This window comes from Bufo bufo, chromosome 4, assembly GCF_905171765.1.
Source record: "Bufo bufo chromosome 4, aBufBuf1.1, whole genome shotgun sequence".
NCBI lineage: Eukaryota > Metazoa > Chordata > Amphibia > Anura > Bufonidae > Bufo > Bufo bufo.
In genome coordinates, this window is record NC_053392.1 from 498,627,838 (window position 1) to 498,699,926 (window position 72,089).

A 72,089-nucleotide genomic window follows, 5' to 3' on the forward strand; every position below is an offset into this window, starting at 1 on the left:
CTGGTAAACTCGCACAAAGCTATACGATTATTTTTAGTAGTCAAATTTTTTGAAGATAGGTTAAAATTTATAACATTTGAAAGCAAAGAGGTCACATTTATTGGAGTACTCCAGTTATATAGATACAGTGGGATGCGAAAGTTTGGGCAACCTTGTTAATCGTCATGATTTGCCTGTATAAATCGTTGGTTGTTACGATAAAAAATGCCAGTTAAATATATCATATAGGAGACACACACAGTGATATTTGAGAAGTGAAATTAAGTTTATTGGATTTACAGAAAGTGTGCTATAATTGTTTAAACAAAATTAGGCAGGTGCAAAAATTTGGGCACCACAAAAAAGAAATGAAATCAATATTTTGTAGATCCTCCTTTTGCAGAAATTACAGCCTCTAAATGCTTCCTGTAGGTTCCAATGCGAGTCTGGATTCTGGTTGAAGGTATTTTGGACCATTCCTCTTTACAAAACATCTTTAATTCATTTAGGTTTGATGGCTTCCGAGCATGGACAACTCTCTTTAAGTCACACTACAAATTTTCAATTATATTCAGGTCTGGGGACTGAGATGGCCATTCCAGAACGTTGTACCTGTTCCTCTGCATAAAGGCCTTAGTGGATTTTGAGCAGTGTTTAGGGTCGTTGTCTTGTTGAAAGATCCAGCCCGGCGCAGCTTCAGCTTTGTCACTGATTCCTGGACAATGGTCTCCAGAATCTGCTGCTACTGAGTGGAATCCATGCGTCCCTCAACTTTGACAAGATTCCCAGTCCCTGCACTGGCCACACAGCCCCACAGCATGATGGAACCACCACCATATTTTACTGTAGGTAGCAGGTGTTTTTATTGGAATGCTGTGTTCTTTTTCCTCCATGCATAACGCCCCTTGTTATGGCCAAATAACTCAATTTTAGTTTCATCAGTCCACAGCACCTTATTACAAAATGAAGCTGGCTTGTCCAAATGTGCTTTAGCCCACCTCAAGCGGCACTTTTTGTGCTGTGGGCAGAGAAAAGGCTTCCTCTGCATCACTCTTGCATACAGCATCTCCTTGTGTAAAGTGCGCCAAAGTGTCGCTTCTGTTTATCCGAGATTTTTCTTGGTCTGCCACTTCGAGCCTTAACTTGAACTGAGCCTGTGGTCTTCCATTTCCTCAATATGTTCCTAACTGTGGAAACAGACAGCTGAAATCTCTGAGACAGCTTTCTGTATCCTTCCCCTAAACCATGATGGTGAACAATCTTTGTCTTCAGGCAGGGCCGGCGCCACCTGTAAGGCGACATAGGCAGCCGCAATTTGAGTGACGAGGGAGGGAGGGGGGAGAAGAGAGTGACGAGGGAGGGGGGAGAAGAGAGTGACGAGGGAGGGAGGGAGGGGGGAGAAGAGAGTGACGAGGGAGGGAGGGGAGAGAAGAGAGTGACGAGGGAGGGAGGGGGAGAAGAGAGTGGGGAGGGAGGGGGGAGAAGAGAGTGACGAGTGAGGGAGGGGGGAGAAGAGAGTGGGGAGGGAGGGGGGAGAAGAGAGTGACGAGGGAGGGAGGGGGGAGAAGAGAGTGGGGAGGGAGGGGGGAGAAGAGAGTGACGAGTGAGGGAGGGGGGAGAAGAGAGTGGGGAGGGAGGGGGGAGAAGAGAGTGACGAGGGAGGGATGGGGGAGAAGAGAGTGACGAGGGAGGGAGGGAGTGGGGAGAAGAGAGTGACGAGGGAGGGAGTGGGGAGAAGAGAGTGACGAGGGAGGGAGGGGGAGAAGAGAGTGATGAGGGAGGGAGGGGGGAGAAGAGAGTGACGAGGGAGGGAGGGGGGAGAAGAGAGTGACGAGGGAGTCCCCAGAGCCAGACCAAGAGCCAGACTGCAGCCAACGACCAGATCATCTTATTGTCCTGGTGGTAAGTAGACAATGCAATATGTTTATTATTTAATTGTTTAGTTATTAATACTACTGTACATTGGAAACTAATTTACCTCACATTAAAAGGACACTATAGTCCCAGAACTACTACAGTTTAATGTAGTGGTACTGGTGTCTATAGCCTGTTCCTGCAGAGAAAAGACATTGTGCAGTACTGGTGTTAAAGGAGCACTATAGTTGTTAGGAGTGGGGCACCCTCGTGTCCCCCTCCCACTGGGCTGAAGGGGTTAAAACCCCTTCAGCCACTTACCTTTCTCCGGCGCCGGCACTGGAAACTCTTCTCCCCTATCCTCCTCTCTGCTGCGAATGCGCATGCGCACGCATTCAAAACTATGTTCCGCGTCTACCCACTGTAATTTTCACAGTGAGAATCGCGGAAGCACCTCTAGCGGCTGTTAGGGAGACAGCTACAAGAAGCTTGATTAACCCTAAGGGAAACATAGCAGTTCTTTTAATTTAAATGCTGAGAAAGGGGTGGAACATATGTGATGTCATGATATGGGCAGATCATCTGATAAAGGGGGGGGGGCGACAATTTTTATCTTGCCTAGGGCGGCAAAAATCCTTGCACCGGCCCTGTCTTCAGGTCATTTGAGAGTTGTTTTGAGACCCCCGTTTTGCTACTCTTCAGAGAAAATTAAAAGAGGAGGGAAACTTACAATTGACCCCCTTAAATACTCTTTCTCATAATTGGATTCACCTGTGTATGTAGGTCAGGGGTCACTGAGCTTATCAAGCCAATTTGAGTTCGAATAATTAGTTCTAAAGGTTTTGGAATCAATAAAATGACAACAGTGCCCAAATTTAGGCACCTGCCTAATTTTGTTAAACCCCTTAAGGACTCAGCCCTATTTCACCTTCAGGACCAGGCCATTTTTTGCAAATCTGACCAGTGTCACTTTAAGTGCTGATAACTTTAAAACGCTTTTACTTACCCTGGCCATTCTGAGACTGTTTTTTCGTCACATATTGTACTTCATGAAACTGGGTCAAATTTTTTAATTTTTTTGCATAAAAAATACCAAATTTACCAAAAATATGGAAAAATTTGCAAATTTCCAAGTTTCAATTTCTCTACTTCTATAATACATAGTAATACCTCCAAAAATAGTTATTACTTTACATTACCCATATGTCTACTTCATGTTTGGATCATTTTGGGAATGATATTTTATTTTTTTGGGGATGTTACAAGGCTTAGAAGTTTAGAAGCAAATCTTGAAATTTTTCAGAAATTTTTAAAAACCCAATTTTTAGGGACCGGTTCATGTCTGAAGTCACTTTGCAAGGCTTACATAATAGAAACCACCCAAAAATGACCCCATTATAGAAACTACACCCCTCAAGGTATTCAAAACTGATTTTACAAACTTTGTTAACCCTTTAGGTGTTCCACAAGAATTAATGGAAAAAAGAGATACAATTTAAAAATTTCATTTTTTTGGCAGATTTTGTAGTTTTACAGAAACACCCCATATGTGATCGTAAACAGCTGTATGGGCACACGGCCGGGTGCAGAAGGAAAGGAATGCCATACGGTTTTTGGAAGGCAGGTTTTGCTGGACTGTTTTTTTTTACACCATGTCCTATTTGAAGCCCCCCTGATGCACCCCTAGAGTAGAAACTCCCAAAAAATGGCCCCATTTTAGAAACTACGGGATAGGGTGGCAGTATTGTTGGTACTAGTTTAGGGTACATATGATTTTTGGTTGCTCTGTATTACACTTTTTGTGAGGCAAGATAACAAGAAATAGCTGTTTTGGCACCGTTTTTATTTTTTGTTATTTACAACATTCATCTGACAGGTTAGATCATGTGATATTTTTATAGACCAGTTTGTCACGGATGCGGCGATACCTAATATGTATAATTTTTTAAAATTAGGTTTTACACAATGATTTCTTTTTTTAAGCAAAAAACATCATGTTTTAGTGTTTCCATAGTCTGAGAGCCATAATTTTTTCAGTTTTTGGGCGATTACCTTGGGTAGGGTATGATTTTTGCGGGATGAGATGACGGTTTTATTGGCACTATTTTGTGGTGCGTGTGACTTTTTGATCGCTTGCTATTACACTTTTTGTGATGTAAGGTGACAAAAGATTGTTTATTTAGCACAGTTTTTATTTAAAAATTTTTATGGTGTTCATCTGAGGGGTTAGGTCATGTGATATTTTTATAGAGCCGGTCGATACGGACGCGGCGATACCTAATATGTATACTTTTTTTTAATGTAGGTTTTACACAATATCATTTTTAACAAAAATTTTTTTATTTAGCACAGTTTTTTTTTTTTTTATGGTGTTCATCTGAGGGGTTAGGTCATGTTTATACTCCCCCCCCCTATTTTTTACCAATTTTTTTTTACTTTATTTGGTGAAAATGATGTTTTTGTTTATTTTTACTTGAAACTTTTTATTTTTTGGGGGAAAAAATTTATTTTTTCAACTTTTTTTTCACTTTATTTTTTGTCCCACTTTGGGACTTGAACTTTTGGGGGTCTAATCCTTTACAATGCATTCCAATACTTCTGTATTGGAATGCATTGGCTGTATGAGTAATACTGTGTGTTGCGGGACTCCCCCGCACATTTAGTCTAGGTGCCTGCTCAATCATTTGAGCCGGCACCAGGTTCCGATCACGGCCTGCCGGGCGGCGGTGATTGGAACTATACATGATGTCATGGGTCCCTAAGGGGTTAAACAATTATAGCACACTTTCTGTAAATCCAATAAACTTCATTTCATTTCTCAAATATCACTGTGTGTGTCTCCTATATGATATATTTAACTGACATTTTTTATCGTAACAACTAACGATTTATACAGGAAAATCATGACGATTAACAAGGTTGCCCAAACTTTTGGATACCACTGTATATGCGTGTGCTCTGCATTACATTTATCTATATGTATATATGCTGATATGAAATAAGGTTATGTTTCAACATTTTAATATTTTTATGATATTTTTATTGGGATAATAAATTTTGTGTATGCAAAAATACTGTGAGCCAGCCTGATTTATTATTGAATTATTTCTCCTTGATCAGCTGGTAACTGATAGGCTGGGCTCCAGTAGTTTGCTGGTGGAGCTTCTCTAGAATATATTTATCAGGATTGCAGACCAATTTGATGCAGTGAATGGTCTGAGCACTGACAGGCTAACCCCCCACTACTTTAACCTCTGCAGCAATGCTGGCAGTACTCATACATCTATTTTGAAAAGACAACCTCTGGATATAACGCTGAGCACGTGCACTCAACTTCTTTGGTCGACCATGGCGAGGCCTGTTCTGAGTGGAATCTGTCTTGTTAGGGTACTTTCACATTTGCGGCAGAGGATTCCGTCAACACGCATGCAAACTGATGGCATTTGTCAGATGGATCAGGATCCTGATCTGTATGACAAATGCATTGAAATGCCGAATCCGTCTCTCTGGTGTCATCCGTTGTTTTGCCGGAACACTCGGCATTAATGCATGTCAATGTAAAAAAATGCCGGGTCCGGCATTCCGGCAAGTGTTCTGGAATTTTGGACGCCGATAAAACCGCAGCATGCTGCTATATTATTTCCGCCCGGAAAAGTCGAAAGGACTGAGCTGAAGATATCCTGATGCATCCTGAACGGATTGCTCTCCATTCAGAATGCATTAGGATAAAACTGATCAGTTCTTTTCCGGTATTGAGCCCCAGGACGGAACTCAATGCCGGAAAATAATAACGCTAATGATCCATCACCATGGTAAAAGATCATGTGATGACCGGAGTGATGTCACCACAGGTCCTTTTCCTGCAATCAGCAAAGAAGGAGACAGAAGAGATGCCGTGCTGCGCGAGCAAGTGGACTAAGGTGAGTTTAATTATTATTTTATTTTTTTTAACCCCTCCAGCCCTGTTTTACTATGCATTCTGTATTCAGAATGCTATTATTTTCCCTTATAACCATGTTATAAGGGAAAATAATAATGATCGGGTCTGCATCCCGATCGTCTCCTAGCAACCGTGCGTGAAAATCGCACCGCATCCGCACTTGCTTGCGGATGCTTGCTATTTTCACGCAACCCAATTAATTTCTATGGGGCCTGCTTTACGTGAAAAACACACAAAAAGGAGCATTTTGCGATTTTCACGCAACGCACAAGTGATGCATGAACATCACCGCTCGTGTGCACAGCCCCATAGAAATGAATGGGTCATGATTCAGTGCGGGTGTAATGCGTTCAACTCACGCATCGCATCCGCGCGGAATACTCGCCCGTGTGAAAGGGGCCTAATGGTTGTGTTTTTAATTATTTTCTGAGCACAACAAATTTACACTGTTATACAAGCTGTACACTGACTACTTTACATTGTAATAAAGTGTTACCTTAAGCGTTTCCCCATGATAAGATAATAAAATATTTACAAAAATGTTAGGGGTGTAGTCACTTTTTTGAGATACTATATGTATGATTATTTTTTTTTACATTTTAACTTTAGTTTACTCTTTTATATTATATGTACTGCTGTTTATATAAGGTATACAGTACAGTATATATAAAAGGTTATACCGTATATTTCACTTTATAAGTCCTCCTCCTCCTCCTCCTCAGCACCTTAATCAGTGTGAGGAGACTTATAGGCCATACATGCTCCTCTGGCATTCTGGGAGGGAAGGGATGCAAATGAGCTCTTAACAAGCTCTGCCTCTAATGCCACCAGATGTAAGGCAGCTATCCAATAAGTCAATGTTCAGCTCTTAAAATAAGCTTTGAGACATTAAGTGTAGTCATTTAATGCTCAAGCAGTGGCTCCCTCTTTGTTAAACTACCCAAATCGTCTGTAATAGTTCTCACTAGTTCACTCAAAGCAGCGGTCTGGCCGGCAGCATAACCTCACTGACTCATTCATGCTCCTCCCACTTCATGAATGGATTAATCCTCAACCAGTGGTTCTGGTTCGTTAAACTAGCGTAATCTTCTGTAGTAGTACTCACTATCAAAGAGGCGGGCCAGCCGACAGTGTAACCTCTCTCACTCATTCACGCTCCTCCTGCTCCATTCATGAAGTGGGAGGAGCATGAATGAGTCAGTGAGGTTACGCAGCCGGCCTGACCGCTGCTTTGAGTGAGCTAGTGAGTACTACTACAGACGATTTGGGTAGTTTAACAAAGAGGGAGCCACTGCTTGAGCATTAAATAAATAAACTTTACATATAAAGACTGCTGTGAGGGGGGCGGTGTAATGAGGTCACTATACACAGGGACATGAGGGGACACATTGATAATTACTGTGACACATAGGGCCATGAGGGGGAGCAGCATAATATTCTATATGTGTGTCATCCACACATCCCCCATAGCAGTATATCATCCACATACAGTATCTCCCATAACAGTGCGTCATCCACAGATATTCCCATATCAGTGTGTGATCCACAGATCCCCCATAACAGTGTGTGATTCACAGATCCCCCATAATAGTGTGTCATCCACAGATCCCCCATAACAGTGTGTCATCCACAGATCCCCCATAACAGTGTGTCATCCACAGATCCCCCATAACAGTGTGTCATCCACAGATCCCCATAACAGTGCGTCATCCACAGATCCCCCATGACAGTGCGTCATCCACAGATCCCCCATGACAGTGCGTAATCCACAGATCCCCCATGATAGTGCGTCATCCACAGATCACCATTAGTTCAAAACTCACCGAAAGCACACCTTTTGGTTCAAAATATTTTTTTTCTTATTTTCCTCCTCAAAAACCTAGGTGTGTCTTATCATCAGGTGCATCTTATAAAGAGAAAAATATGGTATATACTGCAGTGCATTATGTGAATTAGCCTCTGGCAGAGCCTGAGAGACTCAACCCTGTGGCATATCGGGGATAATGGCAATCCATCAACACCCTGCAATTATATTGCAGGTCGCCAAAGGAAAAACTTTGGGAGCCATTTCCCTCTTTCCAAGCACCTACAGTCACTGTCAGCTCCTGTGCTGTATATTTATGGCAACATGCTTTTAGCACATACGGTACACGTATAGTACAGGACCCAAAGAATATACATTTGTCAACTGTGTAAAAATGTAGAAACTATGCATTTTAGTACACCAGTAAATTGCTGATGTGTATATCTAAGATTTCTTGACTGATATTTACATATATTACGAGCACAGTCATGCACAGAGCTTATTTTCAAGGAAGCATTCAGCTTAAGTAAAGAAAGAAAAACAGACGTTAGAGATGGCCCGAACTATCCGACGGCGAACAGTTCCCGGCGAACATAGCTTGTTCGCGTTCGCCTCTGCCGGGCGAACACATGCGATGTTCGGTCCGCCCCCTATACATCATCATTGAGCAAACTTTGACCCTGTACCTCACAGTCAGCAGACACATTCCAGCCAATCAGCAGCATACCCTCCCTCCCAGACCCTCCCACCTCCTGCACAGCATCCATTTTAGATTCATTCTGAAGCTGCAGTCTTAGTGAGAGGAGGGAGACTGTAACTGCTGCTGATTTAATTGGGAAATCGATAGCTAGGCTAGTGAATTCAGTGTCCACTCCAGTCCTGAAAGACTCATCTGATCTCTGCTGTAAGGACAGCGTCCTGACAGCACCCCAAAAAGCCCTTTTTAGGGCTGCAACATTAGTCTGCTTTTTTTTTTTCCTTTATATACATATTGCAGTTGCCTGCCCTGCCTGTGTGTGAGGAGCTGCAGGCCCACAGACTGTAGTGTGCCCACTGCCAGTGCTCACCCCTGTCATTCCGTGTGGCACAGGACTTTGCTTAAAAAAAGGCACTTAATTTTTACACTTTAATCTAAGGTTAGTTGCCTGCCAGTGTGTGTCAGGCTGACTTCCACTGACTGTAGTGTGCCCACTGCCAGTGCCCACCCCTGTCATCCCGTGTGGCACAGGACTTTGCTTAAAAAAAAGGCACTTCATTTTTACACTTTAATCTAAGGTTAGTTGCCTGCCAGTGTGTGTCAGGCCGACTTCAACTGACTGTAGTGTGCCCACTGCCAGTGCCCACCCCTGTCATCCCGAGTGGCACAGGACTTTGCTTAAAAAATAGGCACTTAATTTTTACACTTTAATCTAAGGTTAGTTGCCTGCCAGTGTGTGTCAGGCTGACTTCCACTGACTGTAGTGTGCCCACTGCCAGTGCCCACCACTCATACCGGCTGGCACAGGACTTTGCTTAAAAAAGGCATTTAATTTTTACACTTTAATGTAATTTCAGCTGCTTGCCTGCTGCTAGTGTGTGTCAGGCCGACTTCAACTGACTGTAGTGTGCCCACTGCCAGTGCCCACCCCTGTCATACCGAGTGGCACAGGACTTTGCTTAAAAAATAGGCACTTAATTTTTACACTTTAATCTAAGGTTAGTTGCCTGCCAGTGTGTGTCAGGCTGACTTCCACTGACTGTAGTGTGCCCACTGCCAGTGCCCACCACTCATACCGGCTGGCACAGGACTTTGCATAAAAAAGGCATTTAATTTTTACACTTTAGTGTAATTTCAGCTGCTTGCCTGCTGCTAGTGTGTGTCAGGTCGACTTCAACTGACTGTAGTGTGCCCACTGCCAGTGCCAACCACTGATACCGGGTGGCACAGTAGCTTGCCGATAAATAAGGCATTTAATTTTTAGACAGTAGTCTAAATTCAGTTGCTTGCCTGCTGCCAGTGTGTGTCAGGCCCGCTTCTACTGACTGTAGTGTGCCCACTGTCAGTGCCAACCACTGATACCGGGTGGCACAGTAGCTTGCCGATAAATAAGGCATTTAATTTTTAGACAGTAGTCTAAATTCAGTTGCTTGCCTGCTGCCAGTGTGTGTCAGGCCCGCTTCCACTGACTGTAGTGTGCCCACTGCCAGTGCCAACCACTGATACCGGGTGGCACAGTAGCTTGTCGATAAATAAGGCATTTAATTTTTACACTTTAGTGTAATTTCAGTTGCTTGCCTGCTGCCAGTGTGTGTCAGGCCCGCTTCCACTGACTGTAGTGTGCCCACTGCCAGTGCCAACCACTGATACCGGGTGGCACAGTAGCTTGCCGATAAATAAGGCATTTAATTTTTAGACAGTAGTCTAAATTCAGTTGCTTGCCTGCTGCCAGTGTGTGTCAGGTCCACTTCCACAGACTGTAGTGTGCCCACTGCCAGTGCCAACCACTCATACCGGGTGGCACAGTACCTAGCACGCGTAGTACCACTTATCTAAAAAAAAAATGACAGGCAGAGGCAGGCCACCCCGCAGGGGCCGTCGTGGTCGTGGTGCTGTGATTTCCACTGTCCCTGGAATAATGCCCAGTTTTCAGAGGCCACGTACCCTGAACCCGAAAAATTCAGAGGACGTAGTTGACTGGCTTAGACAGGACACCCAATCTTCAACAGCTTCCGCTAAGAACCTTGACGCACCATCCTCCTCCAACTCAGCTTCGGTCACCTGCTCTCAAGTTACCACGCACCCGCCCGTCGCCACTACCACCACAGCCACCACAGCCGCTTCACTTGATCCGTCAGAGGAGTTATTTACACATCAGTTGGATGCAATTAGTGATGCGCAACCATTATTGCCAGATGATGTAGATTACGGGGATATGTCTCAGTCAGGCAGGATTACACACATGGACGTACAGTGTGATGATGATGATGTTGTACCCGCTGCTGCTTCCTTTGCTGAGGTGTCAGATACAAGTGAAGCGGTTGATGATGACGATGTGTCCACGGATGCCACGTGGGTGCCTGCTCGAAGAGAAGAAGAGGGGGAAAGTTCTGAAGGGGAGACAGAGAGAATGAGGAGACGAGTTGGAAGCAGGGGGAGGTCGTCGCAAGGAGTTAGTGGCACAGTCAGACAGCATGTATCGGCACCTGGGGTCAGCCAGACAGCACGCCAGTCAACGCATGCTGTTGCCACCACTAGAATGCCGTCATTGCAAAGCTCAGCAGTGTGGCATTTTTTTTGTGTGTCTGCCTCTGATAAAAGCAATGCCATTTGCAACCTGTGCCAAAAGAAACTGAGTCGTGGGAAGTCCAACACCCACCTTGGTACAACTGCTTTGCGAAGGCACATGATCTCACATCACAAACGCCTATGGGATCAACACATGAGTACAAGCAGCACACAAACTCAAAGCCACCATGCTCCTCCTGGTCCTGCATCTTCAGCCACGTCAACCACTGCTGTCCTCCCTGCCCCCTCTCAACCACCCGCCACTCCATCTCTCACCTTCAGCAGTTCCTGCTCATCTGCCCACAGTCAGGTGTCTGTCAAGGACATGTTTGAGCATAAGAAGCCAATGTCACAAAGTCACCCCCTTGCCCGGCGACTGACAGCTGGCTTGACGGAACTCTTAGCCCGCCAGCTTTTACCATACCAGCTGGTAGAGTCTGAGGCCTTCAAAAAATTTGTCGCTATTGGGACACCACAGTGGAAGGTACCCGGACGAAATTTTTTTTCAAAAAAGGCAATCCCAAACCTCTACCATGTCATTGAAAAGGAAGTCATGGCATCTCTGGCATACAGTGTTGGGGCAAGGGTCCATCTGACCACTGATACCTGGTCTGCAAAGCACGGTCAGGGCAGGTATATCACGTATACTGCGCATTGGGTCAACCTGCTGACGGCTGACAAGCATGGAATGCGTGGCTCTGCAGCGGAGTTGGTGACACCACCACGACTTGCAGGCAGACCTACTGCCACCTCCTCTACTCCTACTCCATCCTCTTTAATTTCCTCCTCGGCTGAGTCCTCTTCTGCTGCGGCGTCTGGCTGCACATCAACTGATTCCCCCCAGCTCCCCAGGGGCTATTCCACATCCCGGATACGACAGTGTAACGCTATCTTGGGGTTGACTTGCCTGAAAGCAGAGAGCCACACAGGACCAGCACTCCTGTCCGCCCTGAACGCACAGGTGGATCAGTGGCTGACCCCGCACCAACTGGAGATCGGCAAAGTGGTGTGTGACAATGGAAGCAATCTGTTGGCGGCATTAAATTTGGGCAAGTTGTCACATGTGCCGTGCATGGCACATGTGTTGAATCTCATCGTACAACGTTTTGTGTCTAAGTACCCAGGCTTACAGGACGTCCTCAAGCAGGCCAGGAAGGTGTGTGGCCATTTCAGGCGTTCCTACACGGCCATGGCGCACTTTTCCGATATTCAGCGGCGAAACAACATGCCAGTGAGGCGCTTGATATGCGACAGCCCGACACGTTGGAATTCAACACTCCTAATGTTCGACCGCCTGCTCCAACAAGAAAAAGCCGTCAACGAGTATTTGTATGACCGGGGTGCTAGGACAGCCTCTGCGGAGCTGGGAATCTTTTTGCCACGTTACTGGACACTCATGCGCAATGCCTGTAGGCTTATGCGTCCTTTTGAGGAGGTGACAAACCTAGTCAGTCGCACCGAAGGCACCATCAGCGACCTCATCCCATTTGTTTTCTTCCTGGAGCGTGCCCTGCGAAGAGTTCTGGATCAGGCTGTAGATGAGCGTGAAGAGGAAGAGGAAGAGTTGTGGTCACCATCACCACCAGAAACAGCCTTGTCATCATCGCTTGCCGGACCTGCAGCAACGCTGGAAGAGGAGTATGAGGAAGAGGAGTCAGAGGAGGAATGTGGCGGCTTTGAGGAGGAGGAAGACCAACCACAGCAGGCACCCCAGGGTGCTCGTTGTTGTCACCTATCTGGGACCCATGGTGTTGTACGTGGCTGGGGGGAAGAACAGACCGTCAATGACATCAGTGAGGACGAGGAACGGGAAATGAGAAGCTCTGCATCCAACCTTGTTCAAATGGGGTCTTTCATGCTGTCATGTCTGTTGAGGGACCCACGTATAAAAAGGATAAAGGAGAACGATCTGTACTGGGTGACCACGCTACTAGACCCCCGGTATAAGCAGAAAGTGGCAGAAATGTTACAAAATTACCGAAAGTCGGAAAGGATGCAGCAGTTCAAAACCAAACTAAAAAATATGCTTTACACAGCTTATAAGGGAGATGTCACAGCACAACAGGAATCTAACAGGGGAAGAGGTGAGTGTAATCCTCCTCCTACCACGGCGGCAAGGACTGGACGATTTACAGATGTGTTGTTGATGGAGGACATGCGGAGCTTTTTCAGTCCTACTCATCGCCACAGCCCTTCGGGATCCAGCCTTAGAGAACGACTCGACCGACAGGTAGCAGACTACCTCGCCTTAACAGCAGATATCGACACTCTGAGGAGCAATGAACCCCTTCACTACTGGGTGTGCAGGCTTGACCTGTGGCCTGAGCTATCCCAGTTTGCGATAGAACTTCTGGCCTGCCCTGCTTCAAGTGTCCTGTCAGAAAGGAGCTTCAGTGCAGCAGGAGGCATTGTCACTGACAAGAGAAGTCGCCTCGGTCAAAAAAGTGTTGATTACCTCACCTTCATAAAGATGAATGAGGCATGGATCCCGAAGGGACTGACAGTGGGGGATACGTTTGACTAACAAAAGGCCTGATTACATGCCTTGGCCTCAAAATGGTCCCCACGCTACTGTATTTAATGTCTGCATACCGGATGACTTTCGTGAATTCTCCACCACCAACTAGGGTTCAAGCCGTAATGTTTTAGTCACTTTTCTGCCTGGAAAACATAAATTTTTCCGGCCGCTGCTACAATAGCGTCTGCAACAGTGCCATTATTTTTCAGGCATGTGTACATGCCTAATTTTTCTGTCCTATGGTGCAGCACTGTGGCTGCAAAAACAAACCAAAAAAAAAAGGCACATACAAGTGTCAATTCCCCTTCGTGATCGTTACCTTGTTGTGGTGAAGGGGCTTGCGTATCACAATGAAGCAATCATCATCACCTCTATAAAAGTGTGTTGGCAATGTTGCCACACCCCAGATGATAAGGCCGTTGCTTCATTATGGTCAGACCAAAAGCGATCGGGTGGCCACGCTACTAGACCCCCGGTATAAGCAGAAAGTGGCAGAAATGTTACCAAATTACCAAAAGTCGGAAAGGATGCAGCAGTTCAAAACCAAACTAAAAAATATGCTTTACACAGCTTATAAGGGGGATGTCAATGGGGGATTCGACAATGGTTAATCAATTCGACCGGATAGGGTCCGTAACAGGGATTAAACTGATAGCAATAGTACTAGTTAAGACACCACTCATATAGGGTGTCACAGCACATTGCTCTGTGCACGCGCAGTGCCCCAATTTGGGAGTAAGAGGACCGACCAAGCTGCTTTTTCCATCTCCCGGTTCCTGAAATCAATTCAGTTTAGTGTATGAGAGTTTGGTCTGTCACTGTGAAGGCAGTCGAAGGTACCCGGCCTAAATTTTTTTTCATAAAAGGCAATTCCTGATATGGGACGTAACAGGGATTAAACTGATGAGAATAATACTACAGAAAATACCACTCATATCGGTGGAGGGAGCCAGCGTTTTTTTAACCATCTCCCCGTTCAAAAAATCTATTTAATAAATGGCCCCCAGATTGGGGATGTTAGAGGGATTAAACTGATGAGAATAGTACTACAGAAAATACCACTCATATCGGGTGTGACAGTAAATTGCACGGCGCAGATGCAGTCACCGTGGTTTAAAACAGAGTGGAGGGAGCCAGCGTTTTTTTAACCATCTCCCCGTTCAAAAAATCTATTCAATAAATGGCACCCAGATTGGGGACGTTAGAGGGATTAAACTGATGAGAATAGTACTACAGAAAATACCACTCATATCGGGTGTGACAGTAAATTGCACGGCGCAGACGCAGTCACCGTGGTTTAAAACAGAGTGGAGGGAGCCAGGTTTTTTTTAACCATCTCCCCGTTCGAAAAATCTATTCAATAAATGGCACCCAGATTGGGGACGTTAGAGGGATTAAACTGATGAGAATAGTACTACAGAAAATACCACTCATATCGGGTGTGACAGTAAATTGCACGGCGCAGACGCAGTCACCGTGGATTAAAACAGAGTGGAGGGAGCCAGCGTTTTTTTAACCATCTCCCCGTCCGAAAAATCTGTTTAATAAATGGCCCCCAGATTGGGGAGTCGGGGACGTTAGAGGGATTAAACTGATGAGAATAGTACTACAGAAAATACCACTCATATCGGGTGTGACAGTAAATTGCACGGCGCAGACGCAGTCACCGTGGATAAAAACAAAGGGGAGGGAGCCAGCGTTTTTTTAACCATCTCCCCGTTCGAAAAATCAATTCAATTGACCTTTCGGGGACCCTTGGTGTTGTACGTGGCTGGGTGGAGGAAGAAACCTTCAATGACATCACCGGGACGTGGCTAGCTTGGTATCCAACCTTGTGCAAATGGGGAGTTTGCGGTTGTGCAAATGAACTGTTTGCGGTGCATTAAAAGGGGAGTTTGGTCTGTCAATGTCTGTGATGCGGGCGTAACCCTTACACTACCTGATCGATACAACATCATACCTGATCGTATACACACACTGGATGTTTTAAAGCACGTTATTCCAAACAATTTAGGAATGTTAGTTGATTTATGCCCTTTATGGATTAAAACCCGACTCTGCGTCCACTACGTAATTTTCCATGGGAGTTTTGCCATAGATCCCCCTCCGGCATGCCACAGTCCAGGTGTTAGACCCCTTGAAACAACTTTCTCATCACTATTGTGGCCAGAAAGAGTCCCTGTGGGTTTTAAAATTCGCCTGTCTATTGAAGTCTATGGCGGTTCGCCCGGTTCGCCAGTTCGCGAACATTTGCGGAAGTTCGCGTTCGCTGTTCGCGAACTGAAAATTTTATGTTCGCGACATCACTAACAGACGTTTGGACAAGGTTAGGTTACATTCAGCTGTAATTTCTCATAAAATAAACTCCACTCAAAAACATTTATGCTGAAATCAGCTTTTGCCTCAATTGTTTGCATAGACACATAGCTGTAATTCACCCGATTAAAACTCAGTTTTTTCGACCAAGAGAGACCCGTATACTGATTTGTGTTTCTCGACAATATACTGTATATGCATGGGGTATTCTTTCTCATTATGGACAGCTCCTAGTATGCGGAGTACTTGTGCGCAGTATTGTAGGCCAACTGATTAAATTAGTTTCCTTAAGCCTTTCTGATAGCACCAGATGTTAGACATGATAATTTGCTTATTTTTTTCCTAGAAATCAAGAGGAGCATTGTCTAACCTACAATAATCACCACATCTATAAACTGGTTTCCATAATACAAATAGTACCGGCCCAGATGGTTCCCCTAAGGCCTTGCAACTAGAACAGCTGTCATAATGTGCTTTACTCTGCTAATAGGCTTTTGTCCTGAAAGAGCTAGATGCAAGTGTGGTGCTGGCTTTTTTCCTAGCTTTGTTACGGAAGCGTGTTTAACCCCTTTAGGACCAGGCCATTTTTTGCAAATCTGACCAGTGTCACTTTTAGTAGTGATAACTTTAAAATGCTTTGATTTATCCAGGCCATTCTGAGATTGTTTTTTCGTCACATATTGTACTTCCTGACACTGGTAAAATGAAGTAAAACATTTATTTTTTTTAAATAAAAAAAATACCAAATTTACCAAAAATTTGTTAAAATATAGCAAATTTCCAAGTTTTCATTTCTCTACTTCTATAATACATAGTAAGACCTCCAAAAATAGTTATTACTTTACATTCCCCATATGTCTACTTCATGTTTGGATCATTTTGGGAATGATATTTTATTTTTTGGGGATGTTACAAGGCTTAGAAGTTTAGAAGCAAATCTTGAAATTTTTCTGAAATTTTCAAAAACCCAATTTTTAGGGACCAATTCAGGTCTGAAGTCACTTTGCAAGGCTTACATAATAGAAACCACCCAAAAAATGACCCCATTATAGAAACTACACCCCTCAAGGTATTCAAAACTGATTTTACAAACTTTGTTAACCCTTTAGGTGTTCCACAAGAATTAATGGAAAATAGAGATACAATTTCAAAATTTCACTTTTTTGGAAGATTTTCCATTTTAATAATTTTTTTCCAGTTACAAAGCAAGGGTTAGCAGCCAAACCAAACTCAATATTTTTGGCTCTGATTCTGTAGTTTACAGAAACACCCCATATGTGGTCGTAAACCGCTGTACGGGCACACGGCAGGGCGCAGAAGGAAAGGAATGCCATACGGTTTTTGGAAGACAGGTTTTGCTGGACTGTTTTTTTTATACCATGTCCTATTTGAAGCCCCCCTGATGCACCCCTAGAGTAGAAACTCCATAAAAGTGACCCCATCTAAAAAACTACACCCCTCAAGGTATTTAAAACTGATTTTACAAACTTTTCTTTAACCCTTTAGGTTTTCCACAAGAGTTATTGGCAAATGGAGATGAAATTTCAGAATTTCAATTTTTTGCCAAATTTTCCATTTTAATCAATTTTTTCTACTAACAAAGCAAGAGTTAAGAGCCAAACAAAACTCTATATTTTCCTGATTCTGCAGTTTACAGAAACACCCCATATGTAGTCGTACACTACTGTACGGCCACACGGCAGGGCGTAGAGGGAAAGGAGCGCCGTGTGGTTTTTGGAAGGCAGATTTTGATGGACTGGTTTATTTACACCATGTCCCATTTTAAGCCCCCCTGATGCACCCCTACAATAGAAACTCCCTAAAAGTGACCCAATTTTGGAAACTACGGGATAAGGTGGCGGTTTTGTTGGGTCTATTTTAAGGCTACATATGATTTTTAGTTGCTCTATATTACATTATTGTGAGGTAAGGTCACCAAAAATAGAAATTCTGAAATTTCATCTCTATTTGCCATAAACTGTTGAGGAACACCTAAAGGGTTAATAAAGTTAGTAAAATCAGTTTTGCATACCTTGAGGGGTGTAGTTTCTTAGATGGGGTCATTTTTATGGAGTTTCTACTCTAGGGGTGCATCAGAGGTTCTTCAAATGGGACATGGTGTCAAATAAAAAGGTAATTAAATCTGCCTTCCAGAAACCATATGTCGTTCCTTTCCTTTTGTGCCCTGCCGTTTGGTCATACAGCAGTTTACGACCACATATGGGGTTTCTGTAAACCGCAGAATCAGGGTAATAAATATTAAGTTTTGTTTGGCTGTTAACCCTTGCTTTGTTACCGGAAAAAAATGGATTAAAATGGAAAATGTGCCAAAAATAGCTGTTTTGGCACCGTTTTAAAATTATTTGTTTTGGACCGTGTTAATCTGGGTGGTTAGGTCATGGGGTATTTCTAAGAGTCAGTTTTTTTTTTGTTTTTTTTAACCGATTATCTTAGGTAGGGGCTCATTTTTTGCGGGATGAGAGGACGGTTTAATTGGCACTATTTTGGGGGCAATAAGGCTTTTTGATCGCTTGCTATTACACTTTTTGTTATGTAAGGTGACCAAAAAAATCCTTTTTTTACACCGTTTTTTTTTTTTTGACCGTGTTAATCTGGGGGTTTAGGTCATGGGGTATTTTTATAGAGGAGATTCTTACGGACGCGGCAATACCTAATATGTCTACTTTTTTATTTATTTTAGTTTTACTAAATATCATTTTTGGAAAAAAACATTTTTTTGGTGTCTCAAGTCTGAGAACCATAGTTTTTTTTCGATAGTCAGTGGCTAAATTGGAGAAGGGGATTATAAATTTAGTACTCCATGGAAGTGTAGTACTCCCTGAAGTAACCAATAATGCAGAGGCCCGGATGATCGGGGCACGTGTCACACATGGCGTCCTTTCGTATCCCCCTCCTGTGAAACACTCTGTACCTTTTATGGGTTTGTCCCTTCTTTCCAGTATGGGGGTCCACACCTGGAAAGTGTTGGCCAGGGCTGATCCGGGTGGCTCCAGTTCCTGAGGTACTCCCGCCTGCTCTTTCCCGGTCAGAAAAGATCAGGGCCTTGAGGACTGCCTCATAGAACTGAAGGAATTTCCCTGTGTTGCCAGCGCTCTGGGACAGTACAAAAAGCAACCTGCACCAAGTAGACCGCAACTTTTTTGTACCATGCCCGGGTTTTGCTCATGGCGTTACATGGCTTGAGGACTTGATCAGAGAGATCAACTCATCAGATATACCGATTGTAGTCGACGATAAAATCGGGCTTGAGGACCGTTGCCGCGGTACCTCACACAGGGACAGGGGTGATACTGTTACCGTGAATTGTGGACAGCACAAGGACATCCCTCTTGTCCTTATATCTGACCAGCAGCAGGTTTCCACTGGTAAGGGCACGGGTCTCACCCCTGGGAATAGGTACCTGGAGGGGGTAGGTAGGGAGGCCGCGCTGACAAGCGGATGTGGATCTGGCGGCGAGGGACTGGAACAAGGGGATACTAGTATAAAAGTTATCCACGTACAGGTGGTAACCCTTATCTAACAGTGGGTGCATAAGGTCCCACACAAGTTTCCCGCTAACACCCAGGGTGGGGGGACATTCTGGGGGTTGAATACAGGAATCTCGCCCCTCGTACAAACGAAACTTGTACATGTACCCTGAGATACTCTCACAAAGTTTGTACAGCATCACAGTTTGTACAGCTTCACGCCATACCTCGCCCGCTTAGAGGGACCTTACTGGCGGAAAATGAGTCTCCCCTTGAAAGCAGTGAGAGACTCATCAACCGTGACCTCCCTTCCAGGTAAATAGGCCTCCACAAATTTGGCACCAAAGTGATCGATGACCGGCCTGATTTTGTACAGGCGGTCATTGGCAGGATCACCTTGGGGGGGACAGGCTGCATTATCTGCATAATGCAGGCATTTCCGGATGGCCTCAAACCAGGTACGTGTCATGGCCATACTGTAGAGTGGGGTCTGGTAGAGGACGTCACCATTCCAGTAATGCCTGACACTTGGTTTTTTGACTAGGCCATGTGCATCACGAGGCCCCAAAATGTCCTCATCTCGGCTGCACTGACCGGAGTCCAGCCACCGGCCCAAGCCAAAAGGGAGCCCGGGTGTTGAGCAACGAACTGTTGGGCGTACAGGTTCGTTTGCTCCACTATCAGATTTACAAAGTGGTCACTGAATAAAAGACTAAAGTAGTCATATTCAGTGAAGCCCACTGTGGAAATCTGGATTCCTGGCTGGCCAACAAAATCAGGAATCGCGGGCTCAAAATTCTCTGGGGTACTCCAGACAAGTTCACCGGCAGGGGGCTCAGGTGGACTGATTCTGGTGGGCCGGAAAACTAGTACGTGCCCCAGAGCTGCTCGTACTAGCGTGGGCCACAGGGTCCTTGGCATAGAGGCCCCCTTGATCCGCCTGGCGGCGTCTCTGCCGCCTTGGGGGCTCATCATCATCGCTAGATGACGGAGGACGCGGATGACAACAGGAAAGAGGGGTCATCCTCGTCCTCACTGGGGCTCTCTGACTCGGAGGCAAGCAGGGCGTATGCCTCCTTGGCCGAGAACATCTGGCGGGCCATAGGGGAGTGTGTGTGCGAGTAAATCTTTATTCAGTGTGCGTGTGTGTGGGGGCACGGGTGTTCGCAAACTTTTCCATACAGTATGCCCCCATAGTGTCCATGTGCCAGCCATGCCCCCAGTAGATACCCCCATCGTGTCCATGTGCCAGCCATGCCCCCAGTAGATACCCCCATATGCCAGCAATGCCCCCAGAAGATGCCCCCCATAGTGTCACCCATATGCCAGCAATGCCCCCAATAGATGCCCCCATAGTGTCCCCATGTGCCAGCAATGCCCCCAGTAGATGCCCCCATAGTGTCGCTATTTGCCAGCAATGTCCCTAGTAGATGTCCCCTATAGTGTCCCCAAGGATGTGCCAGTAGATGCCCCCATAATGTCCCCTATGTGCCAGCCATGCCCCCAGTAGATACCCCCATAGTGTTCCCCATGATGTGCCAGTAATGTCCCCAGTAAATGCCCTTATAGTGTCCCCAATGATGTGCCAATAATGCTCCCATAGTGTCCCCCATGATGTGCCAGTAGATGCCCTCATAGTGTCCCCCATAATGTGCCAGTAGATGCCCCCATCATGTGCCAGTAATTCCCCCAGTTGATGCCCCCATAGCGCGCCACATAAAAAAAAACACTAATACTTACCTCAATGCTGGTAGCGATGCAGGCCTCTTCCGGCCTGTGTCCTGCACAGTACAAATCTCGGCTCTGGTGGAATCGATGATATCATTGCTCTGCCTGCGCCAGCCTGGTGAGATGGATCCGCATCCAGATCCGTCTACAAATGGTATCCGTTTGCGTACAGATTGCCGGATCCGTCGCCGGAACTGCCTGCCGGAATCCAGCAACGCAAGTGTGAAAGTACCCTTAAGAACAGCATAATGGAAAGTAAAAGATTCATATTTAATCCTGTTAGCACAGCAGAGTCAGAGAGCAACTGACGTAGCCGAAAGGAGTTTGCCTGCCACCGTTAAAGCCAACGCCTGCTGGGAACCAAGGTAAAGTCTGCAAACTGTTTGGAAGGACGTTTATTCAAGTTGCTGTTCAACTATATACAAGGTCTAGACTCAATTTATTTTGACATCCCATTTACCAACTACCCCTTTGCTCTGCTGCAGACGACCACACCTGGGGTTCCTGCGTATCCAGGTAGGAGCCTTGTGACACGTGCACCAACATTTAAAGACATTATAGGCCACCCTACACCACTCTGGCATTCCTACACTGGGTACCATCCATATCACTAAAAGGGGCCCTGTGCCCTTGTTGCTTCACTGCAACTGGTGTCATGACAAAACTCTCACTTAAAGGGACCCATGGTCCCGGCCCAGTCCGCTGCACTTAGAGAACTAGGCCATATTCATTGGGGCTTGGGCCCCGAATCTTTCGAGACCCTAGCAATGCTCCTGGTTAGTGCATTATTTTAAGTGATTTTTTCTTTATAAATGTTGCCATGTACATCTGCATATTTAGTTCTCATATCGTGCAGGATGGTTTGTATCCTTTTCTGTGATGTTTGATAAATTTATGTTCTTGAAGGAGTAGGATCTTCAAGTCTAAATGCGCTCCTATTATCTGGGAGTAGCATTCTTGAGCACTTTTGCCCTGGCTAGCTCACAGGCGACCTTGATTAGGTGGTACATATAGCTGTGCGTGCTCCTCCTCTCATTGGTTGATGATTCGCACAGAGGTAACTAGGAGCAGCACACTATATGTGCAGGGTCTGCTCTCCTGAATGTAGATACCAAATGGCATAGGTAGGTTTAGAGTAGGACCTGCCTGACTGAGACCACCTTGGCGTGGGTAAGCGGACACAGATGTGTTTTGATCAAAATATATTGATTGAGAGTCTGATTTTATCATATCAGAGTGAGGGCTTAGTCCATATATAATGTTTGCATCTATTGTGTTAGTGCATTATTTTCCATGATTTTTTATTTATACATGGTGCCATGTGCATGCAGCATAATTAGTTATTATATCATGCAGGATAGTTTGTATCTTTTTCTGTGATTTTCCAGATACACTTTTCCTGCATTTAACTTCAGGCCAGGATATAGCTGATTTAACCCGCTTAGTGACAAATTAATTCGTAACAAAGCAAATTTCAAAGCGTCCGAAACAAATTTTTCAAAACTTCACTCATTTCTAGCCGTCTTCTTAGTTAAAGGTATTGTCCCACGAAAAATATTCTACAGTTTTCGAAACAGCATCTGGATCTGAATACTTTTGTAATTACATGTAATCAATAAAATTATTATGTATTCAATAAAATATATCTGTATAGCGCCACCTGCAGTTCATTTTTTTTCTTATTTCTTTATCCTGCTCACTGAGATGGCCGCATATGCTTAATTTCATTCCTAAACTGCCTCCTGAGCTGTGATAGGGAGAGCTGAGACACGCCCCCTGATCTGCAGCAGAAAAGACACTCCCCTTGAGCTGTCAGCTTGATATAAATCTAGCATAGTAATGAATGGGGAGATCTCTGGATCCTTCAGAGCAGTGCAGTTTCTAGGTAAAATTTCTCTCAGGGCGAGTGTCAAAAAAACTCCCCCCCCCCCCCTCAAAACTGCTCGATGAAATAAGTGTCTCCCCATTGTAAAAAATGTGGAACCACATTGCACGGACGGTCACAGTGACGCACCCAGTGACCCACTGTCCCACAGACTCAGGCTCTCACTCACAGCAGGCTTCTTTCTCAGCACTGCTCCGGGCGGGCGGTAACAGGCAGGCAGTGCGGGCGGCGGTGCTCACCGCACTTACTGTACGTCACGCGGCGCGTGACGTACAGTGAGTGAGCGCCGCCGCCCGCACTGCCTGCCTGTGGGGGGACATTATTTTTAATAAGGATCACTATGGACATTATTTAGAATGGAGGCTGCTGTGGGTGTCATTATAACTGTATAATGTCTGATAGGCCTAGTCCTGAGTTATATTACCCTGCCCTGTATAATAATGTACCCTGATACCCCTTAGTTATATTACCCCAGCCGGGTAATATAACTAAGGGGTATCAGGGATGGGTACATTATTATACAGGGCATGGGCAGGGTAATATAACTCAGCTCAGGACTAGGCCTGACATTATACAGTTATAATGAGTAATGACACCAACAGCAGCCTCCATTCTAAATAATGTCCATACTGATCCTTATTAAACTTAATGTCCCCCACAGTGACAGTGGCCCCCATTTTCATGTCTCCCACAGTGACAGTGGCCCCCATTTTCATGTCTCCCACAGTGCCCCCCCCATTGTAATTAATGTCCCCCCCATTGTAATTAATGCCCCCCCATTGCAATTAATGCCCCCCCCCCCATTGTAATTAATGCCCCCCCAGACCATCACTCGCCTCACAGCAGGCATCAGCACTGCTCAGGGGCTCAGGGCGGGCGGTAACAGGCAGGCAGTGCGGCGCTCACTCACTCACTGTATGTCACACGCCTGCGCCGCCTAGTGGGAGGAGCAGGCGCGTGACGTCAGTAAGTGCCGCCCGCACTGTCTGAAGAGTGAGAGGACTCGGCACTCGGGCACAGGTCAGGCGAGATGTCAGAGGGAGGCAGGGCCGGTGCGAGGATTTTTGCCGCCCTAGGCAAGATAAAAATTGCCGCCCCCCCCCTTATCAGACATCACATATGTTCCACCCCTTTCTCAGCTTTTAAATTAAAATAACTGCTATGCTTCTCTTACGGTTAATCCAGCTTCTTGTAGCTGTCTTTTTGCGGAATGGAATTGCGGACTCATACATTTCTATGGGGCCGCAATTCCGATCCTGAAAAAAATAGAACATGTCCTATTCTTGTCCACAATAGCGGACAAGAATAGGCATATTCTCTTAGTGCCGGCAATGTGCGGTCCGCAAAATGCGGAACGCACATTGCCGCTGTCCGTGTTTTGTGGATCCGCAAAACACATACGGACATGTGAATGGACCCTAAATGTGAGGTAAATTAGTTTCCAATGTAGTATTAATAACTAAACAATTACATAATAAACATATTGCATTGTCTACTTACCACCAGGACAATAAGATGATCTGGTTTCTGGCTGCAGTCTGGCTCTGGGGACTCCCTTGTCACTCTCTTCTACCCCCCCCCCCCCTTGTCACTCATTAACATTTTCCCCCCCTTGTCACTCATTTCCATTCCCCCCCCCTTGTCACTCATTTCCATCCCCCCCCTTGTCACTCATTTCCATCCCCCCCCTTGTCACTCATTTCCATCCCCCCCTTGTCACTCATTTCCATCCCCCCCCTTGTCACTCATTTCCATCCCCCCCCTTGTCATTCATTTCCATTCCCCCCCCTTGTCACTCATTTCCATCCCCCCCTTGTCATTCATTTCCATTCCCCCCCCCGTCATTCATTTCCATTCCCCCCCTTGTCACTCATTTCCATCCCCCCCTTTGTCACTCATTTCCATTCCCCCCCCTTGTCACTCATTTCCACCCCCCTCCCTTGTCATTCATTTCCATCCCCCCCCCTTGTCACTCATTTCCATCCCCCCCTTGTCACTCATTTCCATCCCCCCCCTTGTCACTCATTTCCATCCCCCCCTTGTCACTCATTTCCATCCCCCCCCTTGTCACTCATTTCCATCCCCCCCTTGTCACTCATTTCCATCCCCCCCCTTGTCACTCATTTCCATCCCCCCCCTTGTCACTCATTTCCATCCCCCCCCTTGTCACTCATTTCCATCCCCCCCCTTGTCATTCATTTCCATTCCCCCCCCTTGTTACTCATTTCCATCCCCCCCCTTGTCATTCATTTCCATTCCCCCCCCCTTGTCATTCATTTCCATTCCCCCCACTTGTCACTCATTTCCATCCCCCCCCTTGTCACTTATTTCCATTTCCCCCCCCCTTGTCACTCATTTCCATCCCCCCCCCTTGTCATTCATTTCCATCCCCCCCCCTTGTCACTCATTTCCATCCCCCCCTTGTCACTCATTTCCATCCCCCCTTGTCACTCATTTCCATCCCCCCCCCTTGTCACTCATTTCCATTCCCCCCCGTCACTAATTTCCATTCTCCCCCCCCCTGTCACTAATTTCCATTCTCCCCCCCGTCACTAATTTCCATTCTCCCCCCGTCACTAATTTCCATTCTCCCCCCCCCCTGTCACTAATTTCCATTCTCCCCCCCCCGTCACTAATTTCCATTCTCCCCCCCCCTGTCACTAATTTCCATTCTCCCCCCCCCCCTGTCACTAATTTCCATTCTCCCCCCCCCCCCTGTCACTCATTTCCATTCTATTGTCACCTCTAGTGTAGCGTGGCCGAGCTCTGGTCGGTCCGTGGTACAGGAGCATTTGTTTCCTGTACCCGGCCGGACTGAAAGGAAGTGCACACTAAGTGAGCACTTCCTGTCAGTCCGGCCGGGTACAGGAAACAGAAGCTCCAGTACCGCGGACCGACCAGAGCTCGGCCACGCTACATTAACATGAGCACAGAGCAGAGACAGCAGGCAGGAGATTCTTTAGAGGAGCGGCAAGCGCTTAGCCGCTCAGGAGGCGCAGCATGACGGGCGCCGCCGGCCGGCAATTATATATAACCAATTTTTATTTTTTATTTTTTTACACCACACAGGGCGCCCCTGCCGGCGCCCCCCTTCTGACAGCGCCCCGGGCGGCCGCCCGTCCCGCCCGCCCCTAGAAACGGCCCTGCTTCAGAGGTACAGGGCTGGTTCTGGCTTTGTTACAAAGAGGTTGTCATGTACTATATGATGTCTGATTTTAATTTTTTACATTAGTCTTGGGATAACCCCTTTAAATAAGAGGCAGATGCAGCCTAATTGGCTGCAAGGTAGTTTACCACAGCACAACCACACCCAGTATGCCCCACAACTGCACCGTGTTGTCGTATCCTTCAAAGCGGTTATCCCATGAAAAATATTCTACAGTTTTCAAACCAGCACCTGTATCTGAATACTTTTGTAATTTTATGTCATCAGTGGCGTAGTGGGGGCCTTTGCCCTGGGCGCAAAATTTGAAGGGGCGCCAGCAGGGCCGCACTGCCAATTAGGCAAAGTGAGGCGATCCGATCACCCCAGGTGGCGCGGCCCTGCTCACAAGTGGGAGCTGGCGGCAGGACACAGGGAGATGAGCTCAGCCGCATAGTCATCTGTATCGCAGTCCTCAGGCCTGCATCACATCGCTGCAATGGAGGTAAGTATAAGTGTTTATTTTTATATGGTACAATACTGGCTACTCACTACTGGCACATGATTGGGGGGCCATCTATGGGGGGCACTTGTTATTGGCACATGATTGGGGGGCACTTGTTACTGGCACATGATTGGGGGGGCACTTCTCATTGGCACATGATTGGGGGGCCATCTATGGGAAGCACTTCTCACTGGCAGATTGGGGGGCATCTATGTTGGCACTTACTGGCACGTTATTGGGGACCATCTATGGGGGCACATCTTACTGGCACATTATTGGGGGCACTATGGGAGCACCTCTTACTGACACATTATTGGGGAGCACTGTGGGGGCATCTATGGGGGCACTTCTTACTTGCACATTATTGGGGGCATCTACTGAGGCCACAAAGGAGTATTTTATATGGGGGGCTCTGAATAGGGACATTTTATACTGGGACACATTATGGTGGGTACTATGGAGAAGGGGGAGAGGAGTACTATGGGGTCATCTATGGGGGCACTAAGAAGGGGTATTTTATACTTGCAAATTATGGGGGAAACTGAGGGCATCTACTGGAGCACTATATATGGGGCATTTTATACTGGTACATTATGGGGGGCACTAGGAGGAAGGGGGGAGAGGAGCACTATGAGGGCATTTACTGGGGGCACTAGATAGCGGTATTTTATACTGGCACATTATGGGGGCACTATGGGGACATTAGCTCAACTGGGGGCATTAAAAGAGGGTATTTTTTGCACTGTCACATTATAAGGAGAATTATTACTACTGGGGGCATTATGGTGGGCTTTATTACTATTGGGGGTCTAGGGGGAACATGATTACTAGTATGGGCACTATGGGAGCATTATTACTTCTGGGGCACAGTGGGGACATGTTGGGGGCACTGTAGGAGCACAATTACTACCATGTGTGCTCTAGCAGAGAATTATTCCTATTGGTGGGACTTTTGGAAGCAATACTACTGTGGGGGCACCTTGGCACAGTATCAGCTTACCACAATTATTTTTGGGGGACATTATGTTTACACTATTAGTGTCAGCGGCACTATTTGCTGGGCTCAGTTATTTTAGGGCACTGTGTGCCAATAATTATTGAAGGGCACTATCTGCATGGTACTAGTATTACCAGGGGGTTTATCTGTTTCTGCACTATAATATTGGGGAGCACAGCAGGCAGAGTATTGGGGATGGTAGGATGATTTGTCCAGAAGATGTGAGGATGATGGAAAAGTAGTAAACTAAGATTTTCTTTTTTGTAAAACTGCAGAGACGAGAAATGGCTGAAAAATGGTGGTCTGCTCTGAAGGTCTGAAAGAAGGAGATGAGGAAAGAGGGAAGGAACATCTACAACAAAGGAGACATCACTGGATGTAAGAGGTATGGGGCGCTGTATTACCCTGTATGTTCTGTAGTGATAGGAGGGTGGATATACTGTAGAATTTGGCCCACACTGTAGCAGCCTGACCCCAGACTTCAGGTCACACTGTGCGTGTTCTGAAATCTGGGGCCTCACACCCATCTACTACATTATCTGTACACAGAGAGTTATCACCGTGTTTTCTGTGGTGTTACATAGGACTGCAGGTGATATCTACTACATTATCTGTAAAAAATAAAATAAAAAAAGGGGGGCGCAATACTTGCCTTTTTCCAGGCAGGTGCTGGCAACCCACGCTACGCCACTGCATGTCATTAAACGTTTTTGTCCTTTTCCTTTTTCTGGCTCACTGAGAAGGCTGCACACGCTCAGTTTGATCCTTCAACTGCCGCTTGAGTTGTGATAGGGAGAGAGCTGCAGCAGAAAAGACAAACCTCCTGAACTGCAGCAGGAAGGACACTCCCCTTGAGCTGCCCGCTTGATATAAATCTAGCAGAGCAATGAATGGGGAGATCTCTGGATCCATGTGAGGTACAGGGCTGGTTCTAGCTTTGTTAGAAAGGGATTGTACAATATGATGTCTGATATCCATGTTTTACGTTAATCATTGGATAACCACTTTAAGTCAGCTAGAAAGTGCCTCAGGAAAATTGCTTGTATGGAGCAGGCTGCTGCAGTGAGACTGCTCCATACACCTGCAAAAAAAGAGGGTCAGTCAGCATATCCCAATGTGCAGGTGCACGCTGCCATGGAGTGGACCCAGCATGCATGTGGAACCCATAGTGTGCTCTCCGCATCCATTCAGTCCCCATAGAGAATGAATGGGTCCGCACCCGTTCCGCACAATTGCAGAACGGGTGCGGACAACACTTGCGAATTTGTGAATGGAGCCTAAAGCTGTAGCCTGCTCTCAATGTATTTTTTGGAAGCCATTTGGCACCAGGGGAGGCATAGAGTGGGCTCAGCATGCATGTTGGTACCTGCATCCCTGGATTTAATGGAGGCCGTTATGGTACCAAAAATGGTAAAAAGCAGAGTGGACCCAGCATGCATGTGGAACCTGCACTCCCTAAATTTTATGGTGGCCATTATGGCACATATAAACTACAAATTGGCATGGTAATAAAAAGCAGGAAGTACTCAACCCCATATGCAGTGGTGCATCTATACCAGGGGGGGGAGGGGGCAGATCTTGCACCACTGCATATGGGGTTGAGCACTTCCTGTTTTTCATCACCACGCCAAATTGTAGTTTATATATAGAATTGTTTGGAGGTGTAAAAACTCCTAGTCTGAATGTGCCTTTATTTCCATCTACAGGCAACATTCTGATGCACATGTGAGGCCTGGGCTATATCAGCCAGTCTTGGGTGGGGCTCAGAGCTCTCTCCCTTCTCCCATTGTAAGCATGGCTGCATGCTGGAGGTAACTGGGAGCTTGCTGTGAGTCAGACCTTGTGCTCCTGTAATTTGCCCACTGGCTCCTGGTATTGCCAATACGGCACAGGTAGGTTTAGTGTTAGGTCCCGAGCTACTTGAGAAACCTTGGCTCGGGCTCAGACATGTCCTCCACAGTAGGATATGTTGGCTAATCTCTAAATTTTACATCAGTATGAAAGTTTAGTAAGACCACAAAGTGCACCTGTCTTTGTATAAGTTATTGTCATTATGGAACATAACAGGTTGTATCTAGTGTTAGGTTCCCATCTTATAGAGATCGCCTTGATGTTCGGCAGACGGGCCCAAATAATTTTGCACAAAATGTATTTGCCAAGAATCTCAAATTTGCTAAATAAGTGTAGCATTAGCACCAGAATGTTTTCTAAAATAATGGCATTATGGTACTTTATTTGTGTTTGCAGAGTGCGGTTGCATTGTCTTTTTTTCACTGCTCCATACTCGGCAGGTGTCAGCTCCATAATACAGCAGGCACCCTGCTGCGATGATGAGGAATGGTGATCCTGCCAAACCCTGTGAATTAACCCCTCAAAAGCCACTTTGAACAGCGATCATGGCATCTGTGAGGTCAGACAGAGGGATGCGGCTCCCTCTGTCTTTGGATTGTAGCCCCTGCAGTGAAATTGTGGGGCTCTGATCAGTTTCCTTGACAGCTTGGGACCTGCTGGAGGTTCCCAGGCCTGTTATGATAAGCTTCTTGCTAAGCTATGTACAGTACGAGGCACAGCTCAGCAGGAAGCGTGTCAGAATGCCATTAACCCCTAAGGGCTCTAAAAGTTGTTACACACTTTTTCCTTTAGTGTGTAAGCATGCCCACCACAGATTGCAGGGTGGCCACAAGCAGTGTATAATGTAATGGAAAAGTGAATCCAGCCAGCAAAAGAAGCAATATGGTTAATAACAATACATTAGTAAGTGGCTTGTATTAACTATCGCCACATGTAGTGTCCCACTCCTGTGTGTATGGTCCACTCCAAATTGTTGTGTAATATGATGGTATTTTACACAATTTCTTTGTCTATGCTGCTAAATCCATATTTCAGGCTGGTAACCTGCACTACATACTTTTCACCACTAGAGGTCTCTAACACTACTTATATAGTGCAGACGCAGAAAGTGAGAGGGTAGTAGAGAGTAGGAGTGGAGGAGTTAGAGGGCAGGAGAGGAGACAGTCTTGTCTCTGTCCTCCTGGCCCTAGCTCAGGGGAGCTAACTGATTTCAACCATTGAGTTCAAAGATTAGGACTATAGGATCCTATGCTGTAGAGTACCCTTCCGGGGTATCAAGTGGATTATTACTCTAAAGACCACAACCTTTTCAAATAATGAAGAGTGTTTGCCTGCCATGAGGGAGATCGCCCTTGGGTTGTTGGATCATTGAACTAAAGACTATAGGCGAAGGAAGGTAACTGTCGTTTATTAAACTCCAGACTCTTATGCATCAGGTGGAGAGATTCTAAGCTTCCTACAGCTCCACCATAATCAAGGACAGATAGGCCATCTGTCAGAATACTCATTTACGGAGGATCTAAACTAATAGTGAAAGGTTGAGGGATCAGAGCAAGACCAGGAACCAAGCACAAGTAAGAACATCACCTTTACTAAAGTGGGCTGGAGGTAACCTATGCACTTCACCATAAGTAGCCTGCTAATTTGGATTTTGCAGCTTTACCTTTTTTGCCATCTGTATGCAAGACAAAGTGATGTTATTGGATGCCTTACTGCATATGACAATTAAAGTTCATGCTTGGTTTGACTACTGCCTCATTCCTCATTCTTCTGCTCCATCTCTACATTTGCACCCAACGGTGCTTGCGTCATGAACCAGGGGCCCATTCGCAAAAGCACCTGACACCCATTACCATCAAGGGCACCTCAACTTCCATCTGGCTGGTGTTCCCTGCAACCAAGAGTGCCACGGAAGATTTCGTGCTGTCTTCCTATCCACTGCACGCCGGCCCTAAGGGACAACTTAACCGTGAGTACTACTATCCTAGGCACCTTATCACTAGTACGCTCACGCACATCACCCCTAGGGTGTTCGGTCGTTGCACACATAATAAATGCCACTTGCTGAAGTGAAATAGCAATATGGTAGGACTGCAAATGAGGCGCAAGATCACTGGTCAGGACAGGTGTGAATATGATAAATCTTTATTCTTTAATGGAAATTGCTCATCAAATAAAACAAGTAAAACAACACGTTTCAGGGGTACTTAGGCCCTCTTCATCAGGTTAAGAAGAAGCATATCTATTCTTCCTAACCCGATGAAGGGGGCCTAAGTACCCCCGAAACACATTGTTTTGCTTGTTTTATTTGATGAGCAATTTTCATTAAAGAAGAAAGATTTATCATATCCACACCTGTCTTGACCAGTGATCTTGCGCCTCAATTGCGGTCCTACCATATTTCTATTACACTGACTTTGGAGAGACTTGGCTTCTCCTCCTGAAGAATCGGATGCTTTGGCTGCACACCCGGCGACTGGACAATTGTTCATAATAAGCCTACAATAGTGTTGTGCCTATGCTTAGCACAACTTCCTAAGGTGAGCCTCCATTTTTCGTTTTATCCACCAGTACTCCAATCTAGAACCTACTACCATATGGTGCGCTTTCTTGTATATATCTCAACAGCTTCTTTACGCCCAATTATTTAACTTGCTGAAGTGACACAACCCCTTTAAGGGGTTATAGAGACATCTTGGTCTATTTACTGTTCCTGCAGCTTATTAACTTGTGATATCTGTAGAAATTGCACTTGTGTAAGCCCCCTTCACATATGCCCTACGATCCAGCTTAGTTCCCCTCCAGTGTGAAGCAGAAAACACCTGAGGGTAACTGAGCCAGAAATGATCCATAGTCTTCTATGGGATCATGCACATACAGTCCTGATCAAAAGTTTTATACCACTTGAAAAATGGCAAAAAAACCCTTTTTCTATTGTTGGATCTTAACAAGGTTCCAAGTAGAGCTTCAACATGCAACAAGAAGAAATGAGAGTGAGACAAAACATTTTTTGAGCATTAAATTAATTGAAAATAACGATTAAACTGAAACAGGCTGTTTTTCAGCTGATCCAAATTTTAGGACCACATGCCTTTAAAAGGCCAAATCTGTGCAAAGATATGGATTCATTGTCATTTTCTGTGAGGTAGTCACACGTTGTGATGGCAAAGGCAAAAAAACTCTCCCTTTTTGAACGTGGTCGGGTTGTTGAACTGCATAAGCAGGGTCTCTCACAGAGCGCCATCGCTGCTGAGGTGGGACGCAGTAAGACAGTCATTAGGAATTTCTTAAATGATCCTGAGGGTTATGGAACAAAAAAGTCAAGTGGAAGACCAAAAAAAAATTTCATCAGCACTGAGCCGGAGGATCCAATTGGCTGTCCGTCAAGACACTGGACGATCCTCGACCCAAATTAAGGCCCTTACTGGTGCTGAATGCAGCCCCATAACCATGAGACGGCATCTGAGACTGAAGGGCTTCAAAAACAAAAAAAGTCTTCAAAGACCTCGTCTCCTTGAACGCCACAGAACTGCTCGTTTGGACTTTGCAAGAGAGCACCAAACATGGGACATTCAAAGGTGGAAGAAAGTTTTATTCTCTGATGAGAAAAAATTTAACCTTGATGGTCCTGATGGTTTCCAACATTACTGGCATGACAAGCAGATCCCACCTGAGATGTTTTCTATGCGCCACAGTGGAGGGGGCGCCATAATGGTCTGGGCTGCTTTTTCCTTCAGTGGAACAATGGAGCTTCAGGAAGTGCAGGGGCGTCAAACGGCCGCTGGCTATGTCCAGATGTTGTAAAAAAAAAGAAAGATATCTAATCACCAGTCCGCAAAAATGTTGAGCTGCAGGTCCGAGAAGTGTTGTGGGGTCAATCACACTTTCATGGAGTGTATATATATATAAGGTTCGGACCGCGCGTGTCATAAACAGACGGTATACAAACAGTTTTTTTCTTTCTCCTTCTCCTTTTAGAAAAAAAACGAGGGCTGCAAATGTCCTATTTGTGGATATCCTGCAACTGAAAAAACTAAAATAGTGTAAATCCGTACGGTTGTTTTGCCCTGCAGTGCACAGGTTGTACTTACACGGCACTCCACCAACAAAAAGCGTGCATGCGATATCCTCCGTGTGTCCAGATGTTGCAGAGAGCATTCCTTATGACTGTGTGGTAACGACTGGGTTTTTCAACAGGACAACGCTACAGTACACAATGCCCGCAGGACAAGGGACTTCTTCCAGGAGAATACCATCACTCTTTTGGCCCATCCTGCGTGTTCCCCTGATCTAAATCCAATTGAGAACCATTGGGGATGGATGGCAAGGGAAGTTTACAAAAATGGACAACAGTTCCAGACAGTAGATGGCCTTTGTGCGTCCGTCTTCACCACTTGGAGAAATGTTCCCACTCACCTCATGGAAACGCTTGCATCAAGCATGCCGAAACAAATTATTGAAGTGATAAACAATAACGGCGGAGCTACTCATTACTGAGTTCATGTTTGGAAGTTGGATTTCTGTTTTGGGGGGGTTTCGTTTTTTTTGGAAGTGTGGTCCTAAACTTTTGATCAGCTGAAAAACAGCCTGTTTCAGTTTATTTGTTGTTTTCATTAAATTGAATGCTCAAAAAAATGTTTTGTCTCACTCCCATTTCTTCTTGTTGCATGTTGAAGCTCTACTTGGAACCTTGTTAAGATCCAGCCATGCTAAATATGATTTTTTGCCATTTTTCAAGTGGTCTTAAACTTTTGATCAAGACTGTATATCTGGTGCATCAGCTATGATGCAGGATGTCAAATAGGGGCAGACATAAAAATGCTGCATGCTCAGTTTTTATGTCCAGCACTATTAGTATACAGATGCCGACTCTGCGCACTGAAGTGCAGTTCATATATATCAGTTATGTCCAGCTCCCTGGATAAAACAACTGGCCTGATACAACTGATATATGTGAACCGGGCCTAAAAATTGCCAGTCCATGCTATTAACTTGGCCTCATTATTTACTGGCCTGTGACTCTGCCTTGCACCTTACAGCAACCCTCAACACCAATAGAGCCCCAAACTAACACCAGGTGGGAAAACTGCTGAACTAGAGTATTCTACCATAAGGGAAAAAGGTGCAATGTTCCCATTACTGAAAAGCCCAGGGAGAGTTCAAACTATGAGTACTATTGCTCCTATCCTCCATACCACTGCTACAGCATCTGTATGAGCTCCTTCTCTTCTCACCCACTGATTTTCTCTTAGAGAAAAAAATAAGACAAAAACTTCCCCCCAAAAAAGTAGGTGGTCAGGGAGAAAAGGAGCTCATGAATAACCATGACTCTTGACATTTAGTCGTGACTTTTCCAGGCCCAGGATAAAATGATGCTACAGCAAGTCCCCAACAACCACCTAAATGTAGCTCATGAATGACAGACCCTTGCAATCAGCATAGCTTTCATTACTTGCACTATATTTCCTTCTAAAAAAGGGAATAGTTTTACAACTTTCTTCTGATAGGATGCTCGTTTCCATATTGATTTTATAATGCTAACATTCAAGTAGTTATCTCCTAATGGGGTTATCTAAAGCTGTAAACCCCCCCATGTCAGGGCCCTTCATACAGACAATACTTATCTGATCTATGATGCCTGTGTCCTCCCGGATCCCTCCACTGCCGTCACTGCACCTCCCCGTCATGCCAATCACAACATCTGGCGACAAGGGGTGCAGCCAATAGCAGGTTGTGATGGTTACCTGCCCCCTTGCATCACACCTGACATCACCTATGACACAAGGGCAGCAGGTCACCATCGTGGCTTGCTATTGGTTGCACCTCCTGGCACCAGATGTTGTGATCGGCACGACGGGGAGATGCAGCGACTGCCACGGAGGGCTCTGGGAGGACCGAGTCATCGAAGACCATTTAAGTATTGCCTTATGAGAGGTCTGGGCATTGTGGGGGTAGGGTGGAATATTTACAGCTTTGGATAACCCATTTTATCTATAATTTGAACAGTATTTGTTGACTATTACATTTGTACATCAATGGTTGATGGATTAAAGGAACTTTATAGCAATAGGATGGACAGTGTTTTTTCAACCTTAGAAACTAAGTAAACATTTTTCACAATTGTCTCTGTTGTAAATTCAGCCCTGATCATAAGTGGGGCTGAAAAAAACGAATATGTTGGCTAAACATTCCACCAGGGACAACTTCTGTATGGAGTTTGCATGTTCTCTGTGTGTTTGAGTGTGTTTCTTCCCACATACCAAACACATACTGCAAGGTAATGTAGTTTGTTAACTCCACTGGGGACAGCAAGTGATAATAAGGTCTGTAAAGTGATGCGAAATATGTTGCCACTATAAAAATAAAAGAAAAATTTGCAAAAAGCAGTAAGTACAATTTTTTTTATGGATAACCACAATAAAAAGTATATTCATAGATTGCCAGGCAGTCCATGACCGTTTCCAGTAGTATTTGCAGTTAACATGATTGGCAGATCCCCTGGGAACCTGGCAATGCTCAACATGGGCACTTTGAATGTAGTCTTTTATACAAAAACCATGAGAAAATAATTTCTCTGTGAATCATTAAAAACACATTTCATGTGCAGTAATTCCCAGTCACACCCTAAATAATTATTGCCTGCAGTAAGCAGATCAAACGAAAAATCTGAAGTGCTTCCTGAATGATTGTGAAAACTTCTTCAGTTTCAGCAACACAAACATGAAAAGGAAGCGGACACATGGCCTCGATGAAGCTGTACATGGAGTACTGTAATAATAGACTGTATTGTATAAGAACTTACAGATATTCCGAGGTGGACAAATTAGCTGGACAGGATCTAAGACAAAAAATGTATTTCATGGTAAAGGGGTTAGCCACCTTTTCGGGGGAGTTTGGCAACCCCCCCTCCTGGACAGACCTGGAAAGGGAAGCATACATACCTGTTCCTTGCTGCTGGGTCCCAGCTCCATTGCTCCCCAGCTTCTGCTACCCTGTTCAGGTCCTCTCTGACAACACCTGCTTTGACACCACTGCAGCCAATCGCTGGTCGAAGTGGTGACCTGTACCCTTTGCATTGGTAAAGTGACGCAAGCGGTAAAGTGATCCAAGGGGAGCAGCTCAAGGGTCAATGCAGATATGTTTACAGCAAGGGCGTAAATGAGGTAGCCAAGATCGGGGAGCAAAGGACCAGGCCCAACAGCGAGGCGCAGGTAAGGCTTCCCTTTGTAGGTCAACGCAGGAGGAGAGGTTGCCAAATTCCCCCAAAATCTGGCCAACCCATTTGATGTCAGGCATGTTCATAGAGGGTTCAGAGGCTTAAAATGTTTTTTTTTTATTTTTTATAAAACAGCGAGGTCGCCTAACTATGCCTATAGACAGCCTGAATTCTGGGATGTATTTAGAGTTTATGCTGCCCTAGGCACATCTTGTGCTTAGCTGCCTATTGACGAGAGTATACAGTAGTTACATAAAATTATTTTTAACATGCGGTAAAAAACACTGTTGAAAACACACTTGGTTTTACTGTGATTGCTGTGGTTTCGTGCAGTTTCAAACACTTTTTTGATGTAATTTTGACTATGTAGATAAACAGTAACACATCTCTAAATATACCCTTACACAGCTGCCAGTGAAATATAAGCCTAATGCACCAGTCTGAAGGCATCTCCATAAATAGATGGTTCATGCTTTGATTAGAAAAATCATAGCATGCACCATCCAACTCTTATTTTCCCTCAAGATTCATTCACTCAAGTGAGTGGGTCTGCAAGAAAAACACACAGGACGTGGACATTACTGTAAGTGGCCCGTATAAAAATGCATTTACGCATTTATGTAACATCACTTATCTGATTGAGCCATAACTCCTGCTAGGTGTATGGCCACCCTTAGGCCAGTTTGAGAGTGTGGGAGCGCAAATTCCCATAGTGAACTCTGCATGATTTATGACGACGGCATCATGTCAGTACAAATCATTATAAGTTGAAGTTAGGCAGAGACACACAGCTTTATAAATCATTATAACACCATGCAGTCCAGTCAAAGAAACAGAGTTTACTATGGGACTCATGCTCCCACACGGGCCGTGTTTCACTCAGTGAACACACTCGTCTGAAACTGGCTTTCCTCTGTGTCCACTGTGGGGGGGTTTATTCGTTATACTGAGGAGCTTAACTATTTTCATGTCAGTGTGTAGATTATAGAATGGTCTGCTATGCAACAGGTAGAGAAATTCCGGGCTGCCATCTTTTTTCACAAGTCCGGCGAGACAAAGGTAAGCCCTTACCTGTGCCTGTGCGCGAGCCGGTCTGAAAACAAGTGCGGTCAGAGGGAGCAGGCAGTTCCGAGTTCAGCCACCGGGGGCCTTCATCGGGCTGTTCTCAGAACTGCCTGCTCCCGGTGACCGCATTTGTTTTCAGACCGGCTCGCGGCACAGGCATAGGTAAGGGCTTACCTGTGTCTCGCCGGACTTGTGAAAAAAGATGGCAGCCCGCATATGTTCGCGGGCGAACAATGCGAACTGGCCATCACTGTTTACATATGGGTCATATACTGGCTTCAATTTTCGCCTCATCTAACTGCTCTGATGTCTTATCATTTACTATTGTTATCTGCAGCACCCAGTCAGGAGATTTACCCTTACACTGACTTACTGAATAGATTAAGTTATATTAGATGTACAGTAGGTAAGAAGTATAAGGGTTAAATCTAGAGATGAGCGAATTTTTTAAAAATTTGATTCAGCAGATTTGCCGAATTTTACAAAAAATTCGCTTTGTGGCTAATTACTTTGTCACAAAGTGCATTTTTATGTAAGTAGTGGTTACAATGACAGGGAGCTGCGATAGCGCCGCCCCCCTGTCATTGTACCCCTCAGATGCCGCGCTCATACATGATCGCGGCATCTGAGTGTAAAAACTGTGTAAAATGAACAATATATATATTTTTTTATCAAACTTACCGCCTCCATTTACTCGTGACGGGCTGGCCACCTTGCTTGAAGATCTGGTGCGAAATCTCATGTGGCGCGAGATTATGTCATCACGCCGGCCGACGTAGTGACGTCATACATCAAAACGCACGGGATTTCGCCTGAGATCTTTAATCAAGATGGAGGCTGGCGGCACGTCACAAGCACATGGAGGAGGTAAGTATGCATTTTTTTTCTTTTTACAAAATTTCAAGTTAAATCAATTCACTTACATGAAGCACGAGGAAAATCGGCTTCATGGCAAATCAAATTTATCCTGAAATTTGGATCAAATTCCACTTTGTGGGATTCGATTAGCTCATCTCTAGTTAAATCTCCTGACTTAGTTAGTGATAAGGAGACATGAGAAATAGCCCTATGGTGAAACAATCATCATAAGTGATTTTTATTTTCTCTGTGAATAGCCACCCCCTTCCATCCTGACACCCCAAGCACGTGCCCTCATATGCCTTGCTGTACACAGGCCCGACGCTATAATAAGGCAGACCAAGTGGCTGCCTTAGGGTGCATAGACGCCGAGCCAAAGCGGGGGGGGGGGGGGGGGGCATAAAAATGAAACCCGCGGCTGTTCTCTTCTGTGTGGTCCTGGTATCTTCTCTATCTTCTCTCAGGGCTCCCGACAAGTTTGAGGACCTTTCCCACTCAGCCAATCAGTGGCCGCAGCTGTGACATGTGTCAGGCCAGTGATTTCCCGCTGAGTCAATCACTGGCCTGACACGTGACACAGCTGCGGCCACTGATTGGCTGAGTGGGAAAGGTCCTCAAACTTGGGAGCCCAGAGAGAAGATACCAGGACCACACAGAGGAGAAGTGGAGCTGCTGCAGATGGGACCAGGGCCAGGGGAGCATAATGTTTTTTACACAACATTAATAGAGGGGGGTGACATGGGAGGGGGGAAATGTGCCATGGAGGGAAAGAAATATGAGATAGGGGGTTGATGTGACATGTGGGGGGGTGAAATGTGACATTGAAGGGGAGAAATGTGACATTAAGGGGAAGAAATGTGACATAGAGCTGAGGACATGGATTGCTAGATGGCCGCTAGCACATCCGCAATATCCTGTCCCCATAGCTCTGTGTGCTTTTATTGTGTAAAAAAAACGATTTTATACATATGCAAATTAACCTGAGATGAGTCCTGTAGGTGAGATGAGTCAGGGACAGGACACATCTCAGGTTAATTTGCATATGTATCAAATCAGGTTTTTTTTACACAATAAAAGCACACAGAGCTATGGGGACTGGGTATTGCGGATGTGCTACCGTGTTTCCCCGAAAATAAGACATCCCCCGAAAACAAGACCTACCTCTAGTTTTGCCTATCGCTGTAATATAAGGCATCCCCCCGAAAATAAGGCCTCCCCGATAATAAAGCATCCCCCGAAAATAAGGCCTCCCCGATTATAAAGCATCGGCCGAACATACCGTAATGCCTCCCCGATTATAAAGCATCCGCCGAACATAATGACTCCCCGATTATAAAGCATCGGCCGGACATAATGCCTCCCCGATTATAAAGCAAGCCACCCCAGAATGTAAGGAGCTCACTGATTGGCCGCAGCCGCCGCCAGGACAAGCTGCCGCCTTCTTCCGCCCGCTGCTCGCTCTGCCTTGATGGAATCTCACAACTTGGCTGGCACGGACACACAGGGGACGGGGTGACAGGTAGGGGGGGGGGAAATATCTGATGGAAGGTGGGGGATGTCTGACTAAAAACGGTAATTAAAATGACACAGGGTGATCAGAGGGGGGAATCAAAATGACACAGGGTGGGGAGGGGGATCATTTAAAATGACACAGGGGGATCAGAGGGGGGAATCAAAATGACACAGGAGGATCAGAAGGGGGTACTAAAATGCTATAGTAATCCCACTCCTCTGATTCTCCTGTACCATTTTGATTCCCCCTTCTGATCCCCCTGTGTAATTTTAAGTGATCCCCCTCCCCACCCTGATACCCCTGTGTCATTTTGATTCCCTTCTCTGATCACCCTGTGCCATTTTAAGTGATCCCCCTCCCCACCCTGATTTCCTTTTTTTTTGTTCAACAATAAATGTGTACCGTATTTTTCTTCATGGAAAAATAAGACATCCCCTGAAAATAAGACCTAGCGCATCTTTTGGAGCAAAAATTAATATAAGACACTGTCTTATTTTCGGGGAAACAGGGTAGCGGCCATCTAGCAACCCATGTCCTCAGCTCTATACACAAAATCCCGGTGACAGGTTCCCATTAATGGCAGGCGAACCTGAAAAGCCTTCAGGTCATATTTGCAGTCACCAAATACTTACTAGAAGTGTAAAAATAGTCCCACAACATGGACAGTGACATACCAGAGGGGGATCAAAGGCAAAAATTCCCACAAAATATATGTATTTTAATCAGGGGCCATTTTTATGCATCTTAAAGGTAAACTCTCAAAAATGTGCCCTGCTGGAGCCTAGAAAATTTTTATTTTGGGCCACGGGAGTACGGGCCCCAAAAATTAGGCATTCACCTGACAGAAAAGAACAAGTGATTATGTGGCTGGAGGTATATTAGACAGTCAGTGGATAACAATTTTACTGTAGGCCAGTGAAGTACAGGCCCCAAAAATTATGCATTCACCTGACAGAAAAGAACAAGTGATTATGTGGCTGGAGGTATATTAGGCGGTCAGTGGAAAACAATTTTACTGCAGGCCTGTGGAGTACAGACCCCAAACATTTGGCCTTCACCAGACAGAAAAGAACAAGTGATTATGTGGCTGAAGGTATATTAGGCAGTCAGTAAATAACAATTTTACTGCAGGTCAGTGGAGTACAAGCCCAAAACATTAGGCATTCCCTGGACAGAAAAGAACAAGTGATTATGTGGCTGGAGATATATTAGGCGGTCAGTGGATAACTATTTTACTGCAGGCCATTGGAGTACAGGCCCCAAACATTAGACATTCACCGGACAGAAAAGAACAAGTGATTATGAGGCTGGAGGTACATTAGACGTTCACTGAATAACAATTTTATTGTAGGCCTGAGGAGTACAGGCCCCAAAAATTATGCATTCATTGTACAGAAAAGAACAAGTGATTATGTGGCTGAAGGTAAATTAAGCAGTCAGTGGATAACAATTTTACTGCAGGCCAATAGAGTACAAGCCCCAAACATTATGCATTCACTGGACAGAAAAGAACAAGTGATTATGTGGCTGAAGGTAAATTAGGCTTTCACTGAATAACTATTTTACTGTAGGCCAGTGGAGTACAGACCCCAAACATTAGGCATTCACCGAACAAAAAAGTGATTATGTGGCTGGAGGTATATTAGCCGGTTAGTGGATAACATTTTTACTGCAGGCCACTGGAGTACAGGCCCCAAACATTAGTGAAGCTGACCAGCTAGGACCTGTCTTAGGTTGCTAGTATAGCTTATATGTGTATACAGCTAAACCTGCTAATAACCTTAATACAGTTCCTATGTTTATGTGTTAAAGACAAAAGCAGAGTTATTTACTGTGACATCATGTTTTGGATGTCATATAACTGTTTTATATTTTGTGTTCACAGAAGCAGAAAAAGATAATATACCTTTAAGATTCATTTTTTAATGAAAGGTAAGCTCAGTGACACAGCAGATAAACATAAAGTATAGTGTTAATCTGTTGTTGCTGGGCAGAAGTCTAGACCAATCACAGCCAGCTTCTCACACAGCAAGAGTTTTCACCAATCGCAGCCAGCCTCACACACAGCCTGTCTGGGAATTCCTCCAGCTCCTGCTGCTAGAATCATTATTCACCAGAAACAGGAGATGAAGAGACATTCACTCCACTGAGAGCTGAGTTTCATGGGAACAAGAGGCCAATATAGGTATTTAAAACAGTTATATAATGTTTTTATTGTTAGTATTGTGTTTAGAACTGTATACTGAACTAGATATATATGTGTTTACTTACAGTTCTGCCAATTGCAACCATACAATTGCTAACTACAAATACCATACAAACAAATTGCAATCCAAATTGCACATAACCATACCAGATCATACTGAACCAAACTGCAAACACACTCCCTTGAGTTGCCAGCTTGATATAAATCTATCTATACCGCCGCACAGCAACTGTTCCCTGAGTGAGCAAACAAAGGCACCTCAGCGGAGCTACCATAAAGGCCATAGAATGTGTGTATTAGTCAAACTGCAGCCGACTCCCAAAGTGGCTGAATGGCAAAGGCAAGATAGTCAGAGAAAGAGCGCCAACCCTCCTGTGAGACGCATTGTGGGAGGCCAAAGTCCAGAGCTCGAGTGCCTGCACCAGTATCCACGGAGAGACCACATACTGCAGTCAGCTAGTTTCCTACCACTAGGCCCAAAGCCTGCAGCAGCATATCCAAGCCAAAGTATCGCAAGTCAGCACAGAGCATCTCAAGTCAGCACAGAGCATCACAAGTCAGCACAGAGCATCGCAAGTCAGCACAGAGCATCGCAAGTCAGCACAGAGCATCGCAAGTCTGAGGGGGTCTCCATAGTTCTGGGTCCATAGTCCGTAGGAAGGAGGCTAGCCCTCAGGCTTCTCCAGCAGCCCCAGTGACGCAAGTCAGCACAGAGCATCGCAAGTCAGCACAGAGCATCGCAAGTCAGCGCAGAGCATCGCATCACATCAAGAAAAGACAAGTCTCCTTTAAGACAGACATTTGTTCCAGCAACCTTCAGATCGCAGTATCCTGCTCTTCAGAATAGGGTCAGAGCTTTCCTTTTATTACTTATCATTCCATATAGGCTTTGGAATAAAGAGACATTTTTTTGTGTTCAGAAATAAGAGACTTTAAGTAAAAAGAAAGGACAGTTTGTAGTACACTGACTATAAATCATTTAATGTGAAAGTCATTTATTGCCTGCATTTATCGCTGTTGTATTTAAAGTGAAAGTCATTTATTTCTGCATCTGTCAGTACTGCATTTAAAGTACAATTTTTGAGCTTAGTATTACCATGCCACTGTTAGAGGATACAAAGATAATTAGAGTAGAAGTTGAAGAGCAAGGGAACCTGTCTGAGGTAGAAGATTATTTTGCAGCATTAGTCTTGCCTCAAACAAATATAGCCCAAGCAGATGAACTAAGACGTTCATCATGTGCCAGAAAACCGACCCCAAAAATGCTGGAAAATTTGGAACAAGAAGCAGCATTAAAAGGAAAAAGGTTTGGCAGAATATATAAGAAGTGGAAATCATACATTAAAGACATTTGTAGAAAGCTAAAGCAAGAAAGTATAAAAAGGAACTTGAGTGAAATGGTAGAGATGAAAGAAGAATCTGGATAAGAGCTTATGGCAGCATATGTCAACCTGCGGTCACTTACGACACCTTCCCAGGATATTGTAAGGAACATGGACACATTTTCTGCAGTCACTAAAGATTTAGTGAAGCTTATGAGAGAACTTTCATCTACAGCTAATTATGATGAAGTTAAAGCAAGAAGTAAAATGAATGAGCTTTTTATGAGAGGCTATGCTAGGTCCTTAGGTGCTACCACAATCTTAAGTGTGACTTCCTTTGCTAGCAATTATGGCAAAAGAGAAAAAAGGGAGAGGCGCTCATAGGGTGGTAAGCGATGATACGCAGATAGCGTGATGAATAAAATGTGCTCACCTTTGGGTGTTGTGCAGGTGTAAGCGCACAACAGGTTTAGACACACAATAGGTTGGGAGGGTGAGGGAGTTCCGTGCTGCCGGTACCTGTTCAGTCCCTTTGGATGGAGTTGCCAAAAACTCCTAGGGATTGTTAGGGTTGAGAAGAGTGATTTGTGTCCGAAAACAGACAATAGGGTACCTCTTTGGCGCACAGGAACGACCACAGTTTCAGTTTTTTGGGTAGAGATACTATTTATTGTTCAGTTGACTGAACAATAAATAGTATCTATAGTATCTCTACCCAAAAAACTGAAACTGTGGTCGTTCCTGTGCGCCAAAGAGGTACCCTATTGTGTGTTTTCGGACACAAATCACTCTTCCTTTGCTAGCAGAAGTCCCACCCACATATCAGAGTCCTCAAATACTTCAGCCAAAAGAAAGGAATTAGCTGATCAACTAGCTGTCAAGAGAGCAGAAATTGAGATGGAAGCTGCCATTGAGGCGCAGCGCCAACTGATGGCTGAAAAGGATGCACAACGCCATCAAATGGAAGCTGAAATGGAAGCACATCACCAACAGATGAAAAGTCTGGAAAGTCAGAAAGAAGTTAAGATCATAGAAGCCAGACTCAGAGTATATGAGGAAGATATAAGTAAGAGTAGTCATAGGTTCAAATCTGTATTAAGTGAAGAAAAAGACTACTATTTTCCTTCATGCGCTCAAGAGAATGAAAGGAAATCTCCAGCTTGTAGTGAGGAAATAAGTTATTATCCTTCCATCCCTGCTCATAAAAACAAAGAGAGGCATAGTCTAGTGTTAGGAAAAAGGTGTGTGCATTTACCCTCTATCTCTACCAGAAAAGATAAAAAAAATGACTCACCTAATTCAGAACTGAGTGAGAAAATAGAACCGGATGATTCTATTCCTAGATGTCACGGCAATGCTCAGGAGAGTGTTACAACTATTGTCCCAACAGGACAACAGAGAACAGTCCTTGCTAGACTTCCCGTGCCGGAACCCACTGTATTTTCAGGAGATGTACTGAAGTTCATAGAGTGGAAGGCAAGTTTTGAAATGATTATTGAGCATTGCTTCAGTTCAGTCGACAAGTTATTCTACCTTCAGAGATATGTTGGTGGGGAAGCAAAGAAAGTTCTTGAAGGTAACTTCTATAGAAAAGACGAAGAAGCCTACAAGCAAGATTGGAAAAAATTCAATGCAAGATATGGTCATCCTTTCTTAGTACAAAGAGCTTTTAGAGAGAAATTGAATAACTGGCTTAAAATTGGTCCTAAAGAACACTTCAGACTCCAAGAGTAGGGTGACTTCCTGCAAGCAGCAGCAATGCCATCCCACACGTTCAAGGACTGGAAGAACTGAACGACTATCTAGAAAACCACAGGATGCTAACTAAGCTACCTAAAGAAGTGGCTTCTAGATGGAATCGCTATGTGACTGAACAGTTAGATCTAGGCAAGAACTTCCCAAGTTTTAAAGAGTTCTCTGAGTTCGTCAATAAGGAAGCATAGATAGCATGTGTAACGGATCTCCTGGCACCCCGACTGGGTACCTCTGTTGATGGATGCTCCTAGTGCTTCCTGAGGGCTCCAAGCACTCCACTTGACACCGTAATCACTGCCGACCCCACGAACAAAGCTTGGTTGAGGTCTCGCCGTCTTCCACCCACCCTGGGCCCAAGACCAGGATCCAACTTCCAGTGGGTAGAACCGTGTTGTAATCCCAGGGGAGTATAATACCGATAGCAATCCCCAGAGTAAATATAGTTGTTCCCCCACAAATGAGATGACACTCTATGTTGAAGGTAAAACAGGAACTCACTTTATTGAAGATCAACTCAGTATATATACAGTTCAAGAAGTCTAACAACATAAATCAATCAACCATGAACAACATGCACACAGACATCTTCACCCCCTCCATAATGAATGAATAGGGAGAGAAGAGACACATGTGATGGGATTATCTCCTGAGTGTATCATAGGGTGATCTACTCATCTAGGAGTCGCCTGCTCCTACAGTTAGCTATCTTAATCCCATCACTAATACAATCAGTGGGAGTCTCAGTGCAGCGTTAACCCCAAAAAGTCTGAGGGGGTCTCCATAGTTCTGGGTCCATAGTCCGTAGAAAGGAGGCTAGCCCTCAGGCTTCTCAAGCAGCCCCAGTGACGGTTCAGTCCATCACAGCATGTAATCCAGTAACATCATCTTATGTCTTAAAATCCTTAGAAGAAAGGCCTGAAAGAGAAATAAGACGTGCAAGAGCAACTAGCTTTGCAACCAACACAGCAGCTTAAGGTCCAGATACCTACGAGAGCAAGTTCAAAGTCACTACTGGGATCAGTAGAGAGACAGAACCGACAAATCTTCAGACTACCTTCAAGTGTATGTTCTGTGGAGAGAACCACTCCATGCATAAGTGGCAACAATTGAAGGAGAAGTCCCCAGATGAAAAGAAAAAATTTGTGCTGGATAACCAACTGTGTTTTGGATGCCTAAGAAAAGGCCATGTTACTAAGGAGTGTAAGAAAAAAGCCACATGCAGCGTTTGCAAAGGACGCCATCCTACACCACTACATGAAGAACGTCCAAAGAAAGATAAATCCTCAATATCTAAAGATACTGAGGAACGAAAGAAAGTATCAGTATTCTCTTGCAGAGTGAGGGAAGGAGAAAACTATGGCACATCAATGGTTGTACCAGTCTGCATTTCAAATCCTAAAAGGAGGAACAAGAAGGTATACGCCTATGCGCTACTGGATGCCCAGAGTGACGTCACCTTCATTGATCAAGAAATCTGCAAGAAATTACAAGTGGCTACAGAACCAGTGAAGCTCAAACTCACCACAATGACGGGGAGAGACACATTAGTGAACAGTCAAAGGGTCAAAGGACTGAGAGTTAGAGGACTTCATTCAAACTGCACATTAGATCTACCTCCAGCTTATACAAAAGACTATATACCTCTAGATCGAGATCGCATACCTACCTGTGAAACAGCCAATGAATGGGAGCACCTATCTGTCATATCTCATGAAATATCCCCGCTGAAGGAGTTTGGTGTTGGACTGTTGATAGGCTACGATTGTCCCAAAGCCTTGGTACCACGAAAGGTATTCACAGGAGGAAAGGGTTAACCCTACGCTGTTCAAACTGATCTAGAATGGGGTATTGTTGGAGGAAAACAGCACATTGCAAACTCAAGACAGGTGACAGGATTGTGTCATCGAATATCTGTCCAAGAGTTATCAACTGTAAGTCCAGAAAAAAAATTAAGATCCTTGAATCAGACTTAGCAGATATAAGTTCTAAAGAAAAGAGTGTATCCCAAGAAGACATAAAGTTCGTATACACTGTAGAAGAAAGTATTCAGCAGAATCAACAAGGTCATCTTGGCATGCCCTTACCTTTTAGAGAACGACCTCGTCTTCCAAATAACAGAAATCTTGCCCTATCAAGATTGAAATGTTTGAAGAAAAAGATGGGAAGAGATCCCAAATTCAAGCTGGATTATTTGAAATTCATGGAAGGCATCCTCAAAGAAGGACATGCAGAGAAAGTTAATAACCAACCTAAAGAAAAAGTGTGGTACATCCCACATCAAGGTGTTTACAACTCAAAGAAACCAGATAAGATTAGAGTAGCATTTGATTGCTCAGCAAAGTACAATCGTGTTGCATTAGTAACAGTAACATAGTACATAAGGCCGAAAAAAAGACATTTGTCCATCCAGTTCAGCCTGTTATCCTGCAAGTTGATCCAGAGGAAGGCAAAAAAAAAAACTTTGAGGTAGAAGCCAATTTTCCCCACTTTAGGGGAATAAAAATTCCTTCCCGACTCCAATCAGGCAATCAGACTAACTTCCTGGATCAACGACTCCTCTCTAGTAGCTATAGCCAGTAATATTATTACGCTCGAGAAATACATCCAGGCCCCTCTTGAATTCCTTTTTTGTACTCACCATCACCACCTCCTCAAGCAGAGAGTTCCATAGTCTCACTGCTCTTACCGTAAAGAATCCTTTTCTATGTTTGTGTACAAACCTTCTTTCCTCCAGACGCAGAGGATGTCCCCTCGTCACAGTTACAGTCCTGGGGATAAATAGATGATGGGATAGATCTCTGTACCGACCCCTGGTATATTTATACATATTAATTAGATCTCCTCTCAGTCGTCTTTTTTCAAAAGTGAATAACCCTAATTTTGATAATCTTTCAGGGTACTGTAGTTGCCCCATTCCAGTTATTACTTTAGTTGCCCTCCTCTGGACCCTCTCCAGCTCTGCTATGTCTGCCTTGTTTACAGGAGCCCAGAACTGTACACAGTACTCCATGTGTGGTCTGACTAGCGATTTGTAAAGTGGTAGGACTATGTTCTTATCACGGGCATCTATGCCCCTTTTGATGCAACCCATTATCTTATTGGCCTTGGCAGCAGCTGCCTGACACTGATTTTTGCAGCTTAGTTTGCTGTTTATTAAAATTCCTAGATCCTTTTCCATGTCAGTGTTACCGAGTGTTTTACCATTTAGTATGTACGGGTGACTTGCATTATTCCTTCCCATGTGCATAACTTTACATTTGTCAGTGTTAAACCTCATCTGCCACTTATCTACCCAAGCCTCCAATTTATCCAGATCCCTCTGTAGTAGTATACTGTTCTCTTCAGTGTTAATTACTTTACAGAGTTTAGTGTCATCTGCGAAAATTGATACTTTACTATGCAAGCCTTCTACAAGATCATTAATAAATACACTGCTCAAAAAAATAAAGGGAACACAAAAATAACACATCCTAGATCTGAATTAATTAAATATTCTTCTGAAATACTTTGTTCTTTACATAGTTGAATGTGCTGACAACAAAATCACACAAAAATAAAAAAATGGAAATCGAAATTTTCAACCCATGGAGGTCTGGATTTGGAGTCACACTCAAAATTAAAGTGGAAAAACACACTACAGGCTGATCCAACTTTGATGTAATGTCCTTAAAACAAGTCAAAATGAGGCTCAGTAGTGTGTGTGGCCTCCACGTGCCTGTATGACCTCCCTACAACGCCTGTGCATGCTCCTGATGAGGTGGCGGACGGTCTCCTGAGGGATCTCCTCCCAGACCTGGACTAAAGCATCTGCCAACTCCTGGACAGTCTGTGGTGCAACGTGACGTTGGTGGATAGAGCGAGACATGATGTCCCAGATGTGCTCAATTGGATTCAGGTCTGGGGAACAGGCAGGCCAGTCCATAGCATCAATGCCTTTGTCTTGCAGGAACTGCTGACACACTCCAGCCACATGAGGTCTAGCATTGTCTTGCATTAGGAGGAACCCAGGGCCAACCACACCAGCATATGGTCTCACAAGGGGTCTGAGGATCTCATCTCGGTACCTAATGGCAGTCAGGCTACCTCTGGCGAGCACATGGAGGGCTGTGCGGCCCTCCAAAGAAATGCCACCCCACACCATTAATGACCCAATGCCAAACCGGTCATGCTGGAGGATGTTACAGGCAGCAGAACGTTCTCCACGGCATCTTCAGACTCTGTCACGTCTGTCACATGTGCTCAGTGTGAACCTGCTTTCATCTGTGAAGAGCACAGGGCGCCAGTGGCGAATTTGCCAATCTTGGTGTTCTCTGGCAAATACCAAACGTCCTGCACGGTGTCGAGCTGTAAGCTCAACCCCCACCTGTGGACGTCGGGCCCTCATATCACCCTCATGGAGTCTGTTTCTGACCGTTTGAACAGACACATGCACATTTGTGGCCTGCTGGAGGTCATTTTGCAGGGCTCTGGCAGTGCTCCTCCTATTCTTCCTTGCACAAAGGCGGAGGTAGCGGTCCTGCTGCTGGGTTGTTGCCCTCCTACGGCCTCCTCCACGTCTCCTGATGTACTGGCCTGTCTCCTGGTAGCGCCTCCATGCTCTGGACACTACGCTGACAGACACAGCAAACCTTCTTGCCACAGCTCGCATTGATGTGCCATCCTGGATAAGCTGCACTACCTGAGCCACTTGTGTGGGTTGTAGACTCTGTCTCATGCTACCACTAGAGTGAAAGCACTGCCAGCATTCAAAAGTGACCAAAACATCAGCCAGGAAGCATAGGAACTGAGAAGTGGTCTGTGATCACCACCTGCAGAACCACTCCTTTATTGGGGGTGTCTTGCTAATTGCCTATAATTTCCACCTGTTGTCTATCCCATTCGCACAACAGCATGTGAAATTGATTGTCACTCAGTGTTGCTTCCTAAGTGGACAGTTTAATTTCACAGAAGTGTGATTGACTTGGAGTTACATTGTGTTGTTTAAGTGTTCCCTTTATTTTTTTGAGCAGTGTATATTGAAGAGGATAGGGCCCAATACTGACCCCTGAGGTACCCCACTAGTGACAGTGACCCAATCTGAGTGTGTACCATTAATAACCACCCTCTGTTTTCTATCATTGAGCCAGTTACTTACCCACATACAGACGTTTTCTCCCAGTCCGAGCATTCTCATTTTATATACTAACCTTTTATGTGGTACAGTGTCAAATGCTTTGGAGAAGTCCAGATATACGACATCCATTGATTCAACGCTGTCAAGTCTAGAACTTACCTCCTCATAGAAACTGATTAAATTAGTTTGGCATGACCGATCTCTCACGAAGCCATGCTGATATGGCGTTATTTGCTTATTTCCGTTGAGATGCTCTAAGATAGCATCTTTCAGAAAACCTTCAAACAGTTTACCCACAACAGATGTTAAACTTACCAGAATATTGGCACCATATTTGCCATGCGCCAATCCTGTGGGACATTCCCTGTCAGTATAGAGTCCGCAAATATCAGAAATAAGGGTCTGGCTATGACATTACTAAATCCCCTTAGGATACGGGGGTGTATGCCTTCCGGTCCTGGCGATTTGTCTATTTTAATCTTTTTAAGTCGCTGATGTACTTCTTCCTGGATCAGACAGGACACTTTTAATGGGGAATTTATTTTTACATTCTGCATGTCATCTAACAGTTTATTTTCCTCAGTGAATACATTGGAGAAAAAAATATTTAACAGCTTTGCTTTCTCCTCGTCGCTCTCTGCGACTCCCCCCTCATTACTCTTTAACCACCTCAGCCCCCAGTGCTTAAACACCCTGAAAGACCAGGCCACTTTTTACACTTCTGACCTACACTACTTTCACCGTTTATTGCTCGGTCATGCAACTTACCACCCAAATGAATTTTACCTCCTTTTCTTCTCACTAATAGAGCTTTCATTTGGTGGTATTTCATTGCTGCTGACATTTTTACTTTTTTTGTTATTAATCGAAATTTAACGATTTTTTTGCAAAAAAATCACATTTTTCACTTTCAGTTGTAAAATTTTGCAAAAAAAACGAGATCCATATATAAATTTTGCTCTAAATTTATTGTTCTACATGTCTTTGATAAAAAAAAAATGTTTGGGTAAAAAAAAAATGGTTTGGGTAAAAGTTATAGCGTTTACAAACTATGGTACAAAAATGTGAATTTCCGCTTTTTGAAGCAGCTCTGACTTTCTGAGCACCTGTCGTGTTTCCTGAGGTTCTACAATGCCCAGACAGTACAAACACCCCACAAATGACCCCATTTCGGAAAGTACACACCCTAAGGTATTCGCTGATGGGCATAGTGAGTTCATAGAACTTTTTATTTTTTGTCACAAGTTAGCGGAAAATGATGATTTTTTTTTTTTGATTTTTTTTTCTTACAAAGTCTCATATTCCACTAACTTGTGACAAAAAATAAAAAGTTCTATGAACTCACTATGCCCATCAGCGAATACCTTGGGGTCTCTTCTTTCCAAAATGGGGTCACTTGTGGGGTAGTTATACTGCCCTGGCATTCTAGGGGCCCAAATGTGTGGTAAGGAGTTTGAAATCAAATTCTGTAAAAAATGACCTGTGAAATCCGAAAGGTGCTCTTTGGAATATGGGCCCCTTTGCCCACCTAGGCTGCAAAAAAGTGTCACACATCTGGTATCTCCGTACTCAGGAGAAGGTGGGGAATGTGTTTTGGGGTGTCATTTTATATATACCCATGCTGGGTGAGATAAATATCTTGGCAAAATACAACTTTTCCCATTTTTTTATACAAAGTTGGCATTTGACCAAGATATTTATCTCACCCAGCATGGGTATATGTAAAAAGACACCCCAAAACACATTCCTCAACTTCTCCTGAGTACGGAGATACCAGATGTGTGACACTTTTTTGCAGCCTAGGTGGGCAAAGGGGCCCATATTCCAAAGAGCACCTTTCGGATTTCACAGGTCATTTTTTACTGAATTTGATTTCAAACTCCTTACCACACATTTGGGCCCCTAGAATGCCAGGGCAGTATAACTACCCCACAAGTGACCCCATTTTGGAAAGAAGACACCCCAAGGTATTCTGTGAGGGGCATGGCGAGTTCCTAGAATTTTTTATTTTTTGTCACAAGTTAGTGGAAAATGATGATTTTTTTTTTTTTCATACAAAGTCTCATATTCCACTAACTTGTGACAAAAAATAAAAACTTCCATGAACTCACTATGCCCATCAGCGAATACCTTGGGGTCTCTTCTTTCCAAAATGGGGTCACTTGCCAAGAAATGAACGGCACAGATTTCTTCATTCGCATCGATCAATGTGGATGAAAAAATCTCTGCCAAAAAAAGAAAAAGGAGGGGAAAGGCGTCTGCCAGGACATAGGAGCTCCGCCCAACATCCATACCCACTTCAGCTCGTATGCCCTGGCAAACCAGATTTCTCCATTCACATCAATCGATGTGGATGAATAAATCATTGCCGGGATTTTTTTTTTATATATACAAAGTGTTTGCCAAAGTATATGAACACCGCCACCTCCTCAGCTCATATGCCTCGGCAAACATATCTTTTACTGCAGAGGAGAAATCTCGTCTTGCAGCGCCGCATACACCGACTTGCGTGTAATCTGACAGCAGTGCAATGCTTCTGTCCGAATGCACATCAGTGCTGCAGCTGGTCGATCGGATGGTCCACCTGGAAGGTAAAAAAAACAAAACAAAAAAGAAAAAACCAGGCCGCAAAGCAATAACTTTATTAACTTTAGAACAGAACATATTAACTTTTTTAAACTTTTTAAACTTTTTTACTTACCGGTAATTTTTTTTTTGTTTTGTTTTTTTTACCTTTATAGAACAAACCTCTCCTTCCCCATGGGACAATGTGCAAAGCGCAAATCGCCCAAAGATGTGGCGAAGTACGTTATGCACTTTATCCCAGGTGAAAGGAGAGGTTTGCAGCAGCTGTGAGAGAAAGGGCCCTAATAGCCCTGTGTGCCTGTCCTGGTGAGATGTGATCCCTATGCTAGGTGTACCTGTGTGTGGTACTTCCGGAAACACTCTCCTAAGCATAGGGCAGGGTGGTCCGGACAGTCAGGACAGAAATAGCGGGTGTCCAGCCTTATTCCACTCCTGCTACAGACACGACATTTTTTTCGGGGTGGCGGTTGGGTTGAGGTACCAGCAATGACACTGGGGAAATGTCGCTCGTGTAGACAGCTAACTACACTGGTGGATGGGGCCACGGAACCTCCTGGGTAAAGGAGGTTCTCGATGATCTCTTTCTGGAATTTGAGGAAGGATCGTGTTCTCCCAGCCTTACTGTAGAGAACAAAACTATTGTAGAGCGCCAATTGAATTAAATATACAGACACCTTCTTATACCAGCGTCTGGTTCTGCGGGAAACTAAATAGGGAGCCAACATCTGGTCATTGAAGTCCACCCCTCCCATGAGCGCATTATAGTCGTGGACTGAGAGGGGCTTTTCAATGACACGGGTTGCCCTTTGAATTTGTATTGTCGTGTCTGCGTGAATGGAGGAGAGCATGTAAACGTCACGCTTGTCTCTCCATTTCACCGCGAGCAGTTCTTCGTTACACAAGGCAGCCCTCTCCCCCCTTGCAAGACGGGTGGTTACAAGCCGTTGGGGGAAGCCCACGCGACTAGTTCGCGCGGTGCCACAGGCGCAAATCCGTTCTAGAAACAAATGCCTAAAGAGGGCCACACTTGTGTAAAAATTGTCCAGATAAAGATGGTACCCCTTGCCGAATAAGGGTGACACCAAGTCCCAGACTGTCTTCCCACTGCTCCCCAGGTAGTCAGGGCAACCGACCGGCTCCAGGGTCTGATCTTTTCCCTCATAGATCCGAAATTTGTGGGTATAGCCTGTGGCCCTTTCACAGAGCTTATACAATTTGACCCCATACCGGGCACGCTTGCTTGGGATGTATTGTTTGAAGCAAAGGCGCCCGGTAAAATGTATTAGGGACTCGTCTACGCAGATGTTTTGCTCAGGGGTATACAAATCTGCAAATTTCTGGTTGAAATGGTCTATGAGGGGCCGAATTTTGTGGAGCCGGTCAAAAGCTGGGTGGCCTCTGGGACGGGAGGTGGTGTTGTCGCTAAAGTGCAGGAAACGCAGGATGGCCTCAAATCGTGTCCTGGACATAGCAGCAGAGAACATGGGCATGTGATGAATTGGGTGCGTTGACCAATATGACCGCAATTCATGCTTTTTTGTCAGGCCCATGTTGAGGAGAAGGCCCAGAAAAATTTTAAGTTCGGAAACTTGGACTGGTTTCCACCGGAAAGGCTGGGCATAAAAGCTTCCCGGGTTTGCGGTTATAAATTGTGTGGCATATTGGTTGGTCTCTGCCACGACTAAGTCCAAGAGCTCCGCAGTCAAGAACAGCTCAAAAAATCCCAGGGCCGTACTGATCTGAGCCGTCTCAACCCGAACTCCAGACTGGGCGGTGAAAGGGGGAACTACTGGTGCGGCTGAAGTTGGTGACTGCCAATCAGGATTTGCCAGCACCTCAGGGATTCTAGGGGCTCTACGGGCCTGTCTGTGCGGTGGCTGCGACGGGGTAACTAGTGCACGTGCCACCGTACCAGCTTCAACTGCCCTTCTGGTGCTCGCTACTTCACCATGTTGTACGGCAGTGGTGGTACTAGGTCCAGGAAGGGCTGCGCTGCTGGTGTATGCCTCACCACGTGATCCGGCAGCGACAGCCCCACTCTGCTGCTCTTGAAACGGATCCTGCGTAACCTGTGGTCTAGCGACACGGGGCCGGGTACGCCTGGTGCTGCCAGGGACCTCAACCTCCTCGTCCGAACTTTGGGTCAGAGAGCCACTGCTTTCTACAGGTTCATATTCTGACCCGCTAGATTCGTCAGATGAGGGTTCCCACTCCTCATCCGACTGGGTCAGAATCCTGTAGGCCTCTTCAGAAGAATACCCCCTGTTTGACATTTGGACTACTAAATTTAGGGGTATTCCCTGAGACTACCCAAGAAAAAAAGCAAGCCTGTCTTACAAAGGGGAGGCTAGCGAAGTACCGGAGGCCGCTGCGGTTGATAAAAAATATCAAAACTGATTTTTTTATCGCCGCAGAGCGTGTAAAGTGAATGTGCAGTGATCAAAAAATAATAATTTTTTGTCACTGCGGTGGGGCGGGCGTGGGTGAACGCACGTGTGGGCGACCGATCAGGCCTGATCGGGCAAACACTGCGTTTTGGGTGGAGGGCGAACTAAAGTGACACTAATACTATTATAGATCTGACCGTGATCAGTTTTGATCACTTACAGATACTATAAAAGTACAAATGCTGATTAGCGATACGCTAAACAGCGAATAAAAGTGACTGCGGTGCGGTGGGGTGGGCGCTAACTGACGCTAACTACCTAACCAAGGGGCCTAAACTATCCCTAAAACCTAACAGCCAATACTAGTGAAAAAAAAAAGTGTCAGTTTACACTGATCACTTTTTGTCTTTCACTAAGTGATTGACAGGGGGCGATCAAGGGGTTAATTTGGATGATGGGGGTGATGGATGGTGATCAGGGGCTAAGGGCAGTGTTTGGTGTGTACTCACAGTGATGTCTGCTTCTCTGCTGGATCCAACCGACGAAAAGGACCAGCAGAGGAGCAGAGAAGCCATATAACAGATCATATTTACTAATATGATCTGTTATCTGGCTTGTGATTCGATTTTTTAAAAATCAGCAACCTGCCAGCGACGATCATTGGCTGGCAGGTTGCTGATGAAATACTCCTCGAACTTTTGCCGGCCCGCGATGCGCATGCGCGGGCCGGCTGTGACCGAAATCTCGCGTCTCGCGAGAGGATGCCCGGCGCGTCCAGGAGGAATTAAACAACCACCTCCAGGACGCGTCTGTGCGTACAGCGGTCCGGAGGTGGTTAAAGGGCTGACACCTTCAGATTTATACTTTTTAACATTTATATAATTGAAGAACATTTTAGAGTTAGTTTTACTCTCTTTGGCAATTAATCTCTCGGTCTCTAGTTTGGCCGCCTTTATTTGTTTTTTACATGTTCTATTTTTTTCCTTATAGTTTTTCAGTGCTTCCGTGCTACCCTCCTGTTTTAGTGATTTATATGCTTTCTTTTTGTCATTTATTGCTTTCTTTACAGTTCTATTTATCCACATTGGTTTCTTTTGTTCCTTAACCTTTTATTCCTATATGATATGTACTTCTCACAATGCTTTTAACGATATCCCATTTTGTGGCTGTATTTTTATTTTTCAGGACTTTGTCCCAGTTAGTCAGGCCTATGGCCTCTCTTAGTTGGCTAAATTTAGCTTTTTTGAAGTTTGGTATTTTTGTTCCTCCCTGTACAAACGCTCTTTTGAATGATAATTGGAAGGTTACTACTTTATGGTCACTATTTCCCAGGTGTCCCCCAACCTGCACGTCTGTTGTTCTGTCAGGCCTATTGGTTAATACTAAGTCCAGTATGGCCATCCCTCTAGTCGGGTCCTGAACCAGTTGGGAGAGGTAATTGTCTTTAGTTATTGCCAAGAACCTGTTTCCTTTATGAGATATACAAGTTTCAGTTTCCCAGTCTATATCTGGGTAGTTGAAGTCCCCCATAATAGCCACCTCATTATGATTTGCGGCCTCGTCTATCTCATTTAGTAGTAGATTTTCTGTGGACTCTGGTATATTAGGTGGTTTATAGTAAACTCCTATTAGTAATTTATTGTTGATTTTAGCTCCATGTATCTCTACCCACAGTGACTCCACATGTTCATGTCCCTCACTTATATCTTCACGTGTGGGCTTTAGACAAGACTTTACATAAAGGCAAACCCCTCCCCCTCTCCTGCACTCCACCCTCACCCCTGGCCCTGCCTACTTGCCTCACGAGTCCCTATGACAGGGGACAACTGGACGACAGTCCCTTACTTAGGATATGTGCAGGGAAGACAGACAAGACAAAATACGGAACGTGAACGGACCAGGTCAGAACCAAGAGAGCTATGCAGTACAAAGGGTTAAGCAAAGAATGGTCAGGAGAAGCCGGGTCAAATACCAGGAGAGTAGAGAAGTACCAGAGGAGTCCGCAAAGAGTAGTCAGGCGGGAGCCGAGGTCACAATACCAGGAGGGATGCGCAGTACAGGAGGAGCAGGCAAAGTATCGTCAGGGAACAGGATCAGGTGAGTATTCAGTAGTCCAACAAATAGCCAGGAACCTAGAATTAACAGGCAACCTGTGGCCAGCAGGCAACCTGTGGCCAGCAGGCTGCCTGTATTTATAGTGGGGTCTGAGGATCATGTGACCGACAGACAGACAAGTAGAGCACCGAGTGATCAGCTCAGCGCTCAAGGCAGACCTAGGAGCAGGGAGCCTCCCAGCTAGCAAAGCCGCCCTGGGAACGAGGCCAAACACGAGGCCAAACACAGATCCTCGCTCCCGAAGCTAAGCAGCAGGTCTGCGGCTGATGGGAGACCGAGTGCGTGACAGACAAGTTCTTCTTTGAAGTTTCTATTGAAGAGCAAGTTGTAACTAGACGAACCATTCTTTCCACAGTGGCTTCTATATTTGATCCATTGGGATTCTTGGCCTACGTAATCCTCAGAGCAAAAGAATTATGCAGACAGAAGTTGTGATGGGATGAGCCCATACCTGAAAATTTGAGGCCAAGGTGGGAGAGTTGGATAAGAGACTTGCAAAACTTGAGAGAAGTTCGAATACCCAGATGTTTTGTACCTCATGATTTTGTAAAGTACAAGAAAATAGAACTTCATAATTTTTCAGATGCCAGTAGTTATGGTTATGGTCAGTGCTCCTACATCAGAGTAATAGGAGAAGAAAAGATACACCTGTGCCCTGGTTATGAGAAAGGCCAGAGTTGCACCTACCAGTATTCAGACAATACCAAGACTTGAACTGACAGCAGCCGTTGTTTCAGCATCAGTAAGCAAGTTTCTGAGAGAAGAATTGGAATTGAAAATAGATGAATATTTTTGCACAGACTCACAAGTTGTCCTAGGATACATAAACAACGAAGCTTGAAGATTCCATATCTTTGTCACCAACAGAGTTGAGAAGATTGAGGAAATAACAAATCCGGAAGATTGGCATCATATTGACACAAAGCATAACCCAGCAGATCATGCTTCAAGAGGCCTGAATGTAACTGAATTGAAAAATTATAATTGGTTCACAAGTTCAGAGTTCCTTTGGAAAAAGGAAATCACGCCCAGTAAAGGTTACACAGAATTGTCTATAGGTGATCCAGAAGTAAAAGTTGTACAAACATTGAGCACTGCTGCCAAGTGTCAAGATGACATACTTAAAAGACTAACCAGATGTTCAAAATGGAATACAGTCATAAACGTAGTAGCTCAAATTCAATGTTTGTCAAAGGGAATCAGAAAGAAGGAATTGTTGAATGTAGAAGAAAGAATGAAAGACTCATTCAACAGAGATTCTACAGTGAAGAGTTGAAGAGACTTAGTCAAAAACCTAAAAGGCTTCCACACAACCACCCATTGTACAAGATTAATCTTGTTCTGCAGGATGGTATACTGAAGGTGAGAGGGAGACTGGAAAATGCATTGTTACCTAGCAGAGTGAAGCATCCAGCAATTCTACCCAAAAATGCGACCTTCACAAGATTGATTATTTATCACTACCAAAACATATCCTTGCATCAAGGAAGAAGCTTTACCCAAAGCTGTTTGAGAGAAGGTGGTTACTGGATTGTGAAAGGAAGCAAAGATATAGCAAAGTATATAAGTAAATGTGTAGTCTGCAGAAAGGAACGTAGACCTACAGAAGAACAAATAATGGCAGATTTACTGGCAGATCGTGTAAACCCATCACCACCATTTCTTTATAGCGGAATGGATTGCTTTGGCCCATTCATCACCAAGCAAAAGCGCAAGGAGTACAAGAGATATTGGCTAATATTTACATGTTTGAGTTCCAGAGTGATTCACCTGACGCATTCATCAATGCCTTGAGATGTTTCATAGCCATTAGAGGTACTGTGAGAGAGCTTAGATCTGACCAAGGATCTAATTTTGTCGGAGCAAAGAATGAATTGAAGAAAGCTCTAAAAGAGATCGATAAAGAAAAAGTAACTGAGTATTTGTTAGAGAAACAGTGTGATTTTCATATGAATGTTCCACATGCAAGCCATACAGGAGAAGTTTGGGAGAAGGAGTGTTGTTACAAATAGGAGACTCAAAACTTGACAAAAAAGGAAAACGTCTCACTACTCCACTCAAGTTGGGACGTCCTATACAGAAGTTAGTTGTTCTACTTGAGAGTGATAAAAGACACTTGAGAGATGAGAACCTGATGGAAAATTCCTCAAATTCATGTTCAAGTCCTACCACTAAGAACATAGAATTATAGGTAATTTTGGTGGGAGTGTAGCTGGCCAGCTAGGACCTGTCCTAGGTTGCTAGTATAGCTTATATGTGTTGTGGGGGGGGGGGGGGGTAGCTCTTCTCCGGGGGTCATTCACACAAGTATCTTCGCCAGACACCAAGTTTCAGATCCAAACATCACTTTATTTGGCACCTCAGCTAAAGCACAGTTCACAAACGGTTATAACATTCCCAGCCCAATGTCCATCAGCCTCCTGGCTCTACAGAGCATCGTTCACACAAGTCTAAAGTCCAGTGCCTTTATGGGGGAGTGTGGCCCAGTAGTCCTCCCGACTTTGGCCTTGTGACCACTTGCGCCCAAGCGTCTCGGCGTCCCCCAACAATCGGGCTAGCACCTAGCCTCGTGGCCCCTCAGCCAGCACAGCTGAGACCACTCTTCCAGAGCCTCCAGCAGAACTGTTTCACAAAAACTCTGTCTCCTTCCCCAGACTGGTAGCCACACCCAAGTCCAGCAACAGGATTAAATACCATCCCTGGACATGGGCATATTCCAAAATCCCGGACTGGAGCATGGGGAACCGGCACCCACCCACCTGGGAACACATTGCCTGTTCCCAGTAAAAGTCCCTGGACTAGCTTGAGCCAGCTAAGCTAAGTAGCTAGGTGTCCACAAACTAGCTTAGTGGCCACCTATCTCTAGGGCCTTTACTCCACCAAGGCCGGGCCCCTTGGTTACACACTCCTGGTGCAAACAACACTCCTTTTTCATGCTTCCCCGCGACTTTACTGCACCCATCACTATTCACATTGCTACAGTGTATACAGCTAAACCTGCTAATAACCTGAATACAGATCCTATGTTTATGTGTTAAAGACCAAAGCAGAGTTATTTACTGTGACATCATGTTTTGGATGTCATATAACTGTTATATATTTTGTGTTCACAGAAGCATAAAAAAATTATATAAATTTTGTGGAGTACATTCCCTGGACAGAAAAGAACAAGCGATTATGTGGCTCAAGGTATATTAGACAATCACTGAATAACAATTTTACTGTAGGCCAGTGGAGTACAGGCCCCAAAAATTATGCATTCCCCTGACAGAAAAGAACAAGTGATTATGTGGCTGGAGGTATATTAGGCGATCAGTGGATTACAATTTTACTGTAGGCCTGTGGAGTACAGGCTCCAAACATTAGGCATTCACTGGACAGAAAAGAGCAAGTGATTATGTGGCTGGAGGTATATTAGGCAGTCAGTGGATAACAATTTTACTGCAGGCCAGTGGAGTACAGGCCCCAAAAATTATGCATTCACTTGACAGAAAAGAACAAGCGATTATGTGGCTGGAGGTATATTAGGCAGTCAGTGGATAACAATTTTACTGTAGGCCAGTGGAGTACAGGCCCCAAAAATTATGCATTCCCCTGACAAAAAAGAACAAGTGATTATGTGGCTAGAGGTATATTAGGCAGTCAGTGGATAACAATTTTACTGCAGGCCAGTGGAGTATAGGCCCCAAAAATAATGCATTCACTTGACAGAAAAGAACAAGCGATTATGTGGCTGGAGGTATATTAGGCAGTCAGTGGATAACAATTTTACTGCAGGCCAGTGGATTATAGGCACCAAACATTAGGCATTCACTGGACGGAAAATGGCAAGTGATTATGTGACTGGAGGTATATTAGACGGCTAGTGGATAACAAATTTACTGCAGGCCAGTGGAGTACAGGCCCGCATATTACGCGATCATTACCTTGCTGATTTTTGGAGTAAAAAAAATTGTAGAATATAACGAATATTCGATTTCGCAAATATTAGATGAATATTCTACAAAATATTAGCGAAATATCGCGAAATTGAATATGACCCCTGCCGCTCATCACTAGCCCTATACATTAGGCATTCACCTGACAGAAAAGAACAAGTGATTATGTGGCTGGAGGTATATTAGCCAGTTAGTGGATAACAATTTTACTGCAGGCCAGTGGAGTATAGGCACCAAACATTAGGCATTTAACGGACAGAAAAGAATAAGTGATTATGTGGCTGGAGGTATATTAGGCGGTCAGTGGATAACAATTTTACTGCAGGCAAGTGGAGTACAGGCTTTAAACATTAGGCATTCACCTGACAGAAAAGAACAAGTGATTATGTGGCTGGAGGTATATTAGGCGGTCAGTAAATAACAATTTTAATGTAGGCCAGTGGAGTACAGGCCCCAAAAATTATGCATTCACTTGACAGAAAATAACAAGCGATTATGTGGCTGGAGGTATATTAGGCAGTCAGTGGATAAAAATTTTACTGCAGGCAAGTGGAGTACAGGCTTTAAACATTAGGCATTCACCTGACAGAAAAGAACAAGTGATTATGTGGCTGGAGGTATATTAGGCGGTCAGTAAATAACAATTTTAATGTAGGCCAGTGGAGTACAGGCCCCAAAAATTATGCATTCACTTGACAGAAAATAACAAGCGATTATGTGGCTGGAGGTATATTAGGCAGTCAGTGGAGAACAATTTTACTGCAGGCAAGTGGAGTACAGGCTTTAAATATTAGGCATTTACCTGACAGAAAAGAACAAGTGATTATGTAGCTGGAGGTATATTAGGCGGTCAGTAAATAACAATTTTAATGTAGGCCAGTGGAGTACAGGCCCCAAAAATTATGCATTCCCTAGACAGAAAAGAACAAGTGATTATCTGGCTGGAGTTATATTAGACATTCACTGAATAACAATTTTACTGTAGGCCAGTGGAGTACAGGCCCAAAAAGTTATGCATTCCCTAGACAGAAAAGAACAAGCGATTATGTGGCTGGAGTTATATTAGACATTCACTGAATAACAATTTTACTGTAGGCCTGTGGAGTACAGGCTCCAAACATTAGGCATTCACTGGACAGAAAAGAGCAAGTGATTATGTGGCTGGGGGTATATTAGACGGTTAGTGGATAACAATTTTACTGTAGGCCTGTGGAGTACAGGCTCCAAACATTAGGCATTCACTGGACGTAAAATGACAATTGATTATGTGACTGGAGGTATATTAGACGGCTAGTGGATAACAAATTTATTGCAGGCCAGTGGAGTACAGGCCCGCATATTACGCGATCATTACCTTGCTGATTTTTGGAGTAAAAAAAATTGTAGAATATAACGAATATTCGATTTCGCAAATATTAGATGAGTATTATACAAAATATTTGCGAAATATCGCGAAATTGAATATGACCCCTGCCGCTAATCACTAGCCCTATACATTAGGCATTCACCTGACAGAAAAGAACAAGTGATTATGTGGCTGGAGGTATATTAGGCGGTCGGTGGATAACAATTTTACTGCAGGCCACTGGAGTACAGGCCCCAAACATTAGGCATTTACCAGACAGAAAAGAACAAGTGATTATGTGGCGAGAGGTATAGTAGGCGGTCAGTGGATAACAATTTTACTGCAGGCCAGTGGAGTATAGGCCCCAAACATTAGTCATTCACCTGACAGAAAAGAACAAGCAATTATGTGGCTGGAGGTATATTAGGCAGTCAGTGGATAACAATTTTACTGCAGGCCAGTGGAGTACAGGCCCTAAGTAGTGTTGATCACGAATATTCGAATTGCAAATTTTCATTGCAAATATAGGCACTTTGAGAATTCGAGAATATTGAGAATATAGTGATATATATATTCGTAATTGAATATTCGAGATTTTTTTTAAATCTGTACTCATGATCCCTCCCTGCTTCTAATTTTCGTAATGCAAATTTTTATCGCAAATTTTTCAATTGCCGAGTAAAAACATGATTCCTCCCTGCTTCTTGCTTGTGGGCCAAAGAGTCATTGGCCCACAAGCAACTTAAGCAGGGAGGAATCATGACTTTAGATGGGAAAAATTACGAATATTCTAAAAAAACTAATATATAGCTCTGTATCGAATATATTAGTTTTTTCGAATATTCATAATGTTCTAAAACAAGAATATATAACAATATAGCGAATATTCGAAAAAAAAACGAATGTAGAGCAATTTAGCTAATATAGTGCTATAATCTTTTTTTTAACAGTTGTCATTTTTTTCCAATCTGAACTTAAGATGAGAAAAAATTACAACTATAAAAAAAATATATTATAGCACTATATTAGCTAAGTTGTTCTATATTCTTTTTTTTTATTTTTTTTTTATATTCGCTATATCGCTATATATATTCTTGTTTTAGAATATTATGAATATTCAAAAAAATGTATATATTTGTTTTTAGAATATTTGTAATATACTAAAACAAGAATATATAGCAATATAGCGAATATTTGAAAAAAAATTATATAGAGCAATTTAGCTAATATAGTACTATAATCTTCTTTGTCTAATAGTTGTAATTTTTTTCTCATCTGAAGTTCAGATTGGAAAAAAATTACAACTGTTAAAAAAAAGATTATAGCACTATATTAGCTAAATTGCTCTACATTAGTTTTTTTTCGAATATTCTCTAAATTAATATATATTCTTGTTTTGGAATTTTATGAATATTTGAAAAAAGGAATATATTCGATATAGTGGTATTTATTTGTTTTTTAGAATATTCGTTATTTTTCCTATCTAAAGTCATGATTCCTCCCTGCTTAAGTTACTTAAGCAGGGAGGAGTCATGACTTCAGATGGAAAAAAAAGACGAATATTCTAAAAAACGAATATATATAGCACTAAATTCTATAGTGCTATATTTTCGTTTTTGACCCACACCTGTATTGATCGCGTAATATTCGCATATTACTTAATCATTACTGTGCCGATTTTTCGAGTAAATTTTTTTTTAGAATATAACGAATATTTAAATTTGCGAATATTAGATCAATATTCTACAAAATATTTGCAAAATATCGCAAATTCGAATTTGACCCCTGCCGCTCACTAGTCCTAAACATTAGGCATTCACCTGACAGAAAAGAACAAGTGATTATGTGGCTGGAGGTATATTAGGCGGTCAGTGGATAACAATTTTACTGTAGGCCAGTGGAGTACAGGCCCAAAAAATTATGCATTCCCTGGACAGAAAAGAACAAGCGATTATGTGGCTGGAGGTATATTAGGCGCTCGGTGGATAACAATTTTACTGCAGGCCAGTGGAGTACAGGCCCCAAACATTAGGCATTCACCGGACAGAAAAGAACAAGTGATTATGTGGCTGGAGGTATATTAGGCGGTCAGTGGATAACAATTTTACTGTAGGCCAGTGGAGTACAGGCCCCAAAAATTATGCATTCACCGGGCAGAAAAGAACAAGTGATTATGTGGCTGGAGGTACAATAGGCGGTCACTGGCTAGAAGTTTTACTGTATGCCACTACAGGCCCCAAAAATTGGACATTCACCTGACAGAAAAGAACTAGTGATTATGTGTCTGGATGTACATTAGGCGGTCACTGGATAAAAATTTTACTGTGGGCCACTGGAGTAGAGGCCCCAAAAGTTAGGCATTCACCTGACGGAAAAGGCCTTTTATGCCGCTCTATATACAGTGCCTTGCAGTAAAGTATTTAACCCCCTTGACTTTTTTCATGTTTTGTTACATTACAGCCTTAAGTTCAATGTTTTGTTAATCTTAATTTTATGTGATGGATCAGAACACAATAGTCTAAGTTGGTGAAGTGAAATGAGAAAAATATATAAATAAAACTATTGTTTAGAAATAGAAAACAGAAAATTGGCATGCGTGTATGTATTCACCCCCTTTGTTAGGAAGCCCATAAAAAGCTCTGGTGCAACTAATTACCTTCAGAAGTCACATAATTAGTGAAATAATGTCCATCTGTGTGCTAAGTGCCACATGATCTGTTATTACATATACACACATATTTTAAAAGTCCACAGAGGCTGCAACAACTAAGCAAGAGGCATCACTAACCAAACTCTGCCACGAAAACCAAGGAACTCTCCAAACAAGAAAGGGACAATGCTGTTGAGAAGTACAAGTCAGGGTTAGGTTATAAAAAAATATCCAAAACTTTGATGATCCCCAGGAGCACCATCAAATCTATTACAGGGAGTGCAGAATTATTAGGCAAGTTGTATTTTTGAGGATTAATTTTATTATTGAACAACAACCATGTTCTCAATGAACCCAAAAAATTATTAATATCAAAGCTGAATATTTTTGGAAGTAGTTTTTAGTTTGTTTTTAGTTTTAGCTATTTTAGTGGGATATCTGTGTGTGCAGGTGACTATTACTGTGCATAATTATTAGGCAACTTAACAAAAAACAAATATATACCCATTTCAATTATTTATTTTTACCAGTGAAACCAATATAACATCTCAACATTCACAAATATACATTTCTGACATTCAAAAACAAAACAAAAACAAATCAGTGACCAATATAGCCACCTTTCTTTGCAAGGACACTCAAAAGCCTGCCATCCATGGATTCTGTCAGTGTTTTGATCTGTTCACCATCAACATTGCGTGCAGCAGCAACCACAGCCTCCCAGACACTGTTCAGAGAGGTGTACTGTTTTCACTCCTTGTAAATCTCACATTTGATGATGGACCACAGGTTCTCAATGGGGTTCAGATCAGGTGAACAAGGAGGCCATGTCATTCGATTTTCTTCTTTTATACCCTTTCTTGCCAGCCACGCTGTGGAGTACTTGGACGCGTGTGATGGAGCATTGTCCTGCATGAAAATCATGTTTTTCTTGAAGGATGCAGACTTCTTCCTGTACCACTGCTTGAAGAAGGTGTCTTCCAGAAACTGGCAGTAGGACTGGGAGTTGAGCTTGACTCCATCCTCAACCCGAAAAGGCCCCACAAGCTCATCTTTGATGATACCAGCCCAAACCAGTACTCCACCTCCACCTTGCTGGCGTCTGAGTCGGACTGGAGCTCTCTGCCCTTTACCAATCCAGCCACGGGCCCATCCATCTGGCCCATCAAGACTCACTCTCATTTCATCAGTCCATAAAACCTTAGAAAAATCAGTCTTGAGATATTTCTTGGCCCAGTCTTGACGTTTCAGCTTGTGTGTCTTGTTCAGTGGTGGTCGTCTTTCAGCCTTTCTTACCTTGGCCATGTCTCTGAGTATTGCACACCTTGTGCTTTTGGGCACTCCAGTGATGTTGCAGCTCTGAAATATGGCCAAACTGGTGGCAAGTGGCATCTTGGCAGCTGCACGCTTGACTTTTCTAAGTTCATGGGCAGTTATTTTGCGCCTTGGTTTTTCCACACGCTTCTTGCGACCCTGTTCACTATTTTGAATGAAACGCTTGATTGTTCGATGATCACGCTTCAGAAGCTTTGCAATTTTAAGAGTGCTGCATCCCTCTGCAAGATATCTCACTATTTTTGACTTTTCTGAGCCTGTCAAGTCCTTCTTTTGACCCATTTTGCCAAAGGAAAGGAAGTTGCCTAATAATTATGCACACCTAATATAGGGTGTTGATGTCATTAGACCACACCCCTTCTCATTACAGAGATGCACATCACCTAATATGCTTAATTGGTAGTCGGCTTTCGAGCCTATACAGCTTGGAGTAAGACAACATGCATAAAGAGGATGATGTGGTCAAAATACTCATTTGCCTAATAATTCTGCACTCCCTGTATAACCAAATGGAAAAAACATGGCACAACAGCAAATCTGCCAAGAGACGGCCGCCCACCAAAACTTACGGACAGGGCAAGGAGGGCATTAATCAGAGAGGAGGCACAGAGACCTAAAGTAACCCTGCAGGAGCTGCAGAGTTCCACAGCAGAGACTGGAGTATCTGTACATAGGACGACAATAAGCCGTACGCTCCATAGAGTTGGGGTTTATGGCAGAGTGGCCAGAAGAAAGCCATTACTTTCAGCAAAAAACAAAAACGCACATTGTGAGTTTGCGAAAAGGCATGTGGGAGACTCTCAAAATGTATGGAGGAAGGTGCTCTGGTCTGATGAGACTAAAATTTTTCTTTTCGGTCAAAGAAATCGCTATGTCTGGCGCAAACCCAACACATTACATCACCCAAAGAACACCATCCCCACAGTGAAACATGGTGGTGGCAGCATCATGCTGCGGGGATGTTTTTCAGTAGTGTTGAGCGCAAATATTCAAATAATGAATTTTTATCTCGAATATCGCAACTTCGAGATTTCGTGAATATTTCTAATATAGTTCTATATATTTGCGAAATCGAATATTTTTTATTTATTTTTTTCATCTGAAAATATGATTCCTCCCTGCTTCTTGCCTGTGGGTCAATGAGTCATTGGCCCACTAGCAACTGAATTGAAGCTGGAAGGAATCACGTTTTCAGATGGACCAAATATGATGAATATTCGATATATTGCTGTATATTCGTTTTTTTGAATATTCGTCCTATTCTAATCTAAACCAATAATCTCGGTTATAATATTCGAATTCACGAATATTACAACAGAAAAATCGTAAAGAGTAATAATAAGAGTGTGCCCGACCGCATGACATCAATAACGTACGTCACCTGACCTGAGGTGACTCACCTCATGTAGATCGCGACGATAAATTGTTTTCCAAGTATTTCCAGTCTCCACTGGACTCTCCACTCCAGACACTCGCAGACACAATGTGCTCGGCAAAGATCATCAGACACCGCTTTATAAAAGCCGAGGATGAAATCATCATAGCCGTAAGTAATATTATATTACAGTACTTTCGCATGCATGTCAGAACAATTATTATAAGTAGATCGAGTCTAGCGAAATATTCTTAAATTTGAATATTTTCAATATGAATACGATTTTTTTTTTCTTATGAATTAATTTTTTTTATGGTAAAAATAGATAATACAGATTTGTGCACTAAGTATTCTTGTTACTTCACAGCACTATGTTTGTAGCCTGTATGTATGGACAACAGATACATTTATATCACATGCACATACATGGGCGTCCGCAGAAATTTTTCCAGGGGGGGCATAATTTTATTGACATCCATGCTCTGCTTGTTTCTGAGAATGTAATGAAGGGGAGGGGCATATTCATTATCACAAAGTATAATAACGCATGAGCTGTGCAGTGGCGGATCCAGAGCCTGGTCTCGGGAGGGGCACTTCCAGATAATTTTCTGTCCGCCGCCACAAAACAATGGTGCTTATAGAACAGACTACACAGTGTAACAGTGTAGCGGTATACTGCATATTGTGTGGCACAGTGTAAGCTATATGTGTATAACATAAACATATTTCACATGAAAACTTACAATTACTTGGCTTGGCCCTTGGGGATCTTGGACACCACTTCAAAACTTGGCTGGGGGGCTCGGCAGAGCTGATTTTGTGTTTTATCCTAATGAGAAAGATTTCATAAAAAGGATTTGGAAAAGGGGCAGAGGAATAGCAGAGCAGGGAGAGGCTGGTGCTGCTACTAGGGGGTCATACCATGGGGAGTAATATAGCCCACCATAATGCCCCCCAGTAGAAATAATTCTCCTTATAATGTGACAGTGCAAAAAATACCCCCTTGTAATGCCCCCAGTTGAGCTAATGTCCCCATAGTGCCCCCATAATGTGCCAGTATAAAATACCCCTATATAGTACCCCCAGTAAATGCCTCTATAGCGCTTCTCTCCCCCCTTCCTCCTAGTGCCCCCCATAATGTACCAGTATAAAATGCCCCAGTAGATGCCCTCAGTGTCCCCCATAATTTGCAAGTATAAAATACCCCTTCTTAGTGCCCCCCTAGATGACCCCATAGTACTCCTCCCCCCCCCCTTCCTCATAGTACCCACCATAATGTGTCCCAGTATAAAATTCTACTGTACAGAGCCCCCCATATAAAACACCCCTTCTTTGTAGCCTCAGTAGATGCCCCTATAGTGCCCCCAAAAATGTGCCAGTAATAACAGCCCCCCCATCATGTGCCAGTAATAACAGTCCCTCCATCATGTGCCAGTAATAACAGCCCCCTCATCATGTGCCAGTAATAACAGCCCCCTCATCATGTGCCAGTAATGACAGCCCCCATTATGTGCCAGTAATGACAGCCCCCATTTTGTGCCAGTAATGACAGCCCCCCATTATGTGCCAGTAATGACAGCCCCCCATTATGTGCCAGTAATGACAGCCCCCATTATGTGCCAGTAATGACAGCCCCCCATTATGTGGCAGTAATGACAGCCCCCCCCTTGTGCCAGTAATGACAGCCCCCATTATGTGCCAGTAATGACAGCACCCCCATTATATGCCAGTAATGACAGCACTTCCATTATATGCCAGTAATGACAGCCCCCCCATTATGTGCCAGTAATGACAGCCCCCCCATTATGTGTCAGTAGTCAGAGACCCCCATTATGTGCCAGTAGCCACCAGTATTGTACACAAAAAAAAATAAACACTTATACTTACCTCCTTGGCAGCAATGCGATGCAGGCCTCTTCCGGCCTATGTCCCGCACTGTACGGCTCAGGCGGTGCGATGGCGTCATCGCGCCGTCTGCGCCGGCCTCTGATAGGCTGTAGGCACTAGGCCGGCAGCCTATCAGAGGAAGGGAAAGGGACACGCCTCTCCCTCCCCTGCCTCAGCACAGTCATCTGTATCGCTGTCCTGAGGATGGCGATACAGATGACTATGGAGATGAACGCTTATCACAAACGTAATAAAATATTTATTTACTGTAGGGATTTGCTCTGGTAGGCAGGGTAAGCAGACGCAGTACAGAGGCAAGAACACGATAGTAAAGCAAAAAGTTCAGTGTTTATTCACACCCAAGGAAAAACATAACACAAACACTTTGCAGAGTCCTGGTGTTAATTCACACCACAGGAATTCCTCGTGTTATTTCACATGGCCAAAGTCCACAGAACTCAAAACAAACACGTCACCTGGATATCCACAGCAGGCTTTAGGGCGCCTGGCTTCCAGCTGGTGGCTCTCATGCAGCTCCCAGAGACAGAGCCTTCACAGCTCCACTTTCACTTGGAGGAACATACCACACCCAGCTGAGCTGCTGGCTGGGCTTTTAAACCCCAGCCCAAAACCTGGCCTAGAAGTGGGGAACAGCCACCCACCCTGCTCTTTGGCTGCTCCCAATAAGAACTGGCCCAGATCGGCTTTTCAGCCACACTAAGAATAAACTGTGTCAGCAAGCACTAGCTGCGGCTGACACAAAAAAAAAAACGGTTCTTATCTCACCGAGGCCAGGAACCTCGGTGACACGTACCTTCCGTCAATGACGGACCCTTGCGCCTTCCTACATACCTCCCCCCTTTGTTCAACCCTGAGGGGGTGAACACACGCCAGACAGTGTACTCGGGACAGAGCATCTGCGTTTCCCTGTAACCGGCCTGCCCTGTGTTCTACTGTGAACTTAAAGTTTTGCAGCGTTAAGAACCACCTGGTGAACCGAGCATTCCTCTCTTTGGCCTGGCTAATCCACTTGAGAGGGGAGTGATCGGTCACCAGACGGAATTTCCTCCCCAACAGATAATAGCGGAGAGACTCGAGTGCCCACTTGATGGCCAGGCACTCTCTCTCCACTATACTGTACCGGGTCTCTGCTGGAGTGAGCTTACGGCTGAGGAAGACAACGGGATGCTCCTCCCCGTTGACTTCCTGAGACAGTAACGCACCGAGGCCCACTTCGGAGGCATCAGTCTGGACCACAAATTCCCTCTTGAAGTCGGGCGTCACCAAAACCGGGGACCCACACAGGGCCGACCTCAAAGCGGAGAAAGCCTCTTCTGCCTGGTCATTCCAGCGGACTATCACGGACTTCCGTCCCTTTAAAAGCCCTGTCAACGGAGCCGCTAAAGTGGCAAAATGGGGAACAAACCTCATGTAATAGCCCACCATTCCCAGGAATGACCTTACTTGTCTAGAGGTGGCAGGTCGGGGCCAATTCCGTATCGCCTCTATTTTGCTCACTTGGGGTTTAATGACTCCGCGCCCAATGACATACCCAAGGTATTTAGTCTCCTCTAACCCTATTGCACATTTCTTTGGGTTAGCTGTTAGTCCCGCCTTTCGAAGGGAGTCCACTACAGCCTGTACTTTAGGTAGGTGACTTTCCCAGTCGGTGCTATGGACAACGATATCGTCCAGGTACGCCGAAGCGTATCGACTATGTGGACGGAGTACAATATCCATTAGCCTTTGAAACGTGGCGGGAGCGCCATGTAGACCAAAGGGTAATACCTTGTACTGATAAAGCCCCTCTGGCGTGACAAAAGCCGTTTTTTCTTTGGCAGCGTCTGTCAAGGGTACCTGCCAGTACCCTTTTGTGAGGTCCAACACAGAAAAATACCGGGCTCGGCCCAACTTTTCAATAAGCTCATCCACTCGGGGCATGGGATACGCGTCAAATTTGGACACCTCATTAAGTTTGCGGAAGTCATTACAGAACCTCAATGTCCCGTCTGGCTTGGGTATTAATACTATCGGACTGGCCCACTCACTTTTAGACTCCTCAATAACATCCAGCCGCAACATGAGTTGCACTTCCTCCGAGATGGCTTTTCGCCGAGCCTCGGGTACTCGGTATGGTTTTAACCGGATTTT